The sequence below is a fragment of the Hyaena hyaena genome, unplaced genomic scaffold, assembly GCF_003009895.1.
Source record: "Hyaena hyaena isolate Hyena2069 unplaced genomic scaffold, ASM300989v1 scaffold_259, whole genome shotgun sequence".
NCBI lineage: Eukaryota > Metazoa > Chordata > Mammalia > Carnivora > Hyaenidae > Hyaena > Hyaena hyaena.
This window is the reverse complement of record NW_024080886.1, coordinates 722,189-794,277: the sequence shown is the minus strand read 5'-3', so window position 1 is coordinate 794,277 and position 72,089 is coordinate 722,189. Positions and strand designations below refer to the sequence as shown.

The 72,089-nt window shown below is 45.5% G+C and overlaps 2 protein-coding genes across 2 annotated transcripts in view; both read left to right on the top strand.

Annotated features, from left to right (window-relative positions):
* Nucleotides 1-1,836, top strand: part of ARSH (arylsulfatase family member H) — an 18,970-nt gene extending 17,134 nt beyond the window's left edge. Inside the window, 2 exon segments of the mRNA XM_039245284.1 lie at nucleotides 1,465-1,580; nucleotides 1,582-1,836. Coding sequence (XP_039101215.1) covers nucleotides 1,465-1,580; nucleotides 1,582-1,836 — 371 coding nt within the window.
* Nucleotides 1,837-17,509: 15,673 nt separating this feature from the next.
* On the top strand, nucleotides 17,510-46,056 carry ARSF (arylsulfatase F). The gene is made up of 11 exons (XM_039245283.1): nucleotides 17,510-17,617; nucleotides 18,134-18,222; nucleotides 26,339-26,488; nucleotides 27,862-27,983; nucleotides 29,607-29,729; nucleotides 32,351-32,774; nucleotides 36,194-36,330; nucleotides 39,723-39,857; nucleotides 40,973-41,135; nucleotides 44,945-45,066; nucleotides 45,689-46,056. The coding sequence occupies exons 1-11, from the start codon at nucleotides 17,510-17,512 to the stop codon at nucleotides 46,054-46,056; spliced, it is 1,941 nt and encodes a 646-aa protein (XP_039101214.1).
* The last annotated feature ends 26,033 nt before the right edge of the window (nucleotides 46,057-72,089 follow it).

Here is a 72,089-nt window from a genome sequence, read left to right as displayed (position 1 = left end):
AAAAATTTAAAAAAAAAATCCCTCTCTCCCTGTATAGTTAGGGACCTGTTTGATGATAAGTAACAAAAGAAAAACAACTCTCCCCGCCACAGCAAAATCTTCCTAAACGTAACGGTGGAGGGTTAAACAAATAGAATTTTACTTGTGTTTTCATAATCAGGATTTCAGAAGTCGGAAGCACAGACTTGGTACAATGCTCAAGACCATCTGGGCTCGTTTTCCATTTCCACTCAGCCACCTCATTTCATTCTCATGCTCCTTCTAACGCTGTGCTTGCAAAATGGCTGCTACTTCTCCAACCATCACGTCTGCAGTCCGTGCAGGAAGGGGAGGGAAGAACAAAGGGCCTGAGGGATTAGACTCAGATGATTTATTAGAAAAGCATATCTTTCCTGTAAAACCTCACTCACAGATTTCTATGAACGCTGTCTTGACCAGACACTGAGAAGTGCTTATAATGGAAGAAAGAAAGGAAAGAAGGAAAGGAAAAAAAAAAAAAAGGGACAGATGGATGAGGAACGGAACAAAGAATGATCGATCTTGCCAAATGAGCTCTGTCAGTTTCAGACCTGAAAGTGCTATTTAGCTTTAGAAAATTTCCCATTTTGGGGCGCCTGGGTGACTCAGTTGATTGAGAGTCCAACTCTTGATTTCGGCTCAGGTCATGATCTCAGGGTTGTGGGATCGAGCCCTACATCAGGTTCTGCACTGAGCCTGGAGCCTGTTTGAGATTCTCTCTCTCCCTCCCCCCCCCCAATTATGTTCTCTCTTTCTTTCTCAAATAAAAAGAGGAAAAAAAGAAAAAGAAAGGAAAGAGGGGTGTCTGGGTGGCTCAGTCAGCTAAGCATCCAAGTTCAGCTCAGGTCATGAACTCTCCATCTGTAAGTTCGAGCCGTGAGTCGGACTCTGTGCTGACAGCTTGGAGCCTGGAGCTGCTTCGGATTCTGTGTCTCGCTCTCTCTCTATACCTCTCCTGTGCTCATGCTCTCTCTGATTATGAAAAATGAATAAATGTTAAAAAAGTTTTTTAAGGAAAGGAAAGGAAAGAGAAAAGAAAAGAAAAGAGAAAAGAAAAGAGAAAAGAAAAAAGAAAAGAAAAGAAAAGAAAAGAAAAGAAAAGAAAAGAAAAGAAAAGAAAAGAAAAGAAAAAAGAAAACTTTCCATTTTGCTTATGGCAAGTCAGAGCAAAGTAGTGGTCAGAGTCGGAATTTCCAGGATTATAGCAGCCATCCAGGTAATAACCATTACTTCCAAATGCCCTCGTGATAAGGTAAAAACAAAAGTGTTCAACTTTGCAGCAAAGTCGTGAGCTGTTCTCACAGTTGAGGAAACGCTACAATTGCTAAGTAATTCTGTGCGCAAAATGGGCTTTGTTGGTGGAAGCGTCTGGGAAATACATTTTCAATGGAAAGCATCCTAAAATGAATACCAAGGATTCACTTCAGCAGAGCATCTGTTTCCCAGGTGCGACGGTGTGGAAGGTCCACTATGTGACTCCCAAATTCTCCCCGGAAGGAGCGGATGCCTGCTATCGAAGTGGAGTGTGTGCGTGTTCTGGTGATGTCACCTACCACGACCCCCCCCCCCACGCTCTTTGACATCTCCAGAGACCCCTCTGAGGCCCGACCGCTCAGCCCCGACAACAAAGCGCTGTTTGACTCCGTGGTCAGGAAAATCGAGGCGGCCATCAAAGAGCATCGCAGGACACTCACGCCCGTCCCCCAGCAGTTCTCTGTGTTCAACACCATTTGGAAGCCGTGGTTGCAGCCTTGCTGTGGGACTTTCCCCTTCTGCGGCTGTGACAAGGAAGACACCATCCTGTCTACCCCTTGGTGAGAGAGAGGAAAGGGGTCACCCCTTCGCAGCCACCATCACACTCTTACAGACTTCATGGGAGCTGCTCTCAGCTGACCGATTCTTTCCACTGCGATAAATATTGATGCCCCCACCGTTTTTTTAACCCTCAGATTTCAGTTCTTTCTTCAAGTCACATCCAGGAGCTCGATGAAGCCAAAGTGGATCTGAACGCCATTGGCCCTGGAGTAGAGCATTGCTTGGGTCATGTCTTTACATAATTACATCATTGTTCAAGCAAAAACGTAGCCGTACGAGACCTCCTGCAGATTTTTATGGATCTGTGGTTCGTAGAAGGTGGCGAGGAAGGGTACGTCTGCTGGCATCGTTTTTATGTAGCTGTGGTAGAAACTCCTACTTGCAGATCTTCCATCCAGACGTCTTATTTTCGTGATCAGTGTCTTCGTTTCAGCCGAAAGCAGATCAATACGTTTGTTTCAGCCTGAAGAAGACGGTGTTGGTGATGGAGGGAGGGTGCCACACTACTTTTCGCTTTTTGACTTCCCGTCTTTTCTTCTTTCCTTCTCTCCTCTTCCTCATTACAAAATGCCCGCCTGCAGGAATTGGTTGTGATTCCTGCTAACTTGGGATTGTAGAGAACGTGTTGTGTCTTGCTGTTTTCATGTGTAAATTGGGGGAAACTGGGGTCTATGGCATGAGGTAACTGTGAACATCACACGCTGAAATCACCTTGTGTGCAGTATGCACTAAGTCACTGTTATTGTTATAAATGTTGGAATTCTTGTCAGTGACAATTCACCATATTTCCCAAAGTAGAGAGCAGGAAGGGTAGAGAATGGGCCATATTTAAAATGGGGGGAAAGAGGGGTGAGAAAGTTTTTAATTGATGAAAGGTATTCATAAATCGCATTTGGACAACAATTCTAAACAGGATACACAAAAATAAATCCACACTTTGAAGAGTCATGGGAAAACTGCAGATTACAGATGACCGAGAAAAGATCTTCCAATCAATCAGATTTCCTATGAAATGTGAAGTATTAAAACAAAAGTAGATTTGCTAATGGCCCCCAAAGGAAGCTATAAGAGAATAGAAAAATCTCCTCAAACTTTGGAGAGAAAACTATCAATTCAGAGTGACACACCTGTTATTTGATAATGATGCTGACGTTTTAAAAAATACAGACAGCCATTAGTTTGGAATTTTTTGTCCCTTTATTTAACCCTGTTTTCATATATTTTGAAGCTCTCTGGTATTAGAAACCTTTAAAACAATTGTTTTCCTAATGAATCGAATCTTTGATCCCTTTGCAATTTACCTCTTTACATCTGGTAATGCTCTTTATCTTGAAGTCCAGTTAAGCTGAAATAAACAATGCCTTAATATTAAAGCTTAATTACATTAAAATTGTTTGGTATTTAAATGATGTACTTTTCCTCATCAGTTTAACCAATCTGGGGCTTTATATTTAAAGTGTTTCTAATTGTGTGCCAACTAATCTCAAGTAAAAAAATACATTAATCAAAAAAAAAAAATAAAGTGCCTCTCTTCTACACATCATATAATTGGATCTTGCTTTTTATTTTTTTAATTGCCGAGAACAAACTGAGGGTAGATGGGGTGGGGAGGAGGGGAAGGGGGTTGATGAGCACGGAGGAGGGCACTTGTGGGGATGAGCACTGGGTGTTATATGGAAAACAACTTGACAATAAACTATTTAAAAATTTAAAAAAAATTCATTCTGATTATCTCTGGTATTTTAATTGGAATGTTTTGTCCATTAACATTTAGTGTAATTATTAATATCCTTGGGTTTGAGTCTTCTAGCTCTGTTTGTGCCATCTGTTGCTACGCTTCTGTCTTCTTTGGGTTACCTGATTATTTTATTTATTTTCTATAGAATATTCTTTTGGGGGTGCCTGGGTAGCTCAGTCAGTTGAGCGTCTAATTTCAGGTCAGGTCATGGTCTCACAGTTCACAAGTTCAAGCCCTGCATCGGGCTCTGTGCTGACAGCTCGGAGCCTGGATCCTGCTTCGGAGTCTGTGTCTCCTTCTCTCTCTGCCCCTCCCTCACTCACACTCTGTCTCTCTATCTCTCTCAAAAATAAAAAGACATTAAAAACTTAGAATATTCTTTTGTCTTTGGTCTTTTTTACATTCCTCTTGGCATTTTTTAGTGATGGATCTAGAAATTATACTCTACATGTTGAGCCTATGGTCTAATGAGAGTACTTCTCATATCATTTCCCATAAAATGGAGAAACTTTACTACTCCATGTATTTATTTACCAGCCGTCCATCATTCTTTATGCCCTAAGTATTATATGTATCACAATTATGTGTGTTATGTAGCCCCCAGGCAGTATAATTATTTTCTTTAAACCAGACATATATTTTGAAGAACTTAAGAGAAAAAAGTAGTCTTCTTTGCTTAGTTCATATTGACTATTTCTCAGGTTTTTTGTATCTTTCTGGGGATTTGTGTTTTCACTGGGCATTATTACCCTTCAGACTAAAGATATGACTTTAGTATTTTGAGTGCAGGACTTCAGATGATGGGCTTTCTTGGCTTTAACTCTTTCCTTAATATCCGTCTAAAAATGTTATTCCACCTTCATTTTTGATAGGTACTTTCACAGGTTTCAGATTTATCTGTTGATTTTTCTTTTCTTTTCTTTTTAAAATTTTTATTTATGTTTGAGACACAGAGACAGAGAATGTGTGGCGGAGGGGCAGAGAGAGACAGAGGGAGACACAGAATCTGAAACAGGCTCCTGGCTCTGAGCTGTCAGCACAGAGCCCGACGTGGGGCCCCAACTCACGAACCGTGAGATCATGACCTGGGCTGAGGTTAAACGCTTAACCGACTGAGCCACACAGTTGCCCCTATTGATTTTAATTTTATTTTAGGACTTTATTTTTTTTTTAAATGTTTTTTAATTATTTCTAGGAGAGAGAGAGAGACAGCGTGAGCACGGGAGGGTCAGAGAGAGAGGGACTCACAGATTGAAACAGGCTCCAGGCTCTGAGCTGGCAGTCAGCACAGAGCCCGACGCGGGGCTCGAACTCACGAACCGCGAGGTCATGACCCAAGCGAAAGTCGGACGCTTAACCGACTAAGCCACCCAGGCGCCCCAAGTTTATTTTAGGACTTTAAACTAAAGTCCTCTGTCTCCATGTTTTTCACAAGTATTTGGCAGTCATTGGAGCTGATGTTCCTTTGGATCTCATGTATCACTTTTCATGGACTACTTTCAAGATTTTCCTTCTACATTTGGCTTTTAGCATTTTGTTTATGAGGTGCCTAGACATGTCTTTCTTCATCTTTATCCTACGTGAGTTTTTCCTGAGCTTCCTGAATCTGTAAAGTTTTGGCTTTCACAACATTTTGAAAATTTTCTCAATTATTCAAATAATGTTTCTGTCGTATTTACTCCCCCTTCTTGTCTGTGACTCCAATTTAGACTTTTTTGTATTGTTTTGTAAGATTTCATTAAAATCCTTTTTCTCCCTGATCTGAAAATTGGATCATTTCTGCTGATCTGTTTTCAAATGATTGACTCTCTCTCCTTTGTGCTGTATTTAGTTCTTAGGCACTTACAGTGTATAAGTTGTATAGTCTGATTCTAGACTTTACATGTAGTTCAGATTCGATAGTTACTATTTCTTTGCTGAGATTTACTATCTTTGTTTTTAGTACAAACTTTATTTTTCATTATCTCATTAGGCATAGGACTTCATTTTTTATTTTTTATTTTTTTCATATATATATTTTTTTTATTTATTTCTAGGAGAGATAGAGAGACAGTGTGAGCAGGGGAGGGTCAGAGAGAGAGGGAGATACAGACTATGAAATAGGCTCCAGGCTCTGAGCTGGCAGTCAGCACAGAGCCCGACGCGGGGCCCGAACCCACGAACCGCGAGATCATGACCTAAGCGAAAGTCGGACGCTCAACCGACTAAGCCACCCAGGCGCCCCTCATTAGGCATAGGACTTTAAAGTCCTTGTTTAGGTCTTCTTGGGATTGGGTTCTGTTGATAGTTTTGTTTCTTCTATTCTTGACACTGGCTCACATTCTCCTGACTGTATGTACGCTGAGTAATTTTGGACTCTGTCTTGGACATTCTGAACGTGATGCATGGGGATTCTAGTTTCTGTTACATTCATCAAAAGAGCGTTGATTTTTTTTTGTTTATTCAGGGAATTAACTTGTTTGGACTCAAATCAAAAGCTCTAGCTACAGGGTAACAGCTCAGCCACTAATCTTTTTCCAGTCTTTTCTCTTTAACTGGGCATTTTGCGTTGGCTCTGGATGTGTGTTGTTCTGACATCACACACAGATCAGGCAGCGCTTATATGCAGGGTTTACAGTGATCCCATCCAGGTTCTTTCTTTTCTTTCTGTCATGCTTGTTGGGTGCATGCTGGATGTTTTGGGCTCCACCTGCAAATCCTATCTGAGCTTTAACATCCCTGGTGAAACTGTATGCACGCTATTCTCATTTATGTTGCATTTAGTGGGGAGATTATAGCTGTGATCTCTGGGAAGACAGGTCTGTCAGGAGCTGGCTCACCCGTTCTTGAAGTAGAAGTCAGAGCAATGGTTTGGAGTCAATGGTTCTAGGGATCAGACATTGCAGTGATTCAGTCCAATGTTACATTTTCATGACTTCATTTCATGGGTGAATCCTGGAAATTTGTATGTGTTTATGAACCAATGAGAGTATGTACGTTCTTGCCCCTAAAAATCTTTGGACAAGTGTAATAACAGGATCATTTCTTGCTTAAGAGAAGTAAGTTCCCGAACCATACTGAATAAACTGAGCCCCAGGGCCAAACTTACCCCATCTCTGAGGAGAGTCACCTGCTTCTCACCTTGTAATCTCACCTAGAAAATTTAGGTAATTGTCCCTCCTCACTAAAGGTTAATAATAGGCCTCGTGAATTGACTTATGATGTAAATCACACACAACTATTATTACCATTAAAGTGACCACAGGAATTTCACATTCACTGAGTATGGAGATTTCCCTCTTGGTCTCACAGAATTGCTTCTAATCATCACTGTGTTTTAGGAAAGAATACATAATTGTTTCTTTGTCATAGATTTATCTCCGTGTCCCCAGCAATTAGGATGGTATCTTTTTCTTCTTCTGTGACCCTCCTGGTGATTTCGTGGGGCCAGGCACACATTCAGTGCATAAATACATGGTACATTCAAAACCCTGGATTGTTCTGCCTTCCTGAGGTGTCTAAAATAGTCAGGCTTGTAGAAACATGGAGAATAATGGCAGGTGCCAGAGGCTGGGGGCCAAAGACATAGGGAGGTGCTGGTCAACAGGTATAAAAATTCAGCTATGAAGATAAATAAGTTCTGTAACATCGTGTCTGCAGTTGACAGTATTGTGCACTTAAAAACTCAAGAGGGTAGATCTATGTGATGTGCTCTTACCACTGTAGGAAAAAATAAATAAAAGAACTTTCAAAATGAAACATGAAAATGAATAAATGCCTAGATGGTCTGAACTTCTTTGTAAATACAAGCAGGCAGGTATAAGATGTGCATAATGCATGCACATCACGGTCACATCAGTGATGGTGACGCTTGTCTGACATCTAAAGGACCACATAGCCTTGTGCTTATTGTAAACTACAGTTTTATAACCAAAGTTTCCAAATTGCTGGATTCCTCACAGCTTGTGTGTGTGGTAGCCTACATAAGTAGACAATTTTGCACCATGGGCTGGCACGCACGGGACATTATTTTTAGCCTGCCACATGGGGATGGATTGCGGTGAAAGACAGGAGCAGAATTGCACATCCTCTGACCCAGGCTTCGTTGGATGCTGGGCTCATGTTGTTGGGAATGAGATCGTGTTCTTCGAGAAGAAGGTAACATTCTCTTCTGTGATTCATGGTCTCCAACCAACTTCCACTAACTTGCATGAAAACAAGCTTGCGTGCATCAAGACGAAAAACTAAGTCACAGAGCTGTGTGTACATACAGTGTATAACGGCCATCACCATTGGATTCTATGTCTCAACCATACACGTGGCCTCTCATAAAGTTGGTCAAAAGTTGAATGTTGCTGCTGTGTCTGGCATCCCTGGAGAGCTCTTGGGAAGGATTCCCACATTTGCATCCCTCTTTAAAAAAGTAAGATATAAGACTGGATGGATAGGGAAGAGGTAAAGATGATTACATTTCCACTGGAGTGGGCAAGTAGAAGATATTAATGGTTCTAGGGTTTCAAAAGAGGTTAAAGAGAAAGAAAGAAACTTTTGACTGAATGAGTGATTTGACAAATCAAAACTTCATCAATGCATCACACAGTTTCAAAATAAAGCCCTACTATTATGTCCTACCAAATATATCATTTGCAAGTCACGGTACTGGCCATCTGACATGGCTGGTGTGTTCATGGTTTCTTCACTCAGATATGAAGAAGCTTGTGTCTACACATCACATAGAATTCTCGGGGGGTATTTGTTTTGGCTGGGTGGGTGTTTGGGGGATTCGCTTATATAAAACATATACTGCATTTAGGCTCATGAACTTGCTAGAAGCAAGAAGCAGAAAGGAAGGCCATTTCCTGCAGTCAGAAGGTTGCATAGGGTTTGTGACACCCATTGCATTCATAGGGTTCACACTGCCTACAGATGGCCATGTGCCCCCTTACCCTCTGCTACCCGTGAGGCTAATGTTAGTGTCTTCTACCATTTAGCTCCTTCCAAATTCGACGCAAAGCTTCCTTAAAATAAGGGTTATCAGGACAGAATACAAAGAGTTTGGGTATAGTGTATCACCGTGTAAAAGGATTAATCCACCACAACTTCCCTGTGTGAATGTTGCAAGTAGATTTGGCATCAGAGAAGATACTACTGAAAACACACTTAGGCAGCCATGCCTTCCAAGGGTACTTACCCAAGAGGAATCAAACACATGGTCATGAAAAGCCTTGTCCAAGAATCAATAGGGCACATTGGTTTCCAGACAAACTACCCAAGCACTGACTTATTTGTCTTCTTAGGGACTGAGTCCTTTCCATATTTTTATCAGATTTTTTTTCTTTCTCCTAAAATTTGGTTGTTGGGCTTTCCTGTAAACATTGCATTTGTCATAGCCATTCATGTATTACTTCCAGTCCATGGAGAGAATTATCCTATTGTTCACTGATAGAAGAACACATAAACAAATTGCATAGGATGGAATAGTACTCAGCAGTGAACAAGAAGAGACCACAGATGTATAAGACCCATAGAGGAATTTCAGGTACACCATCCTCAAATTAAGGAATAAGGTACCAAAAGAGTGTCTAGTTTATAGTATCTTCTATTTATATGAAAACTGTAGAAAACGGCAATGTAATCTAGAGTTGCAGGAAGCAAATCTGTGGTTGTCTAGGGCTTGGATTTGGGGACACACAGACAGATTTTCACGGTGGTTACGCGAGTGTAACATTAAAAACATTTTTTCCTTGGTCACATGTCATTGGTCTTGACAGTTAACACGCATCCATTTTATTGTATGTAAATTATTACACAATACCATTCATAATTTAAAAACCTACCTTCTCAAATATTTATGAATTGACTTAGGAGTTTTTCACTGCATCATCACGTGGCAGCAGACATGGGTTTGTAGATATTGTCATCTAAAAATAAAACAGATGTGGGGACACCTGAGTGGCTCAGTCAGCTAGGCGTCTGACTCTTGATTTCGACTCAGGTCATGACCTCATGGTTTCTGGGTTCGAGCCCCCCATCTGCTGACAGTGCAGAGCCTGCATGGGATTCTTTCTCTCCCTCTCTCTCTGCCCCTCTCCTACTCATGCACGCTCTCTCTCTCTCTCTCTCTAGAATAACTGAATAAATTAAAAAAGAAAAAAAACCACGGGGCTCAAACTTACAAGCCGTGAGGTCATGACCAGAGCCGAAGTTGGACGCCTAACTGACTGAGCCCCCCAGGCGCCCCTTAATAAGTTAGGTTTTGACACTCATCTCTGGCCATGTAACAAATACCACTGAACAAGCTCCTATTTAAGACACTGAAATCTACACAGTTCTTTGTTTTCCTCAGATCTATTTCTGTCCTCATTGTCACCACAGAATTTTCTCTTGTTGAGAAGGATGTTTCATGGTAAGTAGATTGCCCGCCGAGGGACAGGGACAGAAAGCACGCAAAACGGTCAATACAAACATTAAATAAGAAATCAAACTCGAAATCCTACAGCTATTGGAAGAAAAAGGGAAAAACGAATACGATACGTTTCACGATTTAGATGTATCACCGTTGCGTTCCCGGAGCGGAAATGCATCAAGCCACCCTTGGAATTTGTGCTTTTCCTTGAGTGCGTCTTTCCATGACAAAATGACAAAAACAGAGCCTTTTGTGGGGTTGTGGTCTGTTCTTATATGTTTTCTGTAAGAAACTTGCAAAGCACGTTAACAGAACAGTCATTCTCAAGGACTAGAAAGAACTCTGAGGCTGAAACTGGGAGCTTTGAGGGCTTTGGCCAGTTTTCTAGTTTTTGGGAACAGAGGGGACTGTGTTCCCCAAACCTGGAGGGAAGCGGCCCACCGTGAGGGTTCAGCTCGTGCGGCAGACGAGTGTGGTTTTGAATGCGCCACGCGACCTCCGTTTCCCCCCGGGGAAAATGAGTTTCACAGTGTTTAAAAAATTCCCCGAGCTGGGGCGCCTGGGTGGCTCAGTCGGTTAAGCGTCCAACTTCAGCTCAGGTCGTGATCTCACGGTTCATGGGTTCGAGCCCCGCGTCGGGCTCTGTGCTGACAGCTCAGGGCCTGGAGCCTGCTTCGGATTCTGTGTCTCCCTCTCTCTCTGACCCTCCCCTGCTCTCTCTTTCTCTCTCTCTCCAAAATAAATAAAACACTTAAAAAAAAATTCCCCGAGCTGACACAGATGTGGTAAAGCCACAGTGCTGCCTGGAAGAGGGGTCAGGTGGCCGCTCAAGTGTTTGATTCCCCAGGTCTCTTCTTGGCTTTGTCCCCTCACTCGTGGGAGAGTTCAGTGGTCACCCTAGTGCTTTATGAATACTGATGACTAAAGATAACACTGATGGGGCGCCTGGGTGGCTTAGTCGGTTCAGCATCCGACCTTGGCTCAGGTCATGATCGCGGTTCGTGGGTTCGAGCCCCGCGTCGGGCTCTGTGCTGACTGCCAGCTCAGAGCCTGGAGCCTGTTTCAGTCTGTGACTCCCTCTCTCTCTGACCCTCCCCTGCTCACGCTGTCTCTCTCTCTCTCCTAAAAAAAATAAATAAAACATTAAAAAAAAACAACAAAAAAAACCAGATACAAATATGAAAAGGCCTCTGTTTATGAGCCAGAATGTTTAAACAGCTTCTTCTCTGTGAAATTATTTTTCCGTTTACCAGTATAGCAACTCCGTGCCATTTTACCGCTTTTATCTTCAAATTCTTCCGGGGGTGACTTTATCATGCATCTCGACCATACAAAATAGTTATAAATGATTTCAATTTTATCAAAAAGGTTTTTTAAATTAATATATTTATTTTGAGAGAAGCAGAGGCAGTTCAAGTGGTGAGGGAGAGAGGGAAAGAGAGAGGATCTGAAGCAGGCTCATGTGCTCTCAGCACAGAGTCTGACGCGGGGCTCGAACTCATGAAGCCAGAGAGCATGACCTGGGCTGAAGTTGGACGCTTAACTGGCTGAACCACCCAGGCGCCCTTAAAATTAAATTTCTAATAGTGCAAAGTCTCTCCGTGCAGCAGGCTCAGGGTGTGGGCTGGGTCCCCGGAGGATCCGTGATTCAGCTCGGCTACTTGACAGCGATAACTTGCAACAAAATAATATAAATAATAACATAGATCGTTCATACTTGCTTAGAATGAAGCAATAACATAGGGCCTCTGGGTGGCTCAATGCTTTAAGCAGTTTGACACTTCATCTCAGCTCAGGTCATGATCTCACAGTTCGTGGGTTCGAGCCCCGCGTCGGGCTCTGTGCTGACAGCTCAGAGCCTGGAGCCTGTTTCAGAGTCTGTGTCTCCCTCTCTCTCTGACCCTCCCCTGCTCATGCTCAGTCTCTCTCTCAAAAATAAAATAAACATTAAAAAAATCCAAATTGAGAAATGATTTAAATGATATGTTTTTGTCATGAAAATACATTTTCCCTGCAAAGACAATGTTTCATGTTTCAGACATGTAATTCATAGGAAAATAAAAAATATGAACATGATTTTTAGGCTCTTCAAATTCCATGTATTTTGAGGTCTGGTTGTGAGATCCACTCTTGAGTACACATAGAAGAAATAAATAATAAATAAAAATAAATAAATATAATAAGGTAATAAGTGTCTATGAAATGATACAACATATTATATAATATTATATATAAAATATGTATAAACCCATATATAAAATATGTTTATTTTATATGTTATATACAACATATATAAATTGTATATATTTTATATAATTTATTTTAAATAATAACTTATGTGTAAACTAATTTTATATATGCAAATGTATAAATGTTATAAACATATTTTATAATTACTTATGGTTTGTGTATAACAATACATAATAAAATATATCATATATATCATATAATTTATATAATGCTTATTGTGTTTTATGTTACACATCACATATCATATATTAATATATTATATACTTATAATTTAGAACATCTAATAAAATACAATATTATTGTCTATAAAATATATAATTTATACCATGTTTGCTATGTTATATATAGTACGTGGTACATACAATATATAATTTATATCATGTTTCTATGTTATAGTGTTACGTATAATATATATGATACATACAATACATAAGTTATCATTATATATTATATGTAAGTTACATATAAAGTATAAAATATTGTAGGAGGAGGAGAATCTGGGTCACAAAAGGAGAGCGATTCTCATTGTGACGACACAGGGCTCAGTGGCCTTTCAGAAAAAGGGAGGCAAACATGACCAAACTGCACACAGCCCCCTTTGCGGAAGGAGACTTTCCTTCCCTGTGGCCCTCACGGGCATCATCACATCTCTCTTCACTTGTTCTCTGTCACACAGTGTTTTCAGGAGGCAGCCCCACGCGCTGCGAGTGACCGTGCTGGGGCCGGGCAGGCTGGTGTCCATCTGATTCTCCCTGCCAGAGTCCAGGCCTGTCCCGGAGGAGAGCAGAACACGGGTGTGCGTGGCAGCCACCCCTGGGCGTGGCTTTCCGTTCGACGTGATCTCACAAGGGCGGGCATGCCACGCCACCGAATCAGCTGGTGTTGCCTTCTCTGACCCAGAACTCATTGTCCGAGGTGAACACATCGTGTGTCGTTTCGGCTTTGATTTTGCCTTGGAGTCAGTCTGGTAGATTTTTTCTTCCTCCTTGAGGGAGTTGGATCTGTAGACACACTCGCTTGCCTGTTTCTTCCTGTCCCTGTGTCATCGCCAAGACGTGTACACGCTACCCTCGCTGACCAGGAGATGAAGTACCCATTCTCTGTATTCAGAGGTGTTAACGGAGGCCCTTCTCCAAAAGACAGCCGTGTCATACACGTATAAATGTGGGCAGCCATCATCTTACAATATGGAAGCCAGAATGTCTGAGAGGTGTGCTATGGAATAGTGAATTTGGCGGACAATCAGAAACTTCTAGGGGAATAACAATGCAAGACAGAAGATGAAATTTACTTATGCATTGTACGTATTACACATATACATATATGTGATATACAATTATGTATTTATAATGTGAACTGATAATATAATTCAATATATATGGCAGAATATGTATATGGTGTTCCTATACGGTGTGTGTATATACTCACCATATATAATCAGCTGTCACCTCTTCCTTGTGAATTTTGCTAGGCAGGATGGAGGCCCATCCAAGAGGCCTCTGCTTCCCGAAGCTTGTGGCGCCAGCATCTTTATTTGTGCCAGCTAGAGAAAGGGTGGCTCTGTGGGGATCTGCAGTCATGTTCCCTTCTTGATTCAAGGCTGTGGGGTGTCCTGTCCTGTGTCACCTCTGTTGCATTCTTTCCGGACTGATTAGGTCATAGCCACCTATGGTTCTAACTCAAAGTCCTTTCTGAGATTTCCCCATCCCCTTGTCGTCGGAAAGCCAAGCTTTCTCACCCACGGGAGTTGCTGCTACTGCAAGCCTCCCCTGATGCAACACAAAGGCTCGCCTTTCCGAATCATCGACACTCGCCAGCAGGCTCTACATAGACAAGTAGGTAGGAGTCCCCACTACTGTTTAGCAAGTTCCTATCTTGACCCACATTCAAATTGCTGGAGAGGACTTCGTTTTCTGGATCACTTCTTTCGTATTTCTGCTTTGAGCATTGACTTTGACTACAGATTAGTAGAAAAATATACTATACATATGATAATATAGTATCATATAATATAATACAATACAATACAGTATAGCATAGTATAGATTAATATAATATAATAAAATACAATATAGTATATAATATAATGCTGTATAGTATAGAATAATAGAGTATACTATAATACAATATAAGTATAATATAGTCTATTATAATATAATATAGTATAATATAATACAATACAATATAGTATAATATAGTAAAATATAGCATGGTATAATATAATATAATACAATATACTATACTATAATATAAAATAGTATAATGTACCATAATATAGTATAATACAATATAATGAGCATAGAACTAGAACATAGTATAGTATAATATAGTTTAGAATGGTATAGTATAATATAACGGAGTATAATATAATATAGTATAGTATAATATAATACAATACAGTATAGTATAGTATAATATAATGTAGTATAGTATATTATAAAATAACATAATACAGTATAATATAATGGAGTATAATATAATAGAGTATAATATGATACAATACAGTATAGTATAATGTAATATAATGTAGTATAGTATATTATAACATAACATAATATAGTACAATATAATGGAGTGTAGTATAGTATAATATAACATAGTATAGTATAGTTTAGTATAGTATAACATAATATAGTATAATATAATGGAGTATAATATTATATGGTATAGTATAATACAATATGATATAGCATAACATAATATAATGTAGTGTAGTATATTATAATATAGTATAATATAATGTAATATAATATGGTATAACATAGGATAGGATAGTATAAGATGATATAGTACAATATATTATAGTATAGTGTAATCTAATATAGTATAATATAACATAAAGAAAGAATATATGTATATATTCCTTAAATATAGCACTAAAGGTCCCACGTAAGACTCCAGTGTAATTTTCCTCATTTGTCGACACAGATTTACAGAGCTATACTTTTCAAAGAAAACAGGTCAGAATCCTAATCTATGGTGGAAATACCCTCTAAGAAGTGAAAACAAAACAAAACTGTATATTCCTAGAAGAAGCCAAAGCCGGGCATCCCAACTCCTGAATGAGAGCTGTGTTTGTGTTCCCTATACCTGCCTTTCTTTCTAACCCCCTCCTCTTACTACAGATAATTTAGAACGATTCTGTTTTTTTTTTTAACGTATAGGAGAAACTCCTAGAATATTTTCAGGAATCCCTGTCTCTGAGGCTCATCCCGCTAGCCTCAATTTGTGCTAATAATTGCAAATTACTACTCATGGATAATGATGAGGTAAAATTGATTGTTGATTTAAAAAGAAAAAAAAGAAAGGCTAATGGTCTGTGGGAAAGGCTTGCAGGCAAGCTGCCCTAGTGAATGAGCGCTTGCTGGAAACTGTGCAAATCCTTGCCCCGGGAATGAGGCAACTTGCAGGAACTTGCTTTCCCAGAAACGGTGTGGGGCCGCGTGGTCCAGAGGGAGTCCCTGACGCTCACGATGAGTAGATGAGCTATGAGTTAAATCCCAGGCGTGGGTGTGTGGGTTCTTTGAGCCCCATTTACGAGGTTTTTAAGGAGAACTTCTGAGCTGTCAGCTGAGGAGCACGGAAATGTATTTGTTGGCCAGCCGGACGCAGAAAGACATCGACACGGACGCTGAGCGTTTCCAGAAGTGACGGTGAGCTCTTAATTTGGGCGCTGCCAACGAGCTGTGGACACGGTGATATTATCTTACCTGTGAGACCATCTCTGACGCACGTCCTAAGCTTTACGCATGTGAGTACTTATGCCCTGGGTGCAGGCATTCTGGCTTTCTCAATTAAGAGAAGAAAAACCCTCCTGGGCCACCGATGGCGGCCCCTGCCTGCCTTCCGTGCTCTGCAACGCCCGTGCTCGCGGTCGATGGCCCTTTTACAACCTCTCACTCCCTTCTAGTCCCTGGGAATGCTTTCCGTCTTCTCTCTGGTTAAGTATTTCTCGGCAAGAATAAGTCTGAATCTAACAGCACCCTTGAGTCAGGGTGTGATCCATGCTGTGCTAGTGGTACCCATCTTGTGCGTCCGATGTTTATAATATATTATGTGGATGCAACTTCGTCACCACTATGTGGTGCAAGAGCCAGGGGCCCCTGTGCGACGTGCTTCGATGATCACTGGCAAATTTAGAAAACGAGCAAATATCTTGTGGCATTTGAATCGTCTACCGTTGAGGGGCACGACGCCCACTTGGCGTCTGTCGTCGTAAACATAAATAAGAAAGACGCAGGAAGGAGAATGGAATGGCAGCCTGGCGAAATCTGCCCACCGGGTACTGAGATTTCTATTTATTCTCTGCTTGCTTTCCCAGAACTGACACGCTTCCCCCGCCCCCTGCACTTCATAGTTGTGCGATCTTTGAGCCCAAGGGACCAAGGTTTTCATAATCACCCCGTTACACGCCCTACATCCTCTCTGTAATTTAATATTTTGGTGGATCTACAGAGAACAAGCTCCCATCCCAGCCACATGTGAAGCTCGGTGCCATCTCTGCATAGCAGTGAGGCACCATAATTGCACATTGGCACCTGCCTGCACAGGTAGAGATGGGTCAGCATGGATGTTACCTTCCAGAATTTCCCAGTGACTGTCTTTCCCCAACTGCAAGACTCGCTTCTCGGTGCACAGGGGCAGGGACGAGCCTGTTGGTTTGAACCACATGACGTTGTCACAGTGTGGCTGCCTATGACCCACACGCACAGCGGTCTGATGGGATTCCACGAGGTGTTGATTCATCCCGGGAACTATCAGGGAACCCGCCGCAGCCCAAGCAGAGAAATCGCACATGTAACTTCACACCCCTCCCCGTGGTTTACATGCAGAATCTTCTTCCAGGAAATTCTAGAAAGCCCTCAGGACTCAGAGCCTCTGACAGCAGTGTCTTGAACCCACAATGGCTTTGAGCAGATGGAAGGCTATCAGCACCAGCTGGACAGGAATCTGGACACGTCGTGTTTCTGGGGCCGTGGAGAAGCCCCGGGTCAGGCTGCGAGGGAGCGGTGAGGTTGTATAGCATTCGTAGGCGCCTCCGTGGTCCTGGCCTGATTGTGTGTGCTCCTGTCGTAGCAGGCAGCCGTCCGGTCTGAGCAAGAAAACAAACTATGAACGTGTGGAAAGAGGAAAGAAAAGAGGCTCTGGGTACACACTCCTTCCCGCCTCACGGTATGTAGGTTAAAACGCTGGGCGTATTCATTCCCGCACGAGGTTATCGGAGATGCGACGTTCCGTCACCACAGCCGCCGGCTCTCCTGGGTGTGATTCCCACGCTGAGCGATGGGCACTTTTCACGGAACATGCACTTTGTGTTCCAAGTTCTGTTGTGCCAGAGGGACATGGGTGTGGTGACATGGAAATGTGGCCGCAACAGGGACACCATGCGGGCTACACAACATTACTCTCGTGTATGTAAAGTAAAAGTCCAGGGGCGCCTGGGTGGCTCAGTCGTTTAAGCATCTGATTTCGACTCAGGTCATGATCTCACGGTTGGTGGGTTTGAGCCCCGCGTCGGGCTCTGTGCTGACAGCTCGGAGCCTGGAGCTGCTTCAGATTCTGTGTCTCCCTCTCTCTCTGACCCTCCCCACTCATGCTCTGTTACTTTCTGTCTCAATAATAAATAAAAATATAAATTAAAAAAAAAAGTCCATTGAGGGGCGCCTGGGGGCTCCATCAGCTGAGCTTCCAGGTTACAGTCAGGTCATGAATTCATAGTGTCTCCCTCTCTCTCTGCCCTTCCCCCTGGCTCATTCTCTCTCTTCTCTCTCTCAAAAATACAGAAACATTTTAAAAAATGCCTTGAAATACCGTAACGGCGTATGGAGCAAACCATAACCTGCAAATGCATCTGTATCGGAAGAAATGAAATTCGAGAGGAAACGACAGTAAACAGCCGGCCAGCTCTGTTTCCCCCAACGCTGTAGAAGGGATCCGAGGACTTCCCAGGGGCGGGGTCTGTCCTCAAAAAGCGCTTCCCGAGCTCCTGTCGCTACAGCCCTCGGGACCGCATGAGGTCTGGCGATGCCTGCTGTCTACCCTTCTTTGCTCAAAAGAACAACATTTTAATAGGACTTTGCTTTCTTGTAAATACACAGGCAACTCAGGTGAATCAAGGCATAAATGGACCTGGTTTTACGGTTCTGCTTGAAGGGACGAGCTGGGAACCTGGGTTTGGCTAATGAGGGGTTTCCCGGGCACTGTGAATGCGGAAGGCGGGTGGCAAAGCCTGACAGTGACCCACCTGACGTTCGAACGAGGCGCCGGTGGTCACTGGAAGCAGCTCCCCAGCCTAGGGTTCGCCAGGTGGCGGTGAGTGTGATGTGCCAGTGAGAGAAAGACAGGGGGGCAGGCAGAGCCTGGGGGTGGACAGGAGGGTGATCCAGGGTGTGTGTGTGTGTGTGTGTGTGTGTGTGTCTGTCTGTGTGGAGCTTGACGGTTGAGCATATGCTGTGGGTTGAATGGCCCCCCTCCTGCCCAAATCACACGCTGAAGCCCTGAGTCCCCAGGACCTCGGATAAGAATGTGACCTGGTTTGGGAATAGGCTTGGCGTAGGTATCATCGGCCGTGTTAAGTCGAGGTCACCCTGAAGCCAACTGCGGCATGACCGCCATATGCCTGGTGCCCCTATAAAAAGGGAGAAATTCAGACACACACACACACACGGGGAGAAGGCTGTGTAGACACGGAGGCAGAGTTGGGGCACGTCGAGGGACGCCCAGGATCGCCCGCGGCCCTCAGAAGCGGGGACACCCTGTCCCCGGAGGCTGTGGGAGGAACCAGCCCTGCCCCACCTGGATTTCGGACTCCTGATCTCCAGAACGGGGACAGAACGAACGTCTGTTGTTGTCAGCCGCCAAGTTTCTGGTTCTTTGTTGCAGGAGCTGGAGGAAACTTGGACGGCGTCCACACAGACGTCTGTGAGCCCCAGAGTTCCGCATCCACTGCTGAGTAAGGACGGCACGTATTTCCATTAAATGGGCACCTCCTTTGTTTATCTCTCCCCACGTCGATAGTACTGGGTTTATCCTTTGCACTTTAAGCTGAAAACAAACACATGAATGGCCAGGGAGTGTCCCTGCCCAACATTTTATTGGATTCTGAGGCAATATGGGTTTGAATCTGTCGTTGGGACTCATGAAGGCAGTCTTCTGGTCTCTCTTGGATTATCGCACGTGTGTGTGTGTGTGTGTGTGTGCGTGTGTGTGTGTGTGTGTGTTTCTTCGTGCCTTTCTGGAATCCCTTTCACCACGGACATTGTCCGTCTTTAAACGTTTGTCCGCCTGCACGCTTCGCTCTTCCCACTGGCCTATCATGATATCCATCCCACATCCTGTGGGTTTCCATCATGTGACGACCGTTGCCGGCTTTGATGCAGGACCGATTTCTCATCGCGAAGTGTCGTCGCTCCTTCTGCGTGGCGCCCCCTACCCGTTTCCAGTCCCAAAGGTCCGCTGATGACTTCCGTGAGTGGTTTTGAGCACGGCTTCTCTGCTTTGGGCAGAAATTCTGTGTTGCGGCGTATTCTGAATTTTTAGAGGGACGTCTGTGTTTTGGATCATGGAGTCTTTTCCGGGGTCAAGTTTCTTTCCTGGTATCTAAGGTCGGGTCACGTCCTCTTTGCTGGTTATTACCGGGTGTGGGGCAACGGGGAAGGTTGCTGGGTCTTTGGGGTGGGTTGGAGCGGGTCGGGTCCGTCTTGTGGGAGCCGTGGAGAGGGGTCGGTTCCCGGAAAGTGAGGACCCTGTAGGGCTCTTCCCCGAGGGGTTTGGATGCCGGGTGACTGTGTGACTCTCCCCGTGTCCCACCTCACACGCCGCTCCCCGTAGGATGCACATGTGTCCCGTTCACCATCCAAATCCTTCACTGTGTCTTCCACCCGCTGTGGCACCAAATGATACTTTCTGTTTCCTTTTTGCCGTGAGAGTCCAATGTCCGGCGGCTCCGCACCCGCACTCTGTCCTATCCTAACCAGCCGGGCCTGGGGACGCACCCCTGCCTCTGCCTCACTCCATGCACTTGGCCATGACGCTGCAAGGCATCACTTTGGTGTAGATCCCTGAGTCTTTTGGTTTCCATCGGTTGTTCCATTGACTGTGGGTTTTCCAGGCTGAAGATTTCTTCTATAAAGAACAGCAAGATCCCATCCTTTTCTTCTTGAGGTTCTTATGTTCATTGTGCAGAACTCACAACACCAGAGTGTGGTATTTGTGGAGACCTTAAGTCAAAGACACAGCCCTGCCTGGATTTTAGTGGGGCTGCGTCCGCTGCCCTGCTCATCAGCTGGCCATTCCAGGGGTGTACGCACACACATGCACACACACGTACACACACACACACAGAGGCACAGCCACAAAAACACATCCATGCACAAACACCTATGCACACACATGTACACTCACACCCAGATATACGGACACACAGACACACCCTTACACACACACATTGGCCCTTTTCAAAAACAGAAAAAAATTCTGTCCCATCAGTTTGTTGAGACTTATTTTCAAGCAGGCTCCACGCTGGGCATGGACCTTGAACTCACGACCCTGAGATCAAGATGTGAGCTGAGATCAAGAGTCGGATGCTTAACCGACTGAGCCACGCAGGCCCCCAAGAGATTATTTTTCTCAGTGGTTGTTGTCTATGAGTGGTGTAAAGTGACCTGAGCCATTACTAGCAGGATGGCTCTGTGTACTTCCTCCGGGTGAGGTCAGGTGTTGCGTTTTAACCAGTCTCACACTGGTTATCTGTGAATTGTTCAAATGGATCTGCTCTCAGAGCCATAGCTCACTGTCTACAGATTTGCTCAGCTGACACCAGACGCTCCGGTTAGATTTGGATTCCGGACAAGCAACCCTTACTTTTCCCCATGTGAGCTTCCCACACGATATTTGGGACACGCATGCCTGAAAATGAACACTGCCCATTTCATTGACATTCAGGGTGAGCTGGGCAATTTATTTGCTACATCTGCAATCCGACGAGCTTGGGATTTAACCCCGTGTGTTACAGAGCAATCTGTTCAGTGCCTCTGGAGAGCCCACGTGGAGGGGGCTGACATCAAGACTAGTGGGTACGGGGGGCGCCTGGGTGTCCACATTTCAGCCGAGGTTGCATTCGGCTGATCCTCTGTGATTGTTGATTTCACCTTGTCATTTCTACATTTCCCTCCTGCTCTGGAATTCAAGAGTCTCCATCGAGCAACAATGTAGTTTTGCTCCAAAGCAGAACAATTAGTTTTCTGACAATCGGTCTGGTTATTTCCCATACACGGTTATTCTGAGGGTGTTGCTCACTGCAGAAATGACGTGCGTGTTAAGGCTTCCCTGAAAGTGTGTATTGACAGGCAACGACTTGACGTCGGAAAGGCATAGTTGGGTTTGTGCTTGTGTGTTTTGTGTGGTGCAAAGTATGGTCCACATCAGAAAGGAATGAAACTCTTGTGTTCTGCAAGACTTTGCTCTCCTCACTAATCATCGAGTATCTGGCTGATGCATCTTTCATGTCTAGAGAGGGCAGGACAATCTGATTCTGTGTCACTTGGGATGATTTATGGAGACTTTACCACCCGTTCATTTTGAAGCATGACAATGATAACCCTTTGTTAGGGAGACACCTTAAATTATCAGAGGACGTGTAAGCAGATGACTATTTATGATCTAACAGAGGTAATACCCTGTTCCACAGACACAATGTGCACTCTCAAAAAAATGAGGCAGACGTCTTATCAGATTTTCATGGAAGACATTGATCTTCTCCAGGGATACTATGCCCAACATGATCATGAATGTTTGCATCTACTTGACATCATGTTCAAGTGTCCTGTTAGGGCTTATATCTTAATATTCACGTATGTCTCAAGAGGCGTCTGGGTGGCTCAGTCAGTTAATCATCCGACTTCGGCTCAGGTCATTATCTTGCAGTCTGTGAGTTCGAGTCCCACATCGGATCTTGTGCCAACAGCACAGAGCCTGGAGCCTGATTGGGATTCTGTGTGTGTGTGTGTGTGTGTGTGTGTGTGTGTGTGTGTGTGTGTCTGCCCCTCCATTGCTCACATTCTCTCTTTGTCTCTGAAAAATGAGTAAACATTAAAAAAAGATTCATGTATGTCTCTCAACGATAGTAGCCAAGTGCCACATAGGACCTGTTTTAGGTAAAATCAGGGTTTTCGAACACATTCCCACAAGCATTCAATCGGAGGACAGAGTTGCTTTCAAATCATCATCATTAACAGGTTCATATCTGATTAATACGACTCAAGGTGCATATCCCCAGTCTGGCCAACCCATTGTGTCTGTCTTCCACTGGCGTCTTCTCTGGACTTCAAGGTGGTTACTAATGATGGCTTCGTTGCATTACGTGGCGATGACTGACTAGTAGCATTAATCGACATTTGAAACTTCACAGACAATGGCCACTTTGCTGCATTCGTTAACACCAAGTACAGACCATACCAAGATCGGCAAATCCTGTTGAAACAAATTACTGACAACAGAGAATCAAAGACCCTGCCGTGAGTAAGAGTATGTGAGTGGAAAATGTTTTATGTTATGATAAGTAAGGTCTTGAGCAGTCCCTTAAGAAACTCACCACACAACGCAAAGGAAGATGGGATGCAGAATGAGAGCCCCCAGGACTGGAAGGAGAACAACCATTGAATTAACACACAGATGAGACGTTAAACCAGGTGATCATGGAGTTGTAGAAACACTTTTATGCTTCATATTTTATTGTTTGGGATGAAAAGTTGGTATGCCCTTTGTGGTGCTCATTCTGGAGAATGGGCTCAGAACTTCTTAACACATGCTTTTTGGTGTTTTTACACAATTCCAATGTTGAGTCCCCCAGGGAACAAAGACGACCTGGGAATAATCTGTATGTTGGATCTGATGGTCCAGGATCTGGGCATCTAGGGTTGATGCAATCACACAGTAGCACGTGAATAAAACATCCCATCTGATAAAAAGAACCAAAAAACTATGTTCTGGTGAAAAAGGGGTGTATTATGATAATCTGTGTAGCTAATTTCCAGGCAAACTGCTCTGGTTTGTTTAACTGGGTGTTCACCGTATTTTCTTCATGTGTAGGATGACAATGCCCTGGTTCTTATACACCCAGATCTGCTCGTCACGTGGAAGACTGGCTGTTTCACTGTTTCACTCGATGCATAATGGCGATGTTGACACAGAGTGCGTCCACAAGCCCCCAAATTACTCCCCACAGTTCATCTTGCCAAACAGAATTCAGAAATAATCCTGGGGCTCGGGGAGACATTGTATTATCTCTCCGTTAGTCAGGTTCACAGATCGCCCTGAGGCAATGCCAGAGTTCCCAAAGTCATCAGAATGTAATGGGCAGGATCAAACAATGATTCTTCCGTAGGAGGGCTGGCAATTTTCATCTCGATGAATCATTCTGGTGGTAGTCACAGATAAGAACACTCACTGCAAGGAAGATGGCAAGTATTCCACTGACTATAATTCCCCCCCTCCCTGGACTTGTATAAGGACATGCAAATCTGAGAGACAAATCAGATTGCCTCATTTATGTCTCACAAATCTGAACCATCTGGATGGGCAGAGCTTCGACCGGCCTGCCCATCACAGAGAGAGGCTATATGGGGAGGCTCACGTTCAGCTAATGACTCCAGGTGGCTGCTGAGGAGGAGCGAGAGTTCTTCACGACCACTATCTTATTTCTTCCTGGAGGTCAGGTAGACCACACTGTGGACCCGTGAGTCAAGGAAGCCTTGTGAGGATGGACGTGCTGGGCTCTTCTTGCTTTCTTTTTTTATTTCTGAGAGAGAGAGAGAGAGACAGTGTGAGCAAGGGAGGGCCAGAGACAGAGGAAGACACAGAATCTGAAACAGACTCCAGGCTCTGAGCTGTCAGCACAGAGCCTTACACGGGGATCAAACCCATGAACCGTGAGATCATGACCTGAGCTGAAGTCGGACGCTTAACCGACTGAGGCCCCCAGGCTCCCGTCTTCTTGCTTCTTGCTTAGTTTCTGTTGTCATGGGCAGAGGTGGGATTTTGGAAGCCCCTTTGGCTGACTATTTTCTAGAACTTAATGGACCAGCTTAGGCATTGAAAGGTTGATTCCAAACCAATGTTTGTTTGAGTAAGCTTCTCTCCATTCTCCCTCCTTCCTTTCCATTTCTTAGCCTATTGTTCTTTCTCTGGGGTCTCTGGTGATATCTTGTTTTGGGCAGGACAGATTTTGATGAAGGAGGTGGTTCTTATTATGTTCTCCATATTATTTTAAATACAAATATGAGTAATAGCTTGCAGGTGGAAGACGGGTATCTGTTTTCTTTTGCTGCAGTAAATTTCGCTGTTTATTATATGCATATCATAAATTCCCCCTCTTTGTATACAATGATTAGCTATCCATATATCACCATATAGTCCTGTGAAATTTGCGCTAATACAAAACCAAAGCAGTAGATACATTGAAGTGATTACCTCTTTGTAGGTGACCCAAATTCATCCCACTTACACATTCTGAGTATAAGCCCTTATGTTCAGCTGCTCCTCAAGACTATACTGTCATCCAGACATGTTTTAGGGTAGCCTTAGAGACTAAGCCTGTTGTCTCAGGAGGCAGAAAGAAGCGGGTGGACAGCATAAGCTCCGTAGAAACAAACTATGAGCAGTAGGTCATTAACGATGGAAAGGTCATAGGTTGACAGATTTGGAACGCCAATGGTAAATGTTGAAAGTAGAAGTATGGCTTTGAAGTATCCTGAGGGTTTCACAATGGGGACTCATGTAATTAATGTGGCAATAACACATTTATCTTTTTCAGCACATTTTTCCTCTGACCAAAGAAAATTGGAAGCCAGTCAGTGCTGTATCATGAAGTTCAGGTGAGGAAAGTAGCTGTTTTGCGAGTATGTTGAATCTAATGGGAAATTTGTGGATTCCCCAGATGTATAGATGCTGTTATTTATAGATAACAGGCACTCAATGTCATGTTTTCTTATTTATTTATTTTTATTTATATATTTTTTTTTACTCAATGTCATGTTTTCTGGGTATGGTTGGCATTGATGCTCTGGATTCAGCAAATCTATGACAAAACGAGAGATATTTTGACAACAGATACCATATGGACTAAATTTCCAACAGAGTTGTATTACTTTAAGAGATTGTACCCATTTTTCTGCCATTGTGTGGTGACGGATGGTAGCCTCGGGCATGGGGAACACAGCATAACGTATAGAGTTGTCATATCACCGCGTTGCGCACCAGAAACTGACGGAGCATCGTGTATGAACTACATTTCAAAATCAAAAATAAAAATAAATGAAATAATGTCAAAACAGGATGCGAGAAAAGCAATTGTATATGGTAGCGTTATTTCCGAGCATTTATCAAGAGGTTGTGGGAGCGGATGAAGGTTAGCGGCCATTTGTCTCCTCCGAGAAGATGTATTTGAGGTGGGTCTTCAAACGTGAATAAACACCAGATGGAGACGCAACTAATATAGTTCAAGCGCCCAATACTCATTGCCTGCTAATTGAGTAGGGACCCAGTGGGAAGGGGATTATATATTTCTTTGGAAAATGGGGATTTCATTGGGGGCTGAGCATAATCATGAAGGGGACTAGATTAGTGTTCAGAATCCAGGGTGCTCCTTTTCCACGATTCAGGTCTTCAACCATGTTCTCCCTTCTCCTTTGCCTTGGGGTTGTTTTTTCTTTGTTTTGCTTGCTGTTTTCCTTCCTTCCAACTAAATGTCCCTTTGGCAAAACTCTGTGTCCCCACCCCGGGTTTGAATTCCAGCGTGAAGGAAAGTCAGAGGGCTTCTTCTTCCAGGGATGTGACCTCATAGTCCTACTGCCTCTGACCTGATACACGCTTTGCCTTCAAGTAAATGATTTCAGACTTCATGTCCTGGAAGAGCATTTGGTGTATGTGAGCTGGGGTTCCAGGAGAGACTCTCTCTGAGAGTTGCGGGCCCCATTCAACAGTGGCAGCCAATGCTTGGGAAGAGAAATTCTCGAGGCTCACCTGTTCCTTGGGAGATTGCCTGGTGTCCCGTGAGCCCTGCTGTGTTCATGGGGACATTGGAATGGGATGTAACTCCCGAGCCCGTCCTTGTAGACTCCCTTCCTCCTTTTTAGGAACCTCTTCATCGCATTGTCTTGGATGTGTTTACTCTTAAACCCATGCGGGGCCCAGGGTGTGCATGAAGACAAGCCGAATATTCTCCTGATTATCACGGATGATCTTGGGATCGGTGACTTGGGCTGTTTTGGCAATGACACGGTGAGGTATGGCTTCACGTTGAGTTGTGCTATTTCATCTGTTGCCTCGGCTCTGGAGGTTGACGAGGTTTTATGACTACATCATGTGGAAAACCAAACTCATGGGGTTTTTTTGTCTTTAAAAGAAGCAAATAATATTAAAACCAGGACCGTCTGGACTAGAATGTTGATTCTGCAGTTACTGGCTCTGAGATCTTGCACAAGTGACTTGACTTCTGTGTGCCTTTCTTAGCTTTCTGATTGGTCAAGCGCACAGGTGAGCAGCGAACAAGTGTGGCTTCATATGCTCAAGGCACTTAGAGTAGCTACCTGGCACGTCACGAGCCTTCCATGATCTGTACTTTTTTGATGAGTCATGATTTCTATGTATACTTTTTCTCGGTGTGCCTGGAAATTTTACTCTTCCGAATTTTGGAATCCAACAGACCTTTTAAGGGGAGATCCTTCTGTTGTAAGAATTGGTGCTCTGGAAGAAAAAAAAAAAAAACGTACATGAAACAGACTCAGAGTTCTGGGATAGGCAACAAAAGCCACGTACATGAGTAATGCCTACCCAGAGGTTTAGGGGTGCATCAGGGCAAGATGTGTGAATCCTATACTTTAATAATTCCATGTTGTTCAATCGTGTCTCATACGAAGAAAGTCAGGTGTCATTATATGTTTGACTGCCTCCTGAAATTAAACAGGGACTGTTTTTCTTCTGATTGTCTCCAACCTCCACATATCTTTGTAGGAAAAAACACAAGGCAGAGGTTGCAAACTTGGTCTAGCGCAAAGGCATCTGTCTGTAGAGCCTGTGCATTGAACTTAACTCTTGAGTCTGTAAGTAGCTAGGCATAACTAAGGTCTGTAAGTCATTAGCCTTAATTCATCAGCCCATGGACACGTAAGTATTTTTACATATATTTTATTTCAAAAAGCGTTTAATGTTTATTTTTGAGACAGAGAGAGCAAGAGAGCAAGCATGAGCGGAGGAGGGGCATAGAGAGAGACACAGAATCTGAAGACAGCTGTCAGCACAGAGCCCGATGTGGGGCTCGAACCCACGAACCATGAGATCATGACCTGAGCCGAAGCGGGATGTTCAACTGACTGAGCCACCCAGGCGCCTCCATTAAATATACTCGTTGAATCTATTCAGTAGACATCACATGGCAGAACCAAATTATGTCAACTGTGCAGTACCCAGCCACTGCCTAAAACCTCAGCTGTACTTTCTCTGTGATTCGGGAAGAAAAAAAGGAAATAGGGTGCTGTGTGCAGTTACTTCCTCTCTGGCTCTGAGCTCAGGGAATCATAGCCAACAGCAGTGGTGATTTCTGTCTCTGTCTCTGTCCGCCATCATTCCCTCTGCAATTCTCCTCTGTCTCTCTTTCCAGGACGCCTAACATCGACCGCTTAGCCAGGGAAGGTGTGCAGCTGAAACAGCACATCGCTGCAGCGTCCTTGTGCACCCCAAGCCGGGCTGCCCTCCTCACGGGAAGATACCCCATCCGATCAGGTGTGTAGACGGACAAACTTCTGCTACTCTCTGTGTACACATTAAGGTTCAAGGGAGTAAATAGGTGGCTAGGCCATTTTGAAAAGGTTGCCCCTAAACGTGCAGACGCACGTACGCACACACACCTCCACGCGTACACGGCTGCGGACCTCGTCCCCGTCAACCGAAGCCCAACCTGAGTGGCTGAGTTACAGCCATTCACCTGGTTACATCTATTCACTGTTTCTCCTCGGTGTCCTGCAATTAGGCGTAGGCGGGACTTTCCACCCAGGGCAAGAACGAGAACCGTCATGGAAGGAAGCAATGAATAGAATAAGTCTTCAGTAATCTGACTGCCATGAGGAAGACTTACCACAGTGTCTCAAACGTTTATCACATATTCCAACCATTGTATGGATGCAACACGCTTGGCTTGTCCATCACTCGATTGACCAACCATTGGGTTGTTTCGGGCGTTAGGCTCTTACAAACACTTCTGCTGTGTACTTGCCTGTACACGTGTTTAACTCAACGTGTATTTTCAGATGTCTTGGATAAATGCCACCGAATGGAATGGCAGGGTTGTATGGTTATGTTTTTAAGGCTGGTTAGACTGGCCGTGGTGTTACGGGCACAGATTCTATTGTGGAAGAAGAAGTAGAGCATATCATTCACAGGTCGGGAGTTATGCCCAGTTCTTAGTCAAGATTGACAAGCCCCTTGCTGGTCTCCTGAGGCTGTCGTGTTACCTTTTGCATCCCATGAGGTTGATGATAGCTGGCTTACTGGGCGCTAAGGTGAATCAGGTCCAGGAAATGTTAAATTCTTTATTCTTTGTTTTTCTTTTTTTTTTTTTTAATGTTTTATTTATTTCTAGGAGAGAGAGAGACAGCGCGAGCAGGGGAGGGTCAGAGAGAGAGGGAGTCACAGACTGAAACAGGCTCCAGGCTCTGAGCTGGCAGTCAGCACAGAGCCCGACGCGGGGCTCGAACCCACGGACCGCGAGATCATGCCCTGAGCGAAAGTCGGACGCCCAACCGACTAAGCCACCCAGGCGCCCCAGCAGTTTTCCTTTCTTACTGCTCTGTTTTGGGGGAGGGAATAGAGAAGTTCAAACACTCTATATCCATGTGTCCCAGATGCCTCAACAGACATTCGGCATATCCATCTTTTGTACAAATACTAAAACCTATTGTCAGAAAAAACATTCATCGTAAGAGCAATAGGGTTTGAGGTTTTCACGATTTCAGTGTTTTGGCTCTTTTCCCAACACGATGGCCTCCCTGGCCAAGAGTAAGCCTGTGTTAGATGTTCAGTTATGTGTGTCTTGATATGATGCCCTGTCTTGCTGTAAATTTGCAAGGGGCTACGTGTAGAGTGTTATTTGAGTGGTGCGTCTGTGCATGTCCAGGAGTGTCATGTGTGTGCATGCGAGTGTATAAAGGGGTGCCTAGGGGAGACCAGTGTGAGTTATGTCTGGGGAACATGAGGCTCCTCGCCCACGTGATGGTTTTGGGTTCCTCGCTCGTTATTCTGTCTCTTCCAGCTCCTGAGCTCCCCGTGACTCCCTTACTCTTCATGTGACGGAACCTACTCACTGCATGTGTGTTCTGTGTTTTGGTTTTCTTTTTTCATCCCATTTAGGAATGGTTTCTAATAAAGTCAGTCGTGTGATCCACACACTCGGAGCTCCTGCTGGACTCCCTCGCAACGAGACAACGTTTGCAGCCTTACTGAAGGGGCAAGGGTACAGTACCGCACTGATAGGTAAGACGCGGCCATGACTCATTCACTATAAAGGGCATGACTCATTCCCTATACAGAAATGATCTGTGTTGCCGTATGCCTGACGCGGTGTTCTTGGAAACCCTTTGTTGCAAAATGAGTGTGCATCTTGGTTATGGTACAGAAGACCCTCTGTGTGCTATCAACTCTACATCTTCCGTTTCAATGACTACCTCTGACCTTTCTCTTTACTCTCTGGAATTCACCTGATGGATGTATTATGTGGTCTTTCCCGAGGAAATGTGTACCCTGTGTCCCCCTGGGACTCTCCGTCCTAATGCCCCCCTGACCAACACACACACACTTCTTTCTGAATGACGCCTGTTCAGCCTTTTTCGATGTAATTCAAGCACGACAGGGGACCTCTCCCCACCCTTGGGCCTTGCCAGACAGGCCACCCCAGTTTCTGTGTCGTCCTGTGCTCTTCATCTTCGCACAGAACTCTGTCCTATAATGCGACCTGTGCATTATTTTCTGCAGGCTCTGGAATGCATCATCCCATTCACCACACATAACCTACGAAGTGTGGCCAGTTCTCTCAAGAACGCACAAATAGCTTTGTGCACATTAACTTCTCATAGAGTGTCAGCTAATGACTCCATAAGTCTACACCCTATAATCATCACCCAAATAGAAAAAAATATATAAAAAAAAAACTTTTGAGAAATGTCAACACCCTGCATCTGTCACCCAAATCAAGATAACGAGCATTGAAGTTGCCTAAGAAAGTTTCCATTGACTCCTTTCCAGCCTGTCCCCTTGATGTAGCACCTCCTTTCTGCGCTCCCACGGGTCAACACAGAGGAGAAAACTGTGGGGCTCCCTTTTGGCAATGATTAAGTCCCCATTTGGCTCCCGTATTGCACTGTGGTGGGATGCTAACAATCAGGTTCCCAGGTTAATTATACTGCACATTGACAGAGTCATCGATTACTACAGGCAGAAGGAATGCCCGAGAATAACCCATCTCCCTCATTTCACAGACAGGAAACTGCTTGGAACACATAAAATGTTTAAGGCAAAAATGTCTCACATTAGGATCCGATTTGTCAGGCCCTCTGTGCCTTGCATGTTTTCTCCATGCGTGTTCTCTTGACTACTTCGTTATTTCATTAAAATGGAACTACAGATGTAGTCTGGATGTCTCTTTTCTCACTGCCCAAGAGGAAAGACCTTGGCCAATGATGACCCAAGTGTAGCTACACCTACTGTCTTTATTTGAGAGCCTGGGTTTCAACTGGCATGAGAATAACATCTTATTTTAAAGTTTATTTATTTTGAGAGAGGGAGAGAACAGGGGAGAGGGGAAGAGAAAGAGAGAGAGAGAGAATCCCAAGCCGGCTCCATGCTGTCAGTGCAGAGCCCAGCATCGGTCTCGATTTCACAATGGTGAGATCATGACCTAACCCAAAATCAAGAGGTGGACGCTTAACTGACTGAGCTACCTGGGTGCTTCCAGGATAACATGCTATTTTAAATTTCTTGTAACCAACTTGAGATTGATCAGAGAAGACAATCTTCATGGAGGTGCAGGACAGAAAAGCGTGGGCCAGTAGTCTTGGCTCTCCTCTGCTTAGCACCGGAGCTGCTCTGAGATGTGTGTGCATCCTTCATGTGACCCTAACTCCATGCGGGGAGCTATTAACATTTTAGTGGACACAAATGATCGTATATTCTGTTCGAGTCCTCATGTTAGCAGGACACCCATGGATCTTTTTGTTACTATTTAAACATGTGGCAAGTTTTTTTCAAATAAAGTTTACTTAACTTTAGTGGGAGACCCTGAGATTCCAGCCCACCAGCTAGCCAGCCATCTATTCATGCATGCTTGGTCCATCCTCCATCAGTTATCTATTATCTGTCATCTATCTATCTGTCTATCTATCTATCTATATCTGTTATCTATGTATCCATCTATCCATCCAACCACACATCCATCATATATCTGTTTATCTATCCACCTATGTATACATATATACATTACCCATCTAACTGCCAAGATTTATTTGTATCTATCATTATCTATCTACTATCTCCACCCATCCACCATTTATTCATCATGCATCAATTATCTTATCTCTATCATTTATATTTATGGCCATAATTTACATCTATCTATCCATCCATCCATCCATCCATCCATTCATCTACCATTCATGTATCCATCTATCCATCTACCCATCTTATATCATATCTATCTCATTATCTAATATCTAGTTATCTACCTACCTACTCACCCATCTAGACATCATCTATAGTCTACCCTGAGTGTCTCATGTTTTCATCTTTGTGGCTATGACTTTTTTCCTTCCAGTAAATGAGAAACTGGCCAGGTCACATCTTTGCTACAAACTCACAAGTGTATTTTTCTCCCTTTAATTTTCATCCTATTTGGTCACTGACAGCCAGATCTTAACACAGATGTTTGTGAATGAAGAAGAGTCAAAGGTGAGTTGGTGCTGAACTCAAGAATTTTAAGCAAAGAAAAACTATTTGCTTCTCCATTTTTTGTGCCTGAATCACATGTTCAGCTTGAAGAGGATTCACGCAGTCTTTGCGGCGTGTGTGCATATAGTGCATCATCTGTCTGTTTGTAATTTCAGGCAAATGGCATCAAGGCTTAAACTGTGATTCCCGACATGACCACTGCCATCACCCATATAATTATGGGTTTGATTACTTTTATGGCATGCCGTTCACTCTGATTGAAAGTTGCTGGCCGGATCCTTCGCGGGACACGGAATTAGCCATCGGGAGCAAAATCTGGCTCTGCGTGCAGCTGGTCGCCATTGCTGCAGTCACAGCTGCCTTGGGGAAACTGAGTGGCTTGATCTCTGTCCCCTGGTCCTTCATCTTCTCCATGGTTCTTTTTATTTTTCTGCTGGGCTACTTGTGGTTCTCTAGTTACAGATCATCTCTGTACTGGGATTGCCTGCTCATGCGCGAGCAAGAGATCACTGAACAGCCGATGAAGGCAGAGCGGGCTGGTTCCATCATGCTGAAGGAGGCGATTTCGTTTATGGAAAGGTAAAGGTAATTTTTTAAAAAACCCATGTATTTTAATGGACTTAGGAATGAGTATTTCAAAGACAGGAGTCTTAAAAACAGAAGAGAATGAGTGTTTAAAAAAAAAATAAGAGGTGACGATCTGAACAGTATTGACTTAAGAAATGGAATATTGCTAGCTAGGGCTAGGCAATACAATACTGCATGTTTTAGAATTCACTTGGGCTGTTCAGGAAGTGTGTAGGAAGGTGGTATCTCATTTAAGTTCCTGTTATTAAAATGACAATATCTCTTTTGGCCTCGAAATTCATATTTGGTCAGACCAAGCAGGTAGACTCACACTAGACTCAGACTTACAAATCTGGCTTATAAATTTGCAATGCATAGTTTGCATATTAATGTATAATGGGAAATGTACTTGCCAGGAAACAGATAGTAGAGTAAGCTGCGGTAAGATACCTCATTCTTTTTCCTATTAGGGAAACCACCTCTTTGAGATTTAAAATCTGATTAAAATCAGAGGGCATATTGCTGAGCATGTGATACGTAAGGGATATGATTCAGCTAAGGTCACTGGTGATCATTAGAAAGCCCTTTGCATCCCTTTTTCAAGGGATCCACATTTAGAAACATCTAGTTGATGGATCTTTATTTAGGAAAAGGCTGTGAACACATTTTTTACTCACCTTTTGTCTTTACTGATCACCATCCTGGGGAGTGGGTTTTAAGGACAAGTACACATTTGGTGATGACAATTGATGGACGAGGCCATGATAAAGAAATAGGGGATGGGCACAACTTCAGGGTGGTATCAGCCCAAACTGTAGGAACCTTCCAAGATATCAGGGAAGTCATACTTGAGAAGATACGTCAACTAGATCTTCAAAGGTGAGTGAGAACAAGATGGACGAAGAAGCGGCCAGGCATTCCCAAATGGAGCGCAAGGAAGATCGGTCCTCAGTCAAGCAGGGAAGCACAGAACAGAAACGCCACGCTGAGAAATTTCTGCTCTGACAGATATCAAAATGTAAAGAAAGGGGAAAACGTAGATTAAAAATGAAGTTGTGCCATGGTGAGTTGGATTAGGGTAGGGTGGAACGGCGTTCCCTCAAACTTCATGTCTGCCTGGAAGCTCACAATGTGATCTCATTTAGGAGTCGGGTCTTTGGAGATGTAATGTGTGAAGACGAGTCATCGTGGGGTAGGGATCTGTAAGCTGGTGTGTTTGACTGACTTGTAGAGTCGATTGGTGGCATCACAGATCTTGGGCCACCTGTCGCTAGCTTTCTCCTTCCCCCACAGGCCAGGAGGACACAATACAAATGTATACTCTGAGAGAGAGAGAGAGAGAGATCAAACCGTCTTTGCCTTATAGATGTAATGCAACAGCTGGGTTCATTCAGGGCAAACTCCTTATTCCCTGGTATCTGCCACATGTGTAAAGGTGTAGATGCTTTCCTGAGGGACGCACCAGCATGTTGCAATGAGGATTGATCACAGTGAGAACTCAAGGTGAGTGACTCTGTCCAATTCGTGCTGTTGCTTACCATTTACATTCGTGCCTCAGGAACAAATGCTGGGGTGTGGAAATGTACATCCATCACCAAACCCCGTGCTGAGTTTCAGAAGGTCTATACGATCCATCGTGGCACCATGTCAGAGAGGAATGGGGACTTGGAGATTCAGAAGCCGCTCTGTTGATTAGCAGCGTGGCCTTGAGCAGGTCGAGTGGGTTCAGGGATGCTGGAGCTTGCTTTTATCCAGATTTGGGTGTGTGAGTTTTCTTTGGCTGCTGAAACAGATTTCGGCAAGAGGGGATGGCTTAAAGCAACACAGATTTGTTATTTCACGGTTCTGGAGGTCAGGAACCCAAAACTCACCTAATGGCGTTGAAATCAGGCATTGGCGGGACTAACTTGTTCTGCAGGTTTTAGGGAACAGCGTTCTTTGTCCAGGGTTGGAGAGGCTGCACTTTCTTTGTCTCATAGCTGTCTCCCTGCATCTCTGCATCACATTATGTTTGATTTTGTCCTTACTGCCTCCCTCTTACAAGGAACTTTGTAACTGTGTGGGTCCACACCCAGATAATCCAGAATTATCACCCTGTGTTAAGTTCCTGAACCTGATTACATCTGCAGATTCCCTTAGGCCATGTGAGGCACCATCTGTATAATCTCACTCCTAACTAACACATATAGCAGCTTCCTAGGGCTCTAATTACAAAGTACGAGTGACAGAGGGGTTTAAAACAGCAGAAATGTAGTCTCCATGACTCTGGACACCAGAAAAGTCCCAAATGAAGGTGACTGCAGGGCTGAGCTCCCTGCAAAAGCTGTAAGTGCTGGGTGTTCCTTGCATGCATGACTCCAATCTCTGCCTCTGATTTCCCAAAGCCTCCTTTGCTGTGTGCGTTTGCATATCTCCGAACCATCCATTTCTTTTAAGGACACCTGTTCTTGGGGCACCTGGGTGACTCAGTCGTTTAAGGGTCTGAGTTCGGCTCAGGTCATGATCTCATGGTTTGTGGGTTCGAGCCCCGCGTCGGGCTCTGTGCTGACAGCTCAGAGCCTGGACCCTGTTTCGGATTCTGTGTCTCCCTCTCTGTCTGACCCTCCCCTGCTCATGCTGTCCATCTGTCTCTCTCTCTCTCTCAGAAATAAATAAAACACTAAAAAATTAATTTTAAAAAAAGGACACCTGTTATTGCGTTCTGGCCCCATCCACTCCAGGATGACCTTGTCTCCACTAATTACACCGCCAAAGAGTCGGTTCGCAAATGCAATCACCTGAGCCGACAGGTGGCCATCAGTTTTGGAGGGACGCCAGCCACTCCGCCCAGCTCACCATGGCACAGCTTGATTATTATTATTATTTCATTATTTCCCTTCATTCTTTACACCGTGACATGTCGTCAGAGCCCACACTTCCCGAAGAGTGGCTTTTGTGTTGCGCTCTGCCCCGCTTAGCTGAGGACGTACCTTCCCCGGGGACCGTCAGGGCTCGAAGTAGGTCAGCCTTGTTTCCTGTGTCCAGACAGGAAGGGCCAAAGGTGTGGGGACAGCTTGCTACGACGCGTCTGTCTCTTGCAAAAGAGCTGGCGATTCCACAGAACGACTCCTGGACGGGCATCCCTTGGGTCTGTTGGGTGTGACTCTGGCATCAGCCAGAGATGATGGGTCTGTTGGGTGAGCTGGCATCAGCCCTGGGAGAGAGAGTATGGGACCTGGATGGTCTTGTGTCTGGCGGCGTCACTGAGGAGTGCACGTGCCCCAGGGAACGTTCCGGACCCTGGGGAACTCAGGAGTCCACGGCAGCCACGCCGCTGCCTGGTGCCCACGTCCCCTCTCCCAGGGAGCGCAGAGGAGGGACAGACTCAGTAAATGCAGTTACCTCTCACGGACCCAGCAGACCCATGAGCCTTGTGACTGCTGTGTCCTCAGGCACCGCGAAGGACCCTTCCTCCTCATGTTCTCCTTTCTGCACGTACACATACCGCTCCCCACGACCACCGAGTTCATGGGCACCAGCCAGCATGGCCGGTACTGCGACAACATCCAGGAGATGGACTCCATGGTGGGTAAGTGGCACAGGACTCTTAAGAGACCCCGTGCTCCGTCGGTTCAGGACCCCCACGCGCGCCCTCGGCCAGCCTCAAGGACGCCGCAGGTGCGAGTCCTTGCCGCAGGTCTCAGAAAAGCACTCTCTGGCGGTACCATAATCTCCAGCTGTAAGATGCTGGCCTGAAACAGATTTCGGGAAACAGAGATGCCTCGGGAATCGAGCCTGAGCGCAGGGGAGCCACGGAAGCGTGGTCAATTCACAGTCTTCAAAATATAGACAACCTTTAAAAATTATTTTATTAAAAAATATTTTTTAATGTTTATTCATTTTTGAGAGACAGAGACACAAGATTAGCGGGGGAGGGTCAGAGAGAGAGGGAGACGCAGAATCGGAAGCAGCTCCAGGCTCCGAGGTGTCAGCACAAAGCCCGACGTGGGGCTCGAACCCACGAACCGTGAGATCATGACCTGAGCTGAAGTCGGACGGTTAACCGACTGAGCCACGCAGGCACCCTAAAAATTATTTTAAATCTAAATGGTATTTAACGAGATATAGGCACACAGTTCTGTGTCTATGCAGGCATAGGTGTGTGTGTGTGTGTGTGTGTGTGTGTGTGTGTGTGTGTGTCTGTCACTAACTCCAACTCAGGATGTGATCAGTAAAAACAAACAAAAAAAGAACAGAAACATTCTATTTGCTTTAATAGTGTAAATCAATACAAACTTTTTGAAATATCTAAGCGTGGGTGCCCACGGGCTGTGTGTCGGCTGTCTGTCCAGGCCAGCAATCCTCTGTTTCCGTATGTCATTTCAGAAATAGTTAAAAACCAAACCAAACCAAACCAATCAAACAAACAAACAAACAAAAAAACAGTTTGTTTTTCTGCAACATCCCCACCCTGGATTCTGTAACAAACCCCCAAATGCCAGCAGTCTCTGATCTCCGCCTTAGAATGTTTCCTTCATTGGAAGGTTTTCTTGGTTTCCGCTTGGGGTATCACAGCCACCCTCTGGGGAGGCGAAGCGCCCTTTCTACCACTGGTCAGTGGGATCCACGGATCGAATCCAGCCTCTGACGCAGGGCACGTGTGTTCTGGGTCGAGCTCCGGAAGCCTTTAAGGAGACGGGGTCCGCATTCACCACCGTCATCCCCTTGGCCGATGCGGGAACGAGAGCTCGGGGTCCTGGGGGAGTGTGCCCGAGGTTACAGGGCAGGCTGCTGGGGAAGCAGGTCGGAAGCCAGGCACTCCTACACGCCACCTCAGCGGCTGCTGGTGTAGACAGGAGGGTACACGGGGAGAGATGAGGAAACACGGTGGGTTCTTCTAATGCGTCCTGTAAGCCCTCAGACTCGCTCTTACGGGCTGTCACTTCACAGCTGTTTGGAAAGCTCCAGAAACTCTCTGCCCCCATCCCATGTGGCTTCCTGCTTCCTCAAACCTGCCTAGAGGATTTCAAGGCAGATGACATCCCCTACCCAACCCAGGGCAAGTTGTCTGGCCGGGACCCAATTAGTGAGGCGTCTGAAACGAGTCCGGGGAATTCAGTAGCTCAGAGCAGGTCTGTTGGGAACAGGAGGAGACGGTGAGAGTCCAGCCCGAGGCGGAGGAGGGGACGGGTGAGCGCGAGGAGAGGCTTGTGCACGGCAGCATGACGGCTGCGATTAGGTTACGGGTGGGGTGTGTAGGGCAGGTCCCCCGGGCGGGGCCGGAGGCGGGAGAGGGCACAACCGCCTGGGAAAGTCATATGCACAGACGCATTCAAAACCAGTTATAACACGAACGTCTAAAGTTTAAATGAGGGCGTCGGGCTGGCTCAGTAGGTTAGGAGTCTCGCTCTCGCTTTCGGCTCAGGTCATGATCTCACGGTTCTTGAGTCCTAGCTTCACATCAGGCTCTCTGCGGCCACAGCTCAATTTGGATCCTGTCTCCCTCTCTCTGCCCCTCCCTGGCTTGTGCTCATGCTCTCTCTCAAACATAAGCAAAAAAAAAAAAATAATAATAATAATTAGGTAGTAACTGTGAAAATACTTACAGGATTTCCGACATCGACTTAAATATACGCTTCACATATATAATATATAATATAAAATATAATAATATAATATAGCATATACATGGAATCAGTAGCAATAGTATATCATGTACTACTATATCATAGAACAAATACATAGATCATCAGTTTATTATATTATTAATAGCATGCTAGGGGAGCCTGGGCGGCTCAGTCGGTTAAGGGACCGACTTTGGCTCAGGGCATGATCTCACAATTCATGGGTTCGAGCCCCGCGTCGGGCTCTGTGCTGACAGTTCAGAGCCTGGAGCTGCTTCAGATTCTGTGTTTCCTCTCTCTCTGACCCTCTCCCACTCATGCTCTGTCTCTGTCTCAAAAATAAATAAACTATAAAAAAATAGCATGCTACATTAATAAATACTATAGCAATAATATATAATAATACAGGCATTGAGATAATATATAAGATATTGAGATCATTATATAGTATATTCCCAGCATAGACTCAGTGTAACAGTATACGTAGTTTATTATGCTTCTATGTATGTATGTACTCTAACATACATGTACATATATAAATATGTGGCAGTGTCTGTTAGAAATACACACCAAAAGTCATACTTTTTCTTTATGTTAAAGATAACCCGTTTCAAGATATATGCGTGATAGGCTACCATTCATAGCAGCTCCGATACCAATAATCAATATATAGAAATATGTTCACAAAGTGAGTGACCCAGACACACTCACGTGCACACACACGCACACACACACACACACACACACAACACGTGAGCACAGAGCTAGTAAAACACAGGGAAGTCACATCAGAGGCAAAGAGCGTGAGGCCTCGCGAAATGCCAAAGGCATACTCATAAATCGCGCGCCTCAGGCTCCTTGCAAACAGAGGACCGATTACCAATGTTACAGAGTCTCGCTCCTTAGTAAAGATGTGCATGGAAATCAAGAATAGAAACAATGACGCCCCGAAAAGAAAAATCGGCAAAAGCGAAACGTAACTTGGGGCTCACCAGTATAAATACTGGCATCCGTATCATAAAATCTTTAAAAAAGTAAATATTATTACGCAATAATATAGCAATGGAAAATAGTAATAATAGAAAATAAATGCATTTTCATTAGTAATGTAACACAACTGTGCGCCCAGCATGAGATGGGGGTGAGGAATTGAGAAGAAATTCACAACCACACACTGTGTGGAGCTCACACTTTCACCCACCGTAAGCAGGTGCATCGTGGAGAAGAGACATTTTTGCAATGACTTCTGAAGACAGCCCAAGGCTCATCATGACATTCATTACACGTGTCCCTGTTTTTCTTTTTCTTTTCTTTCCTTTGTTTTTTTTTTTTTTTTTTTTTTTTTTAACTATTTCAGGCAAGCTTCTCGATGCCATCGATGATTTCGGTGTGACGAACAACACTCTCGTCTACTTCACATCGGACAATGGTGGGCATTTGGAGGCACGGGCGGGCCACGTCCAGGTCGGGGGATGGAACGGAATATACAAAGGTGAGGAGGGGGGTGGTGAGCCGGGTCTGGCTGTAAACAAGCTTTCTTGTGCTCATGATAATGGAAATCTCTGAAGTGAACCGATTAATGCAGAAACAAGTGAACAACTAAGGAAATTGGCCTTAACAAGTTCATTTGGCTCCGGCTAAAATAAAGTGCAGGGCTAATAATAACCAAGGAAGTTGGCCTTAAATTTGCCACGATTCCTGAGGAAATTAGCCCCCACGGCGGGTGCTCTGCTGAAGTCACATCCAGAAATCTCCCTCCCTGGAAACCCTGTGAGATTATAAAGTATTGATATAACCATGTGCCTTTGCACAACTCTGCCAATGAACTGAGTGTATCTACTCACTGATAACGTTTATAAGGCTGTTGAAAGAAGACCCGGTGTGGAAAAAATGTGGTAGCCGGACAAAAAGCAGAGACTCCTGGGTTATTAAGGAAGAGTTGGTGCTGCCTTGTAAGGTTATGTCTTAAAACACACAGGAGCAAGCGTGTCTCTGGTTTTGTCATTAACTGCATAGATCACGACTCCTTGTCGTGATGTAACATTTAGTGTGTGACAACACGGTCCGTTAGGCACCACATTGTCCCGGTCTGTATAATATGTCATAAGGAAATTGTCTAGAAGATGGTCTATACGTGTTAGCACGTGTATCGAAAGGCATTTCAAGGTGTTTTCTAGAGGAAAATAGTCTTAATACTCACGCTTTCCTACGGAATGCGGAACAACTGAATCTATTATTCTATGAGCACTACTTACACAGGTTCAGTAGGAAATAAATCCCCTAAGGGAAATCGGTATTCTTGAAATTCCATTTTTGCCTATCAGGACATTGAAAAAGATGTCCATTTATGAACAAGCTGTGATTGCGTAATTTAAAGAAAGGATAAAAATCCACGCACACTCGTAGGATGATCATTCCTCTTGGTTTGCTCCGAGCCCATCGTCTGTACTGATATTAATTTTTAACTACATCCGAATACGTTTTAAATCCCTGTGAATGGCTTTGAATACATTTTAAAGACATTTAAATATATTTTAAATACTCTTCTTTAAATACGTTTTGAAGCCACGACTTCTTTACCTGAAAGTCTGTTGCCTCGCCCCGTAGGTGGGAAAGGCATGGGCGGCTGGGAAGGTGGAATTCGCGTCCCGGGGCTGGTCCGTTGGCCGGGAAGACTACCAGCTGGGAAAGTGATTGAGGAACCGACAAGTTTGATGGACGTTTTCCCCACGCTGGCGGCCGTGTCAGGAAGCACGGTCCCTCACGACAGGTGATGTCCCAGTGACTGTTCACGTCATTGTTGTTCTCAGAGTGGTGGGGACCAGGCAGCGTACTCTCTCCACAGGTACCTAGGAAAGGTGAGGTTTGTGCATGGCCGTGCCTTTTGAGCATCACGGGTGCACCAGACCCCGGTCTCGGACACTGTATGGTTTTCACGGGGGAGGTTTGGAGATGAGTACGTGGCTGGTAAAACACTCCTCCGTGCAAGAGAAAAAGCAGGTCCCTGAATTCTGCTCTGCAAGATCCGGAGGCTGATGTGAAGGTAAGACATTGCGTGGCGACTCGAACGTCTATCGTGATGATTTTCGATCCCAGCAACATGAGACACTTCCTAGTGCGTCCTGGCCCTTCCTGTAACAACAGACCAAGGCAGCCTCACAGGTGACTTTCGGATACTTTATTCTAGCGGCTCCAACCCACTGGCACGTCTTCCTGGTAAGCCCAAAGACTGATTCTAATGTTCCCGTCTTCACGCAGTTCGGAAGGAACAGAGAATGAAAGCAAATTGGAAACATCAGAAAAGAAAGACCTATTCATGTTTTTTTAATCCTTCATTTTAGGGGATAATAGGACTTATTGAGAATTTATATACAATAGTAACAATACAATTCCATTGTCCTAAGAAGCATATTTATCGATCTGAGCTAAATGATTCCTTTTTTTGAGAGAGAGAGAGAGAAAATCCGAAGCAGGTTCCAGGCTCCCAGCTGTCAGCACAGAGCCAGTTGCAGGGTTCGAACTCACGAACCGCAAGATCATGACCTGAGCTGAAGTCGGGTGCTTAATCAACTGAGCCACTCATGCACCCCTAAAGGATCCACTTTTTAAAAAAAACCATAGTAATGTTAGTATAGATGTAGTATTTTTTAAAAAGTAGACTTCATGACCAGTGCAGAGCCCAACACAGGGTTTGAACTCACAAACGGTGAGATCAAGACCCAAGCTCTTAGGCTGAGATCGAGTTGGACACATAACCAACTGAGCCACCCAGGCACCCTTGTACCTTTTTATTTAACTGAGCCAGTTACAGTCATAAAATAATTTTCTAAGACATCAGTGGGGTGCATTGCCTTTGGGACATTACTATAATCTATATATTGGGCTCAAAGTGTTATCCACAATTACAATCCCAAGAAATATTGTCCTCTGAGCTCTGATTAGAATTTCCTTCATATGATTGATTTGGCTTTTATTTTTTGCAGAATTAGCTCGACAAACATCTTATCTTTATTCCCTATAATTTCTTTTTGCTCTTCAGTGGAAAACTGAGCTGAGGGACTCCATGAAATTTTGAAAGGCATGTGTGCTTTGGAGAAAGAAACTTGCCTTTTATGATTAAAGTTGCATTGGATGTTTGCATAGAGGTCTTTAGGTAGATATCAATTGCTATTTCTTTGGAGTGAATGACCAAAAGTGGGAAAAATGGGTCATATTATCAATAAATGTTTATGAGAAACTGTGAGATGGACTTTCAAAATGGCAGCCCCGTTTGGCATTCCCACCAACAATGTGTATGATTACCAACTGGTCCACATTTTTGGCCACACCTGCTATGGTCATTCTTCCATCGTAATCATTATAATAACAATGTAGTTGGGTCTGATCATGGTTGTTAATTGGTGTTTCCCTAATACTGATGGTGTTGGACGCATCTCCATGTGCTGATTGGCCCATCCATGTCCATTCTTTGCCAAGTGTTGTTCAAATCTTTTGTCCATTTTTTGGTTAAAGTGGGCATTTTATTTTCTTATTGTTGAATTGTAAGAGTTCTTTACATATTTCGAACACAAATTCATCATCAGATCTGTGTTTTGCCGGTCGTATCTTCCGTTCTGTGGCTTCTGCTCATTCTCTTACCTTGTTATTTGAAAAGAACTTTTTAATTTTCATACGGGTCAATTTACTCCTCTTTTTTAAAAACCTCTTAAATTTTTTGCAAATGTTTATTTATTTATTTTTGAGAGAGATTGTGGGCTCTCAAGCAGGGGAAGGGCAGAGGGAGAGAGGGAAGAGAGAGAATCCCAAGCAGGCTCCATGCTCAACACAGAGCCCAATGCAGGGCTTGATCCCACGAATCGTGAGATCATGACCTGAGCTGAAAGCAAGAGTCGGGTGCTTAACCAATTGAGCCATGCAGAGACCTCTTTTTTCTTTTATAGATGCTAAGTTTTATAATATACCTAAAACGCATTTTTCTATTCAAAAGTCACAAGGACTTTCTGCTATGATTCCAGTGTTTTTTTTCAGTTTCAGGTTTTACATTTAAACTTATGGTCCATATTGAGATAGTTTTTATATATAGCATGAGGTATGGGTTGAGATTTATTTCTCTTGCATTTAGATAGTCACTCACTCATTCTAGTGATATTTATGGAAAGATGGTTCTTCCTCTGCTAGATTACATTGGACATTTGTTGAAAGGCAATTGACGGACAATCAGTCTATCTCTTGGACTCTCTCCTGTTTCACTGATTCATATGCTCACCCTTATGACCTGACTACACAGGCTTGATTACTCTTGCTTTGAACTAAATTTTGGAATGATTTAGTATGAATCCTCAAACTAGTTCCTTCATGTTAACAATTATTTAAGCTATTCTGGGTTGTGTCTTCCAATCTATGAACATTGTTTACCTCTCTGACATCCAGTTCTCTTATCAGATGTATTGTGGCTCGGTACACAAAATTTTAACATTGGAAAAAGCGTTTTGTGACCTTGTAGTAAATGCTAGTTGGAAAAAATGGATCTCCAGGTGTTCATTGCTAAGATATAGAAATAAAATTCTATACTTCTGACCTTGCTAAACTTAATTAGTCCACAGTCCTTTTAAGGGATTATCAACACAGGCAATCATTGTATCTGAGAATATAGAGAGAGTTATTTCTTTCATGATCATTATTAGGATTATCAGACACATATTGTATTTCCTATGGTAAAGTAGGTTTTATTATCACTGTTTTCTAACATGAGATAGAAGATCCATTTTTCAGGGCGCCTGGGAGGCTCAGTCAGTTAAGCGTCTGACTTCAGCTCAGGTCATGATCTCACGGTCTGTGGATTCAAACCCTGCGTCGGGCTCTGTGCTGACAGCTCAGAGCCCGGAGCCTGCTTCAGATTCTGTGTCTCCCTCTCTCTCTGCCAGTCCTCTGCTCGCTCTCTGTCTCTCAAAATAAAATAAATATATAAAAAATAACAAAAAGAAGATCCATTTTTCTAATATAAGAGGAAAAATATAAGATTTGTTTAGTGGTTCTGTAAGCTGCCCTTTAAGAGTAGAAAAGCAATTGCACGTGAAATTGTGATTTGTTTCTTTGTTTGTTTGAATGTTTATTTATTTATTTTTGAGAGAGAGAGCAGGGGAGGGGCAGAGAGAAAGAGAGAGAGAATCTAAAGCAGGCTACTGCAGAGCTTGATGTGGGGCTCGAAGTCATGAACCGTGAGATTATGACCTGAGTTGAAATCAGGAGTCAGATGCTTACCTGAGCCATCCAGGCGCCCCATGAAATTCTGATTTGGGAACTCATCCAGAACACCAAGCTTTTGAGAGCTTCTGTGGGCAGATCCACAAATCCTCTTGAGAGGGACATGCATGGACGCATTCTTCTCCTAAGAGCTTGAATTTCCCCCCTCCCGTGTCCCCCACGAGAGTGTAATGTCCCTGACATTGTGTGTGGATTTCCCGAACAGCGAGCACACTGTTGTCTGGACCTGGGAAACGTCATGCAACGCACTGACCATCCTTCAAACAGCCGGTGTCCAAGGTCCCCTGACCTGATGTCCTTTGCGTGTATCCGCAGGGTGATCGATGGCCAGGACCTCATGCCGTTGCTTCAGGGAGATGTGGAGCGCTCGGAGCATGAGTTCTTGTTTCACTACTGTGGTTTGTTTCTCCACGCCGCACGCTGGCATCCAAAGGACAGTGAGTACACGAGCCCCTACTTGCTGTGGACGCCAAGACTACAGCCACTCAAGTGCATTTGCAACGCTTTCTTGCGACAAGTCCATTTATTCCAGGGTGGCCACTGAAAATACCTTCTTGGAAAACGTTCTGAGAATCACTGTCTTTAGAATGACAGGAAATATCTTTAAGGAATAATATGTTTTGAGACGCAAAATGTGGAGGTGGTTCCCAGCATATTTAAATTATACCAGGGGAGGGGCGCCTGGGTGGCTCAGTCGGCTAAGCGTCCGACTTTCGCTTAGGTCATGATCTCTCGGTTCGTGGGTTCGAGCCCCGCGTCGGGCTCTGTGCTGACAGCTCAGAGCCTGGAGCCTATTTCGGAGTCTGTGTCTCCCTCTCTCTCTGACCCTCTCCTGCTCACGCTGTCTCTCTCTCTGTCCTCGAAATAAATAAAAAAATTTTAAAAAATAAATAAATAAATTATACCAGGGGAGTCTGATTTCTTAGTGTTCTAAGGATTGAATGATATTTTCATTCACCTACGGGCAAGGAGAGAGACCCGGAGGGATGCCTGAAATGTAGAACACAAACTCAGTTGGCACCTGGGTTGGATGTGTCTGATGTGTCTTTTCGTGTCCAGGCGAGGCTGTGTGGAAGGTTCACTACGTGACGCCTGTGTTCCAGCCGCCAGGAGCTCAAGCCTGCTATGAGACCCTCTACTGCCGGTGTTCGGGAAAGCTCGTCACCTACCACGACCCTCCTCTGCTCTTTGACATCACCAGGGACCCCTCCGAGTCTACGCCTCTGACGCCGGACACGGAGCCCTTGTACAACGTGGTGATCCAGACGGTGGCCAACGCCGTGAAGGAACACAAGAAGAGCATCACTCCCGTGCGGATGCAGCTTTCAGACTTGAATCGGGATAACATATGGATCAAGCCTTGCTGCGCAGTGTTCCCATTTTGCCTGTGTGACAAGGAAGAGAACACGATCTCCATGGGAGCATGAGGAAGAGCCAAGGTTGAGCAGAGGCAGGCAAGGTCAACCGAGGCTGGAAAATTTCAAGGAAGGAATTGAAGAGCCCATGGAGTCCTCTAGCATTCCAGATTACTCAATCCCCATTGGTGCTTAACACTATCTGTCAACTTCTTCTCTGTTCTTGGTGGTAAAGGTGTATCGGGGTCCTGTGTGCACCTAACTCGTGGATAGGGAAAAGGGGGAAAAATCAGCCATTAAAGAATAATAATTGAAATTAGGATTGAATTTGTACTGAGTCATTGAAATAATTGAATAGTTGGCAAATAACACGGATTAAATCATAATGCATTGAAAGGAACTGGTCTAAAGTAGCCAGTAAGGTGAGGAGCCAAATGGTTTATTTTCATCCACTGAAAGGGAATGGAGAGCAGTCCATCAAAGGTTTGGGGGGCAGGTGCATGGATTTTGCCCTGAGGATGTGCCAGAGGTTTCATGGAGTCTACTTTGGGTAGGAGTCCTTGCATGAGTTTGCTCCGGCTGCCTTGATGGATCTCCTCAATCAAGGCCTCTGCAGGGCTGTGCTCTCTCTGAAGCTATGGGTAGAATCCTTCACGGCTTGGATGTGTCCCCACCTCTGGTGGTGCCCACAATCCTCGGGTTCCCTTGACTTACACACATCACTCCGGTGTCCATCAATGTCGTTCGGTGGTCTTCTTCCCTTCCTGTGTGCCTGCCCCCAAGTCCCCTCTCTTTAAAAGGATACCTGTCACTGGATTCATAACATGTCATCTTGACATCGGCAAAGAGCCTATTTTCAAAGAAGGAAACATCCACAGCTACCAGGGGTTATGATCTTAATAACCCCCTTTTTCAGGGACACCATTCAGTCTGCTACACTAACTACGTAACCGATAAAGCATCCGGGGCTCGGAAATTGCTGTGTAACGTGCTCAGGAGAACACACCCCACGTACCCATGCACAACTATCAGACGCAAATAACCGTGTTAATATTGGATATTGTTGGTCTTCTGGGTGATCTCAGGCACCCATGTTGGGCCTTACCTGCCCATAAAAGGATTAGTTACATAGGCTGTCGTTTCTCGACCGCTGCCTGTCCGGAGATGTCCAACACGTGCTTATTTTATGACACATCGTATGAGAAGGTTCATTTTGAATTTAGGATGTCACAGAAGAGAATCGGAGCGCTTTAGCCTGAGAAAGATCTTCCGAGACTTTGTCAACAAATCCGCTTATTTTATGGGTGAAGGAGACAGAGTGGGCAGTGGTTCAGGGGACTGACCAAGAAAGGCCACATCCCAGAGGAGGACTCACTCTAGACCTCAGGGTGGTGACACACGCTTCAGGAGTGGTCTCAGGTCCCAGCTCTGTCCCTTCTATGTCCCCAAGTCACACACTGAAGTGAAGGCTGTAGGGAAAACAAGCCATGTACAGCCAACGACACATTTCCAGTCTGCATCGTGGTATCGGTAGAGATGAGACAAATGGCCTACAGAATTCAGTAGCTCTTGACCTTGACCTTGTCACCAGCCACGCGTCTTTGGCCCACTTAACTGCCTCAGTATCTCTGTGTATAAAATGCCGATAACAGGGGCACCTGTGTGGCTCAGTCGGTTAAGCGTCTGCCTTCAGCTCAGGTGGTGATCTCACAGTTCGTGGGTTCGAGCCCCGCATCGGGCTCTGTGCGGGCAGCTCAGAGCCTGGAGCCTGATTCAGATTCTGTGTCTCCCTCTCTCTCTGCCCACCCCTTAAAAATAAATAAACTTAACAACAACAACAAAAAGAATGTTAATTTAAAAATGCCAGTAACAACCACACCCACGTCAAGGACTTTTGTGGAGATTCACGGAGATAATTCCCATAAAGGTCTTAGCACACGGCCCAATACACAGCACTAGGAAAGTAGTTGTTTTTGATGAGGTGTTTTGAAGATACCTTAAAATAGGTAGGTTAAAATGTAAGGTGTGTCATAGATCGAAAGGTTGTGTTCCTTGGTCCCTTGTCACAAACGCCATCGGTTAACCATTATCCCGGATAGAGTTATAAACCATAAAAATGTCTCTACATGTATCCTGACATAAAAGCTTTTTTTCCTGTGATGATGATGTCATGGAGGCTACGCCTTCTTTTCAATATTGCCATGAACCTAAAAGTCCTCTAAAAATCATTTTATATATAAAAAATTTACTTTCTTTCCCCCGTCCTCAATAGCTAATCTAAACTTTTTTGAGTGATAGATGCTTTTAATCCTTAGACTAATTTAACCACGAGGGGGCGCACTAATATAGCTGTGTGCACCCCTGACTCAAAATTCCTAAGAAACAACTTTTTAAATGTATGCATTTCTCTCATTTTTTTAAAAGTGAAAAATAGCATACGTTTAAACTGCATTCCTGAAAAAGGAATTTGCAAGGCATCGATACTCTTTTCAGAGTGTCCCCTTTGATGGGATCAGGAAATTCACCCCCGCCTGCTTTGTGCACATTAAGAGGTAATTATGTTATGTGATGGGGGGGGGGAGGTTCTGACTTAAATTTTCTGGTAAGAATAGCAGAAAGCAAAAATTAAAGAAACACACACCGTCAGACCTAGAGAGAATACTCAGCGTGCACACTTCACCATCTCGATGACCCTCAGCAATAACACGTCGATTACAAGTCATACTTGTGATGTGTTTTTGAGCCTCCATTCTGAGTAGAGTGAAGCATTAATCAAACACCTAGAAGAATCCAGACACATGTGGAGCAATGAGGCATCGTTTCTCCTGTCTTGAGGCCCTCCTGCTCCAGGGATGGGGCAGAAAACGATAATTCGAGGTGGGATATGCGTACAAGTGATTCCAATGTGTTGCGTAGCCCTCAGTCTCTACTCTTCTGGTCCTGGACACACAGTGTGTAAGGAAACAGTCCATCTACGTACAATGGCGTTTTGGACTCAGAATCCCTCAAGAGACGTGACTCTGGATGCCCTTGGGATTTTCAGGAGGAAATTCCAACTTGGATGGAGGGATAGGTGGTGAAGACCCGTAGGGCCGGCGTTATGTGACGTCCGGGACCGAGCCCCAGCCTCTGGTGCCGGAGTGAGCGTCCAGAACACAGTGGGTGATAGACGCAGCCCGACTCTCCCTGAGGGACAGTGTCTGGGCGACGTCTGTATTCCCTGGGGACAAGAATTTGGGGTGTGGGATTTGCATGGTGGCAGTGCAGCAGTAGGTATTTCCGGGTGGCGTTCTGTAGGGTGGACATCAAGGTGGAAAATGTGGATTTCTGATTCACACAGCTCGTTGCTGCTTCCCCAAGGAAGTTCTCCTCTAATTCCCACTGCTTTTCTTTTCTTTTCTTTTCTTTTCTTTTCTTTTCTTTTCTTTTCTTTTCTTTTTAATTTAATTTAGTTTAATTTAATTTTTTGAGCAGGCTTTACACCCCCAATGTGGAGCCCAGCCTGGGGTTTGAACTCATGACCCTGAGATCAAGACCCGGAGCTGAGACCACGAGCGGGCTGCTTCACCGACTGAACCACCCAGGTTACCCCATTTCCCATTGCACTTAGATAAAAGGCAAGCAAAGCATCCACCGGGAAAATGCAAATATCCCTCCACATGTCTCTCACCTGTGTCCTTTCTTAACTGGAAAGAAATCCCTGTTTCCTTTTAGCAGAATTTTACTCAGCGATCCAGACGCCCTGTCACCCCGAGGGACTGTTCCCAAAACCCAGCTGTGAGAAACACTCACAATTGGCGTATTTGCAGCGACAGGTCTTCTGTATCTAAAGCTTCCTTTGTACGTTGTCAGCGTGAGTAATAATGGCATAAGCACATTCAGCCTGGGGGCCTCCCCCTTTGGCTCAGGACGGGCTATACCATTTGAGGGGCACAGAGCAGAATCGAAACCCTGAAGCTCCTTCTTTGGAAATCCTTACGGATGTGGGGATGGGGACCGCGCGGCATTCAGCCAGGGTGGCCGATCCTTGGGAGAGGGACTTGTGTGTGACAGTATGGGTCGACCTCAGGAAGGCGGCCCTGATTGCCGGTGATTTCCCTGAGACTGCCTTCCCGGACAAGCCTTAGCGCTTATCGACGGCATCTCTGAAATTTTAGGTGGTGCTGGGTGAGCACCAACTTGTCCCAAAGCTCCCGATGTTTCAGATAAGAGCTATCTTTGGGCTGACGGTGAAGGGTGGGGAGGAGCTGGGTTGATGGTCAAAGTTGGGTGACTCCCAGCAGGGCCACAGGACGCAGTGACGGGAGAAGAGGGGGTGGTGGCCCAGGCTGTGTGGGCGCTGATGGTGGGCTGGCCCACAAGAGGGCATTCGGAATGGCAAACGACGCCTGGGTTCTAAACAGGTGTCGTCAGTAGAAGTAACTGGATGTGCGGCTAATGGGTTGTGGGGAAGGGATGCAAAGGAAGAGAAGCAATGCTTAATGGCAGATGGCTTCTTGCTGTTTTGTTTAAGCCGCTGCAGGGACGCGGGTGCCATTTGCAAAGATGGCAGCCGGTGGGGGTGGATCCCACAAGTGGAAAGGCTGAGTCTGAGATGTGGCTGACAAGTGTCTGAGTGGAAATACCAAGGAGGCGGAGGCGGTAAGGACTGGATGATAGGGTACCGTTGGACTGGAAACGACAGGGGACACTTGGGGACCCGGGCGCCAGCCACGCGGGTGGCTTCCCTGATCACATAAATGTACGTCCCCTGCTGGTTCAAATGGGTTGTGCATTCAAAGAGCAGTATTTCAACCAACTTGTTCTTTCTTTCTTGTCTGATGCCCCAAGAATGGCAACGGATACCCCTTTTGGGAATGAGGAGTCCAAAGTCACGTTGTCTGTGCCGAAAAATCGTTACCTACAAGGAGATGTTGCACAGCCAGGGAGAATCGAGAACCACCCAGGTTGCTTTTGATGTATTTATTTTATCTCGTGAGTTACAGTCTGCTTTCAGGCGGAATGGTGAATGCTCCTTACGTTGTGCAGCCGCATCATGAGGGAAACTATACAGGTGGCAGTGTCTGTCAGGGATGTGGACTGTCTTACCTTCCAACGTCGGGACGAAGAGGCCGTTGGTCTCGGACTTGCGGGTTTTCACAGCAGCACGGACTAGCGGTCTGTATAACACAGGCCATCTTTTCCCAATAGGAAGAAAAGAACTGCTGTTGGCTCTTGAAATGCTCGGCTAACGGGGCTCTGAGGGAAGCTACCCTACAGTCTTGTTCTGTTTGTAACTTTTCCTGACTTGAGGCAACTGGGTGGAAACGTCCGGCGGAAAGTGCTCTGCAGGTCGGCGCTTATCTCCGTTGGTGGAAGAAATCACCCACACTCTTCCATCGCCTGATCTGTGCTCATAATAGTACACACACACCTCTCATTGCAGCCTTGAGCGTCTTTGGAGATGGGTCATAACGGCCCCCATGTTGCGTTTTAGCGGCCTGTACGTGAAAGCCATGACCCCGTCCCCCGTCTGGACCTCACTTTTCAGCCACAGAAAACCACTCAAGGGGTATTATTCTTTCTCCACGCTGCTGTTCCCCACCTCATGACCTTTTCTGTTCACTCTATCATCTCCTAACCGGGCTATTTCCATCTATCCAACGGGCTGTTTCCATTCACTCCCATCCGGGCTATTTCTTCAAACTAAGCATCTGTGCTGGACCAGAAATTGAATAGAAGTCTACCAGGAACTGAGGGGGTTATAAAAGTTACCCGTTGTTTTTTAATAAAATTTTTAAGTTCACGGATTTATTTTGAAACAGAGAGAGAGTGTCTGTGTGGTTTTGAGTGCGTTAGCAGCAGAGAGAATCCTAAGCAGGCTCCACACTGTCGGGGCAGGGCCCCGACGTGAACTGTGAGATGAAATCATGACCTGAAATCAAGAATGGGAAACTCCACCGACCGAGCCACCCACGCGCCCCTCAAAGGTATCTGTTGATTCTTTGACCTCCAATCTTCACGTAATGTCATACCATGTCATTTCAACATCCCCAAAAGCCACATTTTGGAGACGTCCAGCAAATGGGGCCATGAGGTTACCGCACCTTTGGGTCTATCCGTGTGTTGTCTTTATGGGTACTAGGAAAGAGTAGTTCCGTCCCCAAGCCCTGGGGTCTTTGGGTTTGGGCCACGTTTCTCTGATCCCCTCACACAGCCAAGAGCAAAGACAGAGAGTGACATGTTCCTGTTCCACACAGTGTTGACTTGTTATCCCGTAAGACCAGGAATACAAGAAAGAGTCTGCCAGTGTTAAAGAAATCATTTCAAAAATCACACCTGCCCCTGGATTGGAAGCTGCTCTTTCCATGAGCGTGAGGATAGTGCTTTGAACCTGTGATTTTAGAAAAGCATGCTGGCTTGGGAAACACTCTTCCCACCTCTGACTTCTCTCCTTCCCGATGCATCTACGACCCCTTCTTTCCGATAAAGGGAAGACGTCCTGCCCCGTCTGTTCACTTGTGCAGACAAGGCATCTCTGGCAGGTGTGACCCCTCGGTTCCTGTCTGGGTGTAAACTCCAGCTGGAGATGGCAAGATGGGCGGGACGTAGCAGAGACAGGAACAGCCATGAGGAACACTTTTCTGGTGCCAGGAAACCAAGCCGCGGCCGGACACCCACGCACCTTTGCGAGGCAGTATTGTGATGTCGATGAAGCCACGGGTTCACACAGCCACACATCCGAACGCGTCCAGCCTTTCTTTATCCAGGAGTGTTGCTGCATAAAGAGACCAAGGAGAGGCATAAAGAGACCAAGGAGAGGGGTGTTACCAAAAAGTTAGAGGCCAGGAGTTCTGGGGAAGGGTCTATAAGATGGTCCCGGGGCGAGGACCATAGACTTCATGGCGAAAAACCACAGGAATTTGTTCTCTCCCAGCTCTAGACACCAGTGTCTGAGATCCAGGCGGGGCGGGGCCGCTGAGACCCAGGCGGGGCGGGGCTGTGCTCCCTCCAAGGTTCCAAGGGAGGGTCCTTCCCGCCTCTCCCAGCTCCTGGGGCCCCAGTGTCCCCGGGCTCGTGGCCGCGTCCCCCCGTCTCTGCCTCCGTCTTCACGCGGCTTCTCCTCTGTGTCCGTCTCCTGTTCTGGCTGTTATAACAATACTGTCATTGGATTTAGGGCCCACCCTAAACTAAAATGACCTCATTTCAAGATTCTTAACTTTACTCCATGTGTAAAAATCTTTTTTTCCCCCAAATATGGTCAGTTTGAAAGGTTCTGGGGTTAAGACTTGGACATATATTGTGCGAGTCCCCATTTAACCCACAAGAGTTTCCATATTAGGTAACTGCCCAGAGGCCCGTGGATTTACTGGGTTTTTGTGCTTCTCTGCGGGTTGAAAAGGAAGCAATTGCAAAGTGTTACTCCTGACCCGCCACTTGGTACTCTAGCAAAACCTAAAAAATTCTCTACCTTTGTTTTAATGAATATCTTTATCAAACATAGCGGGGCATCGACGGTTACTGGTTTGATTTGAGTCTTGGATGCATTTGAGGAAAAGTCAAACGTTGTTAAAACCTGGCTGCGTCCCGCCAGCTCACCAGACACCTTTTACGCTACAGAAACAGAAAAAGAAATATAATTTCCGAAGGAGCAGAAGTCCACTCACACGTCGACGTCAGTGGAAAAAGTAGCTGGTTGGAAACGACACAGTAATTCCCGAGATTTCAGTTCATTAAAAACAAAGCTTGCTGGTGTCGACATAAAGGAAATTACCGTTATTATTATTTTTTTTTGTAAAGGAAAGAATTCCAAGATTTGGAGAAAATCGATTGATATTGGCAGTAGAGGGAGGTTCTTCGAAGAGCCTTGTCTCATGCATTTTGTTAACCTGAGCAGTGCCTTGTAAGAATGTAGCAGAGCCCACCTCTTCCGAGTCAGGATCCCCTCAGGAATAAGTAGTAGAGGAGTCTGGGTGGCTCAGTCGGTTCAGCATCCGACTCCGGCTCAGGTCATGATCTCACAGATGGTGGGTTCAAGCCCCGCGTCGGGTTCTGTGCTGACAGCTCAGAGCCTGGAGGCTGCTTTGGATTCTGTGCCTCCCCCTCTCTCTGCCCCACCTACTCTCTCTAAAATAACTAAACATTAAAAAATTTATCAAAGCCATGTGGAAATTCCACTCCCCTAAAGAAGAAAATTCTTCCACTTCAGATAGTATAAGCCCAACTGGTGCTTTTGAAACAGTGGGATCAGCCTCGAGTCCAAATGCTTTAGCATTCTAAGCATCACTGGTGGAGTTGAAATATTAACGGAAATTGTTAAAATGTTGGAAAAATTCTGAACAGATGGATATACCATAAACCATAAGGCGTCACTGACCCTTAGCAAAAGCAGAGAGAGTAATTTTAGAAATTGATGTTGAAACTATAATTGGGTCGTACACACACGCACACAAAAATCTACGGCAAATCTTATTTATACCAGACAAAGGGGAAGTTCATCACTGCCCCTCTCCCGTTGATGCGGATCCCACATCTTGTCACCGTGCATGCGATCCAGACGCGGTTGTTGTTTCTGCAGGGTTACATGAAGTCATTTATAAAATCCACATGGAATCACAGCTTAGCCTGCAGCAGCGCCAAAGGGCGCTGATCGCTTCCTGAAGAGAAACGAATGTGGACTCCTACACGGCACATGCTGTTGAAAGGTGGTGGCTGCTTGGTTCACATCATTATGTGTATGTGCTCACATGGGTTGGTGATAGGTGGATAGATATAGATGGGAGATAGGTAGATAGATAGATAGATAGATAGATAGATAGATAGATATGATGGATGGAGACGTGGATAGAATATAGATAGAAGGATGGATGGATGGATAGATAGATAGATAGATAGATAGATAGATAGATAGATAGATATGAGGGATGGATAGATAGATATAAGGATAGATGGATAGGTAGATAGATAGATGAGAGACAATTGGATAGATGGGTAGACGGATAGATGGATGAATAGATAGATACATAGATATGATGGGTGGATAGATAGAGAGACAGAGAGACAGGTACATAGATATCATAGACAGATATAAGGATGGATAAATATGATGGATGCAGGGATGAATGCATGGATAGATGATAGATAGATAGATAGATAGATAGATAGATAGATAGATAGAATGATGGATAGATAGATATGATGGAAGGATGGATGGATGGATGGATGAATGGATGGATAGATAGATAGATAGATATAAGGATGGATGGATGGATACATACATATATACATACATACATAGAAGGATATGATTCATAAATGATAGATTGATTGATGGATGTTACATACATACATACATACATACATACATACATTTGGATGGATACGATTGCTAGATGCTAGATGAATAGATAAATATGATAGATGGATATACAGATACATAGACACATGATAACATATGATTGATAGACAAAAGATAGATGACAGATAAGTAATATCCATGCATATGAAGTTATTTTATTGGTTAAGCATTCAATTCTGTTACTTACTTGGATGAAGAATCACACAGACACGTGACATTGTGAACAGAATGTCCGAGAACCATCTTTTCTGGAGACCCATTCTACTCTGTGGTGCAGAAAAGTCTGTCGTTCAAGGCCGCCCTCTGGACTGTATTCAGAGGTCAGAAAACAGCACCCACTGATTTGCAGAGCCGCTACTGACAATGTTTGGGTATCGAGTCAGAGCGTCATGGGCTAGCACGGCACAAGTAGCTTGTTTGGGACTTGGCTGTGATGTTACAAGTCGACCAGGCAGGGTGACCTGGGGGAAGGACATATTTTATCGCCATTAAGTAATTTGGAGAGTTCCACGTACCAGTTACCCTTTGTGCCTAATATCCATCATTTGTAAGGTCATCTTTTTGTGCAAATGCATCGAAATGAAAATCAAAGAGCAGACAATGCAACGTGCGGCTGAGCGTGAGCACCGGCTTCAGCAACGGGACTCCCCTTAAAACGCAGGTCGTCTGCACCTCCTGATGCCTCCGGTCCTGTGTCCACGTCCACGTCGACCAGAAAACCGGGGAGAAGAAAGCCCCGGAATTGTCCAGGGCCCTACATGAAACGGACACGCCTATTCCTGCCACACTGGAGGAGGAATTGCCCCGATGAGTCAGAACCGGAGAAAAGTCATTCCGGGCTCTGCATTTGCTCTCCTGGGGACGAGGGAAAACCTGCTTCGTTATTTCGTCTCTTACTGTCTTTCTCTGGGCGTGGGGTCTGTTGGCTTTTTAACTGGCGCTGCCCCAGCCGGGGGACCTTGCTCGCTCTCTGGGTCCCCTTCTCTCTGTGTCTCCGTCCCTCATTGGCAATTAAACCTGCGGATGCTTTATGTCTGGGGCTCAGCGGGGTGGCTCACAGCTGGGCTGGGGTGTGGCCCCCGCCCAGCAGAGCGGGGCCCATTCTCTGCACCCCCGTGGACGCCCCGGGGAGGGTGCATGTGTTTAGAGGAAGACTCCAGTCGCCTCTCAGCGGGGATGGAATCTGGATGCAGGGCGACGGCCCCTGAGCCCTGACCCAACCCCGCAGCATCCTGAGCATCCCACGGGCAGAGGCCACCCAGCCGGAGGAGGAAGGGGGCCGTGTCTGTGTGCACACAGCCGCAACTCGCATCCTGTGTTCCTGCCCAGGACGGCAAACAGCCGGAGGAGCCCCGGTGCCCGTGCACGGGGGTGTCCAGACCTCCAGCCACCCCCCCCCCCCCCCCCCCCCCCCCCCCCCCCCCCCCGGCCAGCCAGACGGGGACGCACCCGGTTCCGTCTTCCGGGTTTTTTCCTCCTGAATTCCCTGTTGCTCAGGGCCAGGCTGCTTTGTGCTGCGAATCAGACGGCGTGGGCTGTGTGAGCTCCCAGGGGCCGTGTTTGCAGGGCGGAGAATGCGTCCATGCAAGTTTTTGTTTTGCGGAGACTCGGCCTTTCAAAACGAGGCTGAAGAGGGGACGAGCTGCTTGCCTGCATGATGTTTGCACAGTGCTGGTTTGCACAGACTCACAGACTTGTAGCAACAGAGGCGTGTCCCCTCCCAGGTCTGGAGTCAAGGTGAGGACTCGGTCAGTTCCTCCTGGAGGCTCTCGGGGGCTTCGGTCCCCTCCTCTGTCCCCCACCCCGGGGGCTTCTGTCTCCTGCCTCTGTCCCCCACCGCGGGGGCTTCTGCCAATCTTTGGGATTCCCTCCAAACGGGGCCACAAGGTCCCTCCATACAATACAGCTTTCTGGTAATTTGTATGATTTTGAGCGATACCTGGTTGCAGACCAGCAGACGCAGGAAAAGCTCTTTCCTTTTCCCTAACTGCCTAAAGGTTGAGTGTGAATTTTCCCTTCTGTAGAGGAAATGTGCATTTGCAGAAATGCCTCTTAGCAGAGAGAGAGCAACTTCTGGAGACATTTCTTACTTCCCGAGAAGTATGCACATAACACGACAATGCTGTTTACAACACAATTTACCTCTCTTCTTCCCCAGACTTACCTCCTCCTACGGGAAGCGCAAACCCCTTTTCCTGTGCTTAGTCTAAGGTGCTACACAAACCCCAATCATCTGCTGCCTCCTTCAGATGCATCTTTGTTTGTGAGCTCCCATGCATACAGATGAAGCCAGTTATTCTCTTCTAAATCGATTACCAGTTTAATTTGCAGGCCCCCGGTGCGGAACATAGCAGAGTAGAGGAAAATGATTTTCCCTCGCCTACTGTTGGCTTGTAGAACCCTCACCCCCAATGTCTGCCTCTGTCTCCACTTGGGCTTCTTCTCCTTCGAATGACACCTGTCATTGCCATCGGGGCATGACCTCATCCTAAGCTGTAAGGATCCTATTTTCAAATAAAGTCACGTTATGAAGTTCCAGGTGGACGTGCGTTTTTGGGGAGGGGGAAACGAGTCAAGTCGCTAGAGGACGCAAGGGCACGTCTTCTGTCGTCTTCTGGCGGGGAAGGGCCTCCAGGGAGGGGGTGTCCGCCTGGCCGTTGGGGTCACCGAAGGACGGCCAGTTTCCAGTTAGCTGTGTGGGTGGACAGTGAGTCACAGAGACTGCGGGAAGGCAGGGCGCTGGAATTTAAGGTGCACGGACAGGGTGAGGGGAGAGGGCGTCGTAATAAAGATGGAACTGCCCCGGGGGGCCATGCACTGGGGAGGGATCCCTCCAGATGTGGGCGCGTTTGTCTCCATTCTGTGGGGGGCGTGTGACCTCACTGACTGGAGCCAATGGCCAGCGTCCCTTCCTAACACAAGATGCTATGTCCCCAGCGTGAGGGCAGTGTTGGCCGGTCACGTCTTCTCAGAAGAACGGGCTTTGGGGACCGCATCATGCAGACGCACACTAGAGACCTCACACACCACACACACACACACACACACACACACACACACACACACACACACGTTGGGGTTCATATCAGTTCCCGAAGCAGGGAGTCTAGTCAAATAAGCTAATACTGATCTACATGCAGAACAGGGAGAACATGGCATGGACCCAACCGCTGCCTGTGACTGGCGTTTTACGTTCAGTCTGGGGTGTCCATTGCCTTGTGCGAGGTCCCATCCTAACAGGTGTGAGGCCAGCGCTCGATGCTCAGTCGCTTAAGCGTCCGGGTCTGGGTCTGAGCTCAGGTCACGATCTCACGGTTGGTGAGTTCGAGCCCCGTGTCGGGCTCCGTGCTGACGGTGCAGAGCCTGCTTGGGATTCTCTTTCTCCCTCTGTCTGCCCCTCCTATGCTCGCTCGCTCTCTCTCAAAATAAATAAAGTGAAGACGAAATACATTTCATACAGGCTGTCTACACTCAAGGGCCTTGGTATTATTGTTAACGTCTGACCAGTGGCCATGGTCCTCACGTGGGCAGCAGACGGCGTCAGAAATCTCCGGGAGAGACGCCTTCCTGGGTCTGTCCATGCAGCCAGCGACTCTTGATCTCAAGGTTGTGAGTTTGAGCCCCACGTTCGGGGAAGAGAGTACTTTTAAAAAATCTATAGGGGGCACCTGGGTGGCTCAGTCGGTTGAGCGTCCGACTTCTGCTCAGGTCATGATCTCAGGGTTCATGGGTTCGAGCCCCGCGTCGGGGTCTGTGCTGACAGCTCAGAGCCTGGAGCTGCTTTAGATTCTGTGTCTCCCTCTCTCTCTGACCCTCTCCTGCTCACGCTGTCTCTCTCTCTCTCTCCTCTCTCTCAGAAATAAATAAAACATTAAAAAATTAAAAAAATAAAAATAAAACATCCATAGAAACACGAACGTACTGACACAGACACACAAAGAAATCGGTGGGAAGCCAGACGTGTGTGTCTTCTGCGAAAACACACAATCACGTCCTGGGAAGTGTCTGCTCCGTCAAGCTTGGGGGAATCATGGGTATCTTCACTCATCAAGTATGAGGCTTCCGTTGTTCGAAGAGGTTTCCTCTCTCAGCTGCGAGAGTATTGTGAAGCCAGCCCTGACTTTCCTACTTGCACGAGAAACGTGAAGCGTCAGACCCTCAGGCTTTGATAAGAGCAGAGAGGAGGGTAGGGAAACATCTTCCTTGGATCCGCAGCCGTGTGTCTCCTTCTGGAAGTCTCCTCCGGGGAAGCTGATGCCCCCCGCGAGGGCTCATGGGCGGCTGAGAACCATCCCCTCCAAGAATGTGGCAGGGGTCCTCCTGAATGTGCAGGCCCTCGGGCAAAGCAAATCATCCAGCAATACCACCGAAGCACAGAGGCTACATTGCAGGTGTGACAAAATTTCTCGTGAGGTTGTGCAGCGAATTCAAACAAACCAATCCTGGGGGCGCCTCGGGGCTCAGTCGGCTAAGCCTCCGACTGCAGCTCAGTCATGATCTCACGGTTCGTGGGTTCGGGCCCCGCGTCGGGCCCTGTGCTGACTGCCAGCTCGGAGCCTGGAGCCTGTTTCAGCCTGTGACTCCCTCTCTCTCTGACCCTCCCCTGCTCACGCTGTCTCTCCTCTCTCTCTCTCTCCTAGAAATAAATAAAACATTAAAAAAAAGTTAAAAAAAAATAAAGTGATTTCCATGCCCATCGAAGGGAGAGTGGACAAATCAGTGAGAATAAATATCTTTGCTTCTCCAGCCAAGTGAATTGGTTCTTCTGTGCTTTACAGACCGGACATGGATACGCAGGCTGAGTGCCCCTCCCTGTGGAGGAAGACAAGGCTCAAGGGGTGTGAGCAACACGCCCGTCTTTATCCGGGCGGGGTAAACACGAGGCCTGCGCAGCATCAGGGGCTTCTCCCTTGTGGGCCAGGAGCCGCGCATGGTGGAGGGGTCTCAGCAGGCTTCCTGGGGATGAGCCGAGGGTGGGCTGGGCAGGATGGGGGGCTGGTGGGCGTGACCCGGAGGGGGAGCAGCGCAGTGAGCTCAGGGCTGCTAGCAGAGACACACGGGGGCCGTCTGGAGCTGCAAACAGTAATGCAGGATGCGGACATGATGGTGGAGACGGCTGAGGAAAGCAGGGCGTCCTCTGTGATCGGTCAGGGGGTGGCCGGCCCGAGCCTTCCTGGGTGGGTCCTAAGGTGGAAAGAAAGACAGGGTCAAAACGAGGGGTCGTTGCAGGTTCTGATGGAGCCCTGGACGTCTGGGCCATCGCAGGACTCGATGGGAAGGATCTGGGAGCCTTTCTTGGGAACAGTGGGCGTGTAGGTGTCTGAGCTCAGGGAGCGGCTCTGTGTTCAAACCCACTTGCAGGCAGGTTCCCTCGAGTTTGTCCGAGGTCACGTCACCCAGGAGGATGCAGGAAGCACACGTGCTGCCCGGTGCCCGGTCGTGTGGGGTTATCTCCAAGACGCTCCCTGAGACCGGAGTAGCATCTCATGAAACCCCCTTGGAGGAATTTCCCCAAAGGCTGCAATTCCCTCCGCCAGTATCATTTTTAATGCAAACCATCTGCTCGAATAGAAAAAAAAAAAAAAATAGACGGAGAGGGGGAAAAAAAAATCCATGACCTCATTTTGCTGCACAACAGACAATTCTTTGGTTTTTCACCAAGAGGCAGAGCACTAATTAATTTTAAAAAAATGCTGACCTCTTTTGAATTATTTTCGTCCTTTAGATGAAAACCATGTGCTCTGCTGGTGTGGTTTTTTTTTTTTTTTTTTTAACCCCTTCTAAAGGCTTGAGGCTCTGGGTGTTTTTGGAAGCTTTCTGTACCTCTCGAAGCCCTCAATACTTCTTTGTGAACTGGCGTTTCGCTCAGGATGGACAGAAGAAAGGCGTGCATTGTGAGAGGTGCGTTTGGAGCAGCGCAGGGCATACGTGGCGGTAGCAATTCCGTTTAGCGCTGGCCAGTACTTGCAAATCGTTTGACCCGATTCAGCCAGAGCTCAGACCCAGGAAAAGGTGAAGAAGAAAACAGGAATGGAGACAGGTGGGAATACAATGGCAGGCCTCACAGACACTGAATTCACACACGCCTTCAGGTCTGTGTCCGTGCCTTCATCAATGATTGAGAATTTATTTATTGATCTTCGAAGAGAATATTGATTCGAGATATAATTAGGGTTGTGTCTAAGGTGGCGTATTTAATGAGGATTCATGACTTACTGAGTCGTCCTTAGTCTGCCGGTCAAATATTTTTGGGGGTGGGGGAAGTGGAGAGATTTCAGGACAGGATAGAAAGAATAAAAATTGAGTTTCAAGGGTGGATCGATGTCGTTCTCGCTGCCCTGGCTCCACTGGGTGAAGCACATCCCATACTCGGTACCTTTCCCACAAGTAATGAAGGGTCAAGAATCTCATGGAGTGTGATGTGCTCGCAACTTTAAAATATCTCCTTTCCTCACCTTTCCTGGAGTATTTTTTTAACACCATGTATAGACTTTGTAAGCGAGAAAGAGCCATGACCATGTAAAGGAAAAAGTGGGAGAAAGCAGGCTTGATAAGACGGGGAAAATTGCGTTTCCATGTTTCCTGTGTGAGTTTGCATCATCGGGTCTGAGGAATGAGAAACTCGCCCACTTCTTGTCAGCGCCAGATAAAGGCCAGACGCCCCAAATCAGGGTTTCGATAAATGGGGAGAATGCAGACCCAGGAATGTGTGAGAGAAAAGCCTAGGGTACCAGCATCAAAGCCAGGAGCTAGGGCGTCAGCATCAAAGCCAGGAGTCGAGCTGCTCACGTTCACTGACGTGACACCCACAGGGAGATGTGGGTCCTTCCAGAGGGAACCCGGAGGAAAAACGACTTACAAGGAAACTGAACTGAGATTAGGAAAAAGCCACGCTCAGCAGAGATTGCAAAATGTGCTGATGCTCTTGTAGGGAAAGGCTGTCACATCGAGTTGTTAGAAACCTCCAGGGTGCTATCAAACAGCAAAAGAACAAGAAACAAAAACTTTTAGAGATGGTGAATCATTTTGGCGATTTTCACTCACTGAGTTAACCCGATAATTACCAAAAAAAAACACACCTCATTTTTCCAGGGGTGGGAAGCGGATGTTCCCTCGGTATGATTGTTGCATCATGGAGAACATGATAAAGCCATATACCATATATACGGTAGAGTCCCCCTCCCCTGGGGGGCTGGGGCTGGGTGTACACTACTATACATACGGTAGAGTCCACTCCCATGGGGATGGGGGAGGGGCTGGACGAATACTACCATATATACGGTAGAGTCCCACTCCCCTGGGGGACTGGGTCTGGGTGTGTAGTGCCATATATACGGTAGAGTCCTCCTCCCCTGGGAGGCTGTGTGTATACTACCATATATACGGTAGAGTCCCACTCCCCTGGGGGACTGGGGATGGGTATATACTACCATATATACGGTAGAGTCCACTCCCTTGGGGGGCTGGGGCAGGGCGTATACTACCATATATATGGTAGACTCCCACTCCCCTGGGGGGCTGGGAGTGGGTATATACTACCATATATACGGTAGACTCTCATTCCCCTGGGGGGCTGGGTGTATATTACCATATATAAGGTAGAGTGCCAGTCCCCTGGGGAGGGGGAGGTTGGGGTTAGGTGTGTACTACCATATATGCGGTAGAGTCCCACTCCCCTGGGGCATAGGGTCTGGGTGTGTAGTGTCATATATACAGTAGACTCCCACTCCCCTTGGGGGGGGCTGGGGCTGGGTGTATACTACCATATATACTGTAGAGTCCACTCCCTTGGGGGGCTGGGGCTGGGCATATACTGCTATATATACGGTAGACTCCCAGTCCCCTGGGAGGCTGGGTATGGGTGTGTACTACCATATATACGGTAGGGTAGAGTTCCCCCCCTTCCCTGGAAAGCTGAGTGTGTACTACCATATATACGGGAGAGTCCCCTCCCCTGGGGCGGGCCTGGACGACTACTACCATATATACGGCAGAGTCCCCCTCCCCTGGGGGGGGGGCTGGGTCTGGGTTTATACTATCATATATATGGTAGCGTCCACTGGGGGGTGGGGTTGGAGGGGCTGGACCGATACTACCATATATACGGCAGAGTCCCCCTCCCCTGGGGGGGGGAGGCTGGGGCTGGGTTTATACTATGACATATACGGTAGAGTCCACTGGTGGTGGGGGTGCTGGACGGATACTACCATATATACGGCAGAGTCCCCCTGCCCTGGGGACCCCGGGCTCAGGTACGCACGGTAGTAACGGACCCCAGTGACACCCACGGGCCTTTGCAGCAGAGATGTCCCGGCAGGTGGTTGTGGTCACCGGCGCCCCCACACCCACCTCCCGGGGATGCCCCTCGCTGCACCGCCCCCACTGGAGGGGAAAGACCCTCCCCCGCCCCCCAGTCCTTAACTGCAACTGCTCCTTCCTTCCTCCCGGTTTGGGGCATTTCCTTGCAAGTGGTTTCGAGATGTTTCTGCAGAGGGTCCCCGCGCCTGCTCCTCGGAAGGGAGGTGCTCCCAGAACAGGGGTGATGAGCGGGCTGCCTCTACTTACCTTTGCGTTCCTCAGCGTTGAAGGCCTTCGACTGATTGGACCAGGCCCACCCAGCTCGTACGGAAACATGGGCTTTGTTAAATGATGTTCATCCCTTTGGCAAAGCACCTTCCCAACAACACGTCGCCTGGCGTTTGCCCAAACAGCTGGGCGCCCCAGGGGTCCAAGTCCGCGTACAGTTAGGCCGCACTTGCAGCGAGCTTGAGGGCTGGACCGGAGGGGGGCAAGGGAAGGCCGGCCCTGGGTCCGTCAGCTCTTTGGTTAAAACAGCACGTTCGGGGAGGGTCATGCTGAACTGCACGTGTGAACTTGGCCGGGCCGTGGGGGTGCAAGACGTGTGGGCCAACACGATCCCGTGTGTGTGTGTCCACGAGGGTGTCTCAGGAGAAGATCGGCACTGAATCCGTGCCCGGGGAACAGCAGGGAGCCTTCCCAGGGTGGGTGGGCCGTGTGTAATCAGTTGAAGGCCCGACTACACCAAAAAAGTTGGACCTTGCTGAGGAAGAGAGAATTTCTCCTGTGCTTTCGAATCAGGGCGGGTGCGTTTTCATGCTTTTGGACTGCGTCTGGGGTGTGGCCTCGCCCCGGGCCTGGGGCCTGCTGGCGTTTGGGCGAGAACTTATACCATCGCGTAAGTGTGCCAAATTATCGTCCAGATCTTGGGGTGCGTGAGCCTCCATCACGTGCCCAACTTATAATACAGCTCTCTGTTGTGTGTGTTTATGTGTATGTATATATATGTGTGCATAAGTACGTATAGGATGAATGTGTTAGTTATAAACGCTCATATAATAGGGTGTGTGTGAGCATGTTCATATATCTACATACATAAACGTATATGTGTAATAGTTTAGTTATAAACATTAAATATAACTCATAGGGTGTCTGTGTGTGTTTATATATCTACATACATAAACGTATATGTGTAATAGTTTAGTTATAAACATTAAATATAACTAATAAGGTGTACATGTGCGTGTTTATATACCTACGTACATAAACGTATATGTGTAATATGTTAGTTATAAACATTAAAAATAACTAATAGGCTATTTATGTGTGTGTTTATATATATACGTACGTAAACGTATGTGTGTGTAACTATACTCTGTGTACATACTGGTTATAAACATTAAATATAACTAATAAGGTGTACATGTGCGTGTTTATATAGCTACGTACATAAACGTATATGTGCAACTATACTATGTGTATATATTAGTTATAAACATTAAATATAACTAATAAGGTGTACATGTGCATGTTTATATACCTACATACATAAACGTATATGTGTAATATATTAGTTATAAACATTAAATATAACTAATAGGGTTTATGTGTGTGTTTATATATCTACATACATAAACGTATATGTGTAACTATACTATGTGTATATATTAGTTATAAACATTAAATATCAGTAATAGGGTTTATGTGTGTGTTTATATAGCTACGTACATAAACGTATATGTGTAACTCTAGTATGTATATATATCTGTTATAAACGTTAGATATAACTAACAGGGTGTATATGTGTATGTTTATATATATGTTAATATATAAACTTACATGTGTAACTATACTATGTATCTCTATTAGTTATAAATGTTAAATATAAATAATAGAGTGTATATGTTTGTATTTACATATCCACATACATAAACTTGGATGTGTAACTATGTGATATATATATTAATCATAAACATCAAATATAACTTATAGGGTGTATATCTGTGTGTATTTACACATGTACATACATAAACTTATATGTGTATTATATTGGTTATAAACATTAAATATAACTAATAGGGTGAATATGTGTGTGTATTTATATATATGCATATATGTAAAGTTATGTGCATAAATATAGTATGTATAGTATTAGTTGTAAACATTAAATATAGGTTATATATGTGTATATGTTTATATGTATAACTGTACTATGTACATATATTAGTTATAAACTTTAAATATAACTAATAGCGTATATGTGTGTGTTTATATATGTACATATATATAAAGTTATATGTATGACTATAGTATCTATATTCTTTTTTTTTTTAATGTTTTATTTATTTCTAGGATAGAGAGAGAGAGAGACAGCGTGAGCAGGGGAGGGTCAGAGAGAGAGGGAGTCACAGACTCTGAAACAGGTTCCAGGCTCTGAGCCGGCAGTCAGCACAGAGCCCGAGGCGGGGCTCGAACCCACGAACCGCGAGATCACGACCCAAGCGAAAGTCGGACGCTTAACCGACTAAGCCGCCCAGGCGCCCCAAGATACTTTTAAAAATCAGTATCCTTACTCAATAGTTATAGCTTGTTTGTGGCCCAAAAACTTAACCGACTAAGCCGCCCAGGCGCCCCTATAGTATCTATATTCTTATAAACAGTAGATACAGAGTGTATATGTGTGTGCTTAAAAATAGGTATATATAAACTTATACATGTAACTATATGATGTACATATATTAATCATAAACATTAAACATAACTAATGGAATGTACCTGTGTATGTATTTATATATATGTACATACATATATAGTTATAGGTATGACTATAGTATCTATATTATTAGTTACAAACATTAACTATGTGGTGTATGTATGTTTATATATATTCGTATATAAAGCTATATGTATAACTATAGCATGCATATATATGTTATAAATGTTAAATATAACTAATATCAACTACGTGTGTACTTATATATACAAACAATAGGATCTCTATACATACCTGTATATTTATGTAGATAGAAACCCCACAGCATATATGCGATGCGTATATAAGCAATGAAAATGTGTGTATGTATCTATTTTCTCTACCTCTACCTAAAAATAATGAATAATCACTTCCAATGAAAAGTTACATTGCGTGATCTGTGTGCTGACCCCTTCAACAAAAATCTACGTAAAAGTGATAAATCATTACTTCCAAAGCAAGGGCACCATGCCTTCACCTTAGGCTGACCTTTTTACGACAAAGGTCTAAACCGGACGAATTATTGCTGGTAACGGAAGGTGCCCGTGTGTGCATCTCTGTGTAGACCCCTTTGCGAAGAATCCTACCACCGAGAAGAAGAGGTAACACCGGTTAACTGCTTCCCCCATAGGGGTCAGGCCTTCTCGTCGTTCGGTGACGGGTAAAACCTTGGTCTGGAAGGATTTCTCTGCATAAATTGAGCCAACCTGCCTCCGGAAAGCGCTGTTCCCCAGAAGGCAGGCGATCGCCCAGGGAGGTGGGAGAAAGTCTAGCAAAGCGCTGGATTTGGGGGTGCGTTCTTGCACCATGGGGGGCCGGCCTGTCTTTTGCAGGTGACCGGGTGGGGACCCCCTGGGAGCCCCCTTGGAGGGCAGGAAGAGAAGCATCAGCTGAAATCCTACAGCCTGGGAGAAGGAAGCCCGTTATCTGCACACGCAGGAGGGAGATGAGATGAATCGAAAAGTATATTTTGGGGCCCGGGTGGCTCAGTCGCTTAAGTATCTGACTTTGGCTCATGTCATCATCATCGTGCGATCACGAGTTCGAGCCCCGCGTCGGGCTCTGTGCTGACAGCTCGGAGCCTGGAGCTGCTTCGGGTTCTGCGTCTCCCTCATTCTCTAACCGTCTCAGAAATAAATAGGCACGAGAAACAATTTTCTTAGGTCCGTCTCAGCACAGAATACATATTTCCCAGGGGCAGAGAATAAGGAAACTCTGCATTTTCACTTCGAAGATCAGCTCCATTTCCTAGCAAATATAGAAGTATCCAAAAGAAAAACAAGTTCAGGTATCCAAAAAAAAAAAAAAATAATAAAAAGGCAAAAAACCCAAAAACAAAAGCCCAAACAAACAAACAAAAAAATTCAAATATCCAAAGAGAAGACATTCATCCCTTCTGTTTTTTTTTTTTTTTTTTAATGACAGACTTTATTTTGAATTTCAGAGTGGGTTTTGGGATTACAGAAAAAATTGAGCAGGAAGTGTGTACGGTTTCCTCTCCCGCGTCAGCCCCGGATTTTAGTTAACATCTGGAATGAGTGGGTCACATTTGTTACAATTGAAGAGCCTACAGTGATACATTATTGTTACCTAAGGCCCATCCTGTATGTAAGGGCTTAACCCCAAGTCGTAAGGTTTCGGCACATAAACCCTGATGTGCGTATGCTGTTAGTGCCTCATCATTGCACCCCGGCGGAGATGAGACCCCTCGGTTTTTTAAAAAAATGAGTATTTATTTGTTCCGAGAGAGGGGGGGGAGAGAGAACCCCAAGCGGGCTCCGAGCCGTCAGCCCAGAGCCCAATGCGGGGCTTGAACTCGCGAACTGTGAGCTGAAATCAAGAGTCGGGGGCTTCACAGGCCCAGCGACCCCACTTCCTCCATCCCTTTAAGGCGCTCTGAGTTCAGGATCGCTTTGGGCAGCAGGATGCCTGCCCCAGAATCCAGGTGTCAGGAAAGCCGTGTAGACAATGCGAATGCGAGTAAGGAAATGAGCTCTTTCTCTAGGGAGCCTGTTGTTGGTTAAGAATGGAAACAAGCCTCACAGGTAGGACTGAGCGAGGGTGTGAACGGTGCGAGCCCAATGCGCTTTAGGAAAATCGAGGGGCGCCTTGGGGGGCTCAGTCGGCTAAGGGTCCGACTTCGCCTCACGTCATGATCTCATGGCTTCAACGCCCATGGGTTCAAGGTCCATGTCGGGCTCTGTGCTGACAGCTGGGAGCCTGGAGCCTGATTCGGAGTCTGTGTCTCCCTCTCTGTCTGCCCCTCCTCTGCTTCTCTCTCAAAAATAAATAAACCCTAAAAAATATCTTTTTTAAAACAGCAGCATCCACATCAGGAAATAACACGGAAGGGACCCAGGACACAGGGTCTCACGTGGCCATGGACACCCCGGCGGTGGGTGAGGGACGTGTTCTCCGTGTCTGGGTCTCGGTGGGCCTGTGATGCCTGTGAAATCCGGCCTTCCCGGGGCCTGTGTTTGTCTTCATTACCGTGGAAAACGGGTTCATTTTATGGTTGTTGAGCAATTGGGCTCCTTCCCACTTGCAGGAAATCGTCAACTTTGGGTATTTGACTCTTTTTTTTTTTTTTTTTTGGTGGAGGTATGCATCGTAGGCAATGACACACACACACGTTTGCATGCATATTTGTGTATTTATACACCCGTGCCGTGTGCGTGAACATATAAACGCACGTGTACATCTCGGGGTGCAGACTGATGGCTCTGTGGGTGACACACACAGCCAAGCGGCCACACGGAACCCATAATTCAGAAAAGCCGTGTTCTTTCCTGGTGCTGTTTCAACGGGTTATACTGTGGAGCTCATAGTAACTCTTCTACTAAAACCGTCGACGGGCGGCTTATTATTATTGAATCCGGACTGTGCCTCTTCAATTTCCCTCTGGACAAAGGCTTGTGTTCTGTTTGGAGGTCTGTGCACCTGTATACAGACGGTGCCCAATGAATGCGTGCATTCCCATAAAGCTTTATAGGCACGGAAATTGGAGTTTCCTGTCTTCGTCACACATGCATGACATAGTTTTCCTTTTGATTTTTTCTCCCCGCTCCCAGATATTAAAAAATGGGAAACGTGTTCTCTCCAAGGGCCGTGCAAAGTCAGACAGCAGAGAGCCGGGCCGAGCTCTGATTTCTAGAGGCTTGGATTTGGGAATGAGAAGTGAATGTCCAGGAAGGGTACGGAAGGCGAGAGAAAAATACTATGGGAGCGACATGGTTGGGCAGGAAGTCTCAGCACGTGTGAGGCCCCGTCCCCTGAGCTACCGAAAAGTGTGAACTGAAACGAAATGAAATGAAATACGGTGAAATTAAATTGAATTAAATAACATACAAGTAAAATAAAATCAATGATTTTTTTTTCCTTTTTACAAAAAGTTTCCAAAAAACAAATAAAGTAAAATAAAAAACATTTTTTCTTTTTTGAAAGAATTTACCAAAAATGAAATACTTTTTCTTTTTCCAAAAACCTTACCAAAAATAAATAAAATAATTAAATGAAATAAGCCACTTTATTTTTCAAAAAAATCACCAGAGTAAATAAAACAAATCAATTTTTCTGTCCTCGCAAAATTTAACGAAAATAAATAAAATAATATTGAAATAAAATAAAATAGGAACATAGAATAAACCCCTTTTTCTTTTTTCAAAAGTTATCAAAAATAAACAAAATAAAATGAACCGCTTTATCTTTTTTCAAAAAAGTTACCAAAAAGTAAATAAAATAAAATAAATTACTTTTTCTTTTCTCAAAAAATTTAACACAATTAAATAAAATAATAATGACACAAAATAAAAGGGAACGTAAAATAAGCCCCTTTTTCTTTCTTCAAAAAGTTATGAAAAATAAATAAAATAAACCCCTTTTTCTTCTTTCAAAAAAGTTACAAAAAAATAAAATAAACCGCTTTTTCTGTCTTCAAAAAAGTTATGAAAAAGAAATAAAATAAACCGCTTTTTCTTTTTTGAAAGAACTTGCCAAAAATAAAATTAAAAAACCTAGTTTTTCTTTTTCCAAAGAACTTACCAAAAATAACATAACATAACATAACATAATAAAATAAAATAAAATAATAAAACAAAGCAAAATAAAATAAAGTAAGGCCACCTTTTGTCATTTCTCAGGTGTGACATTTCGTTGCTGGGAACAGCGAGGAAAGACGTGGTGTCCCTTGTCAGGCGATGCTGTGTCCGTGAACCCAGGATGTGAATGAAGATTTAACATAAAGCTGCCGCAGGGGCACGGAAATGAGTAAAATCTGCCCCAACTACGGCTGACCAGTATACAGAAAAGGGTAATAAACATGCACATTGACTGGGTGACTTCATCCCGCACGGCGAGATGGATTTTAACACCCCATCGTCAGAGAAAAGTGTTCTGAACTGATGCACCAGGAGGCATCTACCTAAAGAAAACTTAGCAAAATCTTTAAAAAAAAAACAAAACAGCTTACCAACCCCCAGCCTTCCATTAGTTTCCCCCGTAAATTTGCCACGTCTCAAAGCCCAAACCCCCTTTCCTTAAAATGATATAAATGCCCCTGAATGTAGCCACTGACTTGAGTTTTTACTTCTTTTCTGCAAATGTCGATGCCTGTAAAGTATGAATAAAATATATGCTTTTCCCCTGCTCCCTTCCAACTGTCATCTAAGAGTTTAATTCACACGGCCCGGGAAAAGCACATAAGAGTGTAGAGGAAAAGTTTTTGATCCAAACAGCAGTGAATGTTTAAATGCTGAGGGTGTTGGAAGGGAAACATTTACTTCCTGAAAGCGTGTCTGCAATTACCGACCATCTGTAATTTTCCACGACATCGTTCTTCAGTTTGTATCAACTATGCCACGAAAAATCATCTCATTTGTCCCTTAAGTGTGACTGAGTGACTGACCTTCAGGTCTCAACCTGACCACGGCACCCTTTCCACAAGTCATGTCTCCTGGCTCTTGAACACCATTACCTCTTGCTCTAAAAGCAGGAGCAAATGCACGATTCGTAACCTTAACCAGGGTGGGTTCATTTTACCACCACGTTTACACGTTTCTGCAAAAATATAAAAACTCCTGGCCTTGCGTCTGGAGCCCCAGCAAGTGCTTCAGGCCTCACGTCTTCCCTCTGCCTTCGTCCTGACTTTACCCACAGGCTCCAGGCTCCGAGCTGTCAGCACCGAGCCCGACGCGGGGCTCGAACCCACAAACCGTGAGATCACGACCTGAGCCAAAGTCGGACGCTCAACGACTGAGCCCCCCAGGCGCCCGGACGGTACAATTTACTTTGCAATAGTTTTAGATTTGCAGAAAAGTTTCAAGGACGGACTTTCTGCAGTGTTGGCTTGCTGAGCCTGATGCATGCGTCCGGGCCACAGAGCCGGCCTGGGGACTGTGACACTGCTGGTGACTGAATGACTAACTGCGGTGGGAATTCACCAGCTTTTTCCACTTGGTGTCCCCTGGTCACAGTCTGTCTGTCTGTCTGTCTGTCTGTCTCTCAGAAATAAATAAACACCCCCAAGGTCCATCCATGTTGCTCTGAGCGAAATAAGTCAGGCAGAGAAGCACAGATACCATATGTTTGCACGTATAGGAGGATCAGGAGGAACTTAACGGAGGACCGTGGGGGAGAAGAAGGGGGGAAATAGGGGGGGAGAGGGAGGGAGGGAGGCAAACCATGAGAGACTCCCGAATGCCGAGAACAAACTGAGGGCTG

Coding starts and splice junctions, on each gene's coding strand:
- ARSF (XM_039245283.1), top strand. CDS start 17,510: ATGCACTTTGTGTTCCAAGTTCTGTTGTGCCAGAGGGACATGGGTGTG. Junction 36,331..39,722: donor GGAGATGGACTCCATGGTGG/GTAAGTGGCACA, acceptor TAACTATTTCAG/GCAAGCTTCTCGATGCCATC. Junction 39,858..40,972: donor ATGGAACGGAATATACAAAG/GTGAGGAGGGGG, acceptor CTCGCCCCGTAG/GTGGGAAAGGCATGGGCGGC.